Here is a 71,643-nt window from a genome sequence, read left to right on the forward strand (position 1 = left end):
GGCCAGTTTCTAAAAAGGAGCAGCCAAATAATCATTTTGAGAGCATTGTCCTTGCTGCACAGAGCCTGTGTCATCTTGTCTTTTTATGGTTAGGCTGAAACACAGTAAGTGATTTGTAGCACATGCAGAATAGCCCTTCAGAGTCCTATACTGGTACCAGTCGGTTCTCATACTGGCTTACAGTTGTGCTTAAAATATAGCCAGAGATAAGTAGATGTGAAAATAATAAGGATCTGAGTTAGCAGAGTGGATGGATCTTTAGTTTGGATTCAGCTTAATCTTTAGTAAAATAACTTTTTTTTTTGCAAATAAAAGGAAGAGTTTGCTCTCTAGAAGTCTGATACAGAGACCATCATTATTCACTGAAAAGCTGTGGTGTAGCTGTTGTACTCCTGGTAGTTGAGTTTGAGTTGCATCACTTACACGTTCAGAATTGACAGTTTTAGAAAACTTAAGCACAATAAGTTATAAGCTCTGAAGTAGTTCTCTGCTTACGTGGCTAGAGATGATAGAGTCACATTATGAGCCACCTAGATTTTTGCTATTGACTGCTTGGGGGGGTGAGTAGAGGGGTGGATGTTTTTAATTATGTTTTAAATTATTTTTGCATCTTTTTTTTAATGGAGTGATACATTGGATTTTGTTTATGCTGTTCCCTGTCTGTGTAGCTGAAAGTCTGACTGTGAACCACAGTAACTGGTAGATATGCAATGAGATAGTTCTCATTCTCCATCTCTGGAGATCTTGAGGGAGCTCTTACCAGTAGGGCTGTGTCCTGGCAGAACCTCTGTAAGATTTTCTTCAGAAAATTGAAGAGAAAGAATTGGAAAGAATGTAAAAAAAAGGAAAAAATCACATGGGCAAAACTGGAACACTTGGATTAAATTCCTTTTTTTACAGTAAGACTGGGGTTGGTAAGGAAGTCCAGCTTAAACTACCTTTAAGACCCTTCAGCAAGATAACAACAGTTTTTCTTTAAACTTTGAAAATGCTATGAAGCATTTAGTATTTTTATGAATTCGGAGTTGATGATGGACTCTAAGAATGCACATTTGTTTTACTTTGGGGTTCATAATGGTTAGTGCACATTTCCATCTGTTTTGCAGACACTTGCGAGTGTTCTGCTTGAGTATGTTGGTAATTAGGGGCACAGTCCTTCTAGAGCTTCTCCATTTGAACTTATCAGGAGAATTGGTCTGCTTAGATATTTGTTGATCAGCTAAAAGCAGTGATATTTTTCCTCAACAGCCAAGTTTAGGAATGCTCCAGCTACCTTCTCTTACCAGAATTTAGGTGGCCGGTCACTCTTGTTTTGTGGGATTTTTTTTCTGCCTATTGTACAACTTGCTAGTGCTTGTGCATTTTCGTGTTCAGCTCTCCAAACCTGTGTTTGTAGAAGCTTCCCCACAAACTTTAGTCAGAGAGGGGTTATAATAACTGGGAGTTGCATTTACTTCTTTATATCTTTTTGGTTTAAAGTAAGAGGTTGAGGCTTTGCTTTGGTGTTAGTGCCTTTGTCAAGATGAGCAGTAGTAAACTTCTGCTACTGATTCCCTGGTCTTGAGATTCTGTCTCTGGAATTAGAGATACTCCTTGTTTCCTTTTGCATGCTCTCATGGGGTGAGATTTGTGCTAAGTGAAGGAGTAGAGTGGTGAGGATATATGAGGCTTATTTTAATTCCAGTCTCTGGCTGGCATTTCGATTTCTAGATCTAACGACAGAGTTGTAAATGTTGAGGGGGAAAGAAAAGCATTTTCCATTTCTGCCAGGCTTTGCTGGAATTCTTCATGTTGTAAGCATGTTGATCCTGATGTCTTCCACAATCATCCAAGAAAACTTGAACTGCATAGAGGTGGAACAAAGATAATTTATATTTTTATTTAATTCCAAAGATGATGGCTCCAGTTTGGGAATGCTTGAAGTAGTCCTACTGTTCTAGAATTTGAACGTTCCTTTTAAGGATAAAGTTACCCACCCACTATTCTTTGTTATTTTAACTTCCTTTTTCATTTTTTGTAACCTTTAAGGCTTTCTATATGTTATCATTTTTCTGTGCTGTGGTTCTCCCTGCCAGCATATTTTCTGTAATTTATGTTCACTCTTTTTAGTCAGGCAGGGTATGTGGTTTATTCTAACAAATGCAGCACAAGCAGATCTGTCTTTGTATGACATATTCTTTATTTGCAATAAGAAAATAGATCTTATTCCCACAAGAGTTGGACTTACTGTGGGTATTTCATAAGCACTATGCCTGAGTAAACCTTTTTGCTCTGGTAAAAACAATAGAAAGAAGCTGGATGTTGCTGCAAGAATAATATATACATCTGCATGTGACTGTCCTCTTTTTCCAGACAGAGATAAGTTGAACTTGTCAAAATTAAGTGGGGGAAAGAAAAAGTGTAAATAAAACCACCAAATCACTGTAACTCTTGAGCTATACATTGCTTTACAGTAGTAGGTTAGTATTCAGGGTTTTTTTGAAATCTGGTGTGTAAAACTATCTCAATATCTGTGCGAAGTATGCCAAATAATAACAGTTCCAAAGATTTTTTGAAAAGATGCTTATCTGAATGTGTTAATTGTTATACAAGGAAGAGAAATTATTAATAGAAAGCTAACAAAACTTCAATAGTACATATTTATGGAACAAGCAACTACTCTATTCACAAGGTATAAAGGACATTAATTTCCAAATTGCTTTCCATATACATCGAAATTCATACCACCCCTGAGGTAAGGGGTGGTACAGACTTTTGTTCCTTGGGACAGGGAATAGGAGATGAGGTAACAGATACTCAAAAATGTTAGCTTCTGGTGTTACCTTGTGGTCACTTGAAATTTCAGAGTGACCTCACATTTCTTCAGAGCATTGCTTCTCATTTTGGAGCTGGTGGGAGCTAAAGGCATTTAGACTGTTTGCAAGCAATCCAGTTTTATGTGAAAGAAACTGGAACCTTGGATCAAATCTGATCGAGGATTTGTGGATTTGGCAATATCCAGCAGGTTTTTACTTGTTTTAGAAGTGTGATTCAGAAAGCTGTGTTAGACCAGATTGTACAGGAAGAGGGAAGCCTCTGAAGAGAATCCCACGGTGAGCTGAGGAATGCTTGGAGCTAGATGAGTTAAAACGTTCAGGACAGGGATGTGTTTTGGAATGGTCTCAGGACCAACCTGAGGAACTTAAGTTGTCTTAGATAGTAGGAAGGGTCCTGAAAAGGTAAATTCTTGTCATCTTCTCCCTCACCCACAACTCCAATAAAACTGAGCTGGGATAGCTCTTCTAACTGAGGTGTCACTTCACTGTGTGCTAATTCAGAGGTTGTAACTCTCACCTGGGAAGTGGAAGTTCAAACCTACCTCCACCATTTGTCAAAGAAATCACAACCAAAGGATTATAGATGGAGATGTTTCCCTCTTGCGTTAAAGGCATTTGTTAACATGTGGAGACTCAGAGAGGGGAAACCATAAGGGGTAGCCATCATGATGAGTGGTTGGTGCAAGCACATGTTCTGAAGGAAGGAGGTTGGGTACCTTCCCTTCTCTTCCCCTTCCCTTCCCCACCCCAATTAAATAGCTCTGTGAGCAGAGCTTAGCATTTGGCAATAACTGCTTAGGCTTGACTGTGAGATTTCAGAAAAAATAGACCAGAGTAAACCTTGGTAAACACAGAATGGGTGTGTAGAGTATCTTTCAAACTCAGGAAAATAGTGTATTTTTAACTAAGGTGCTTCATGGATAAAGCAGAAGAGTAACAGAGGCTTTTGGGGGGGGAAAGAATAATGATTTTTAGACCTGGGGATTTCAGTTGTGCCTAATTCCAGCATGAATTTTACATGTGATTATTCTGCTGAAATTGTTAGTCACTGCTGTTAGTCACTAAATTGCCTTCTGGATTTTTTGTAACAATACACTAGTTCAAGCCTTCTTGCACAAATGCTATTGCTCTCAAGAGTGCCTGAATGAAACAAAGTAAAATAATCTAATGATACATAGTCATTTAGATTTTCTGGATTGTTTCTCTTGGTCAGAATTTTAATATCTTTTAAATGTATTCATAGGTAAAAACATCAGAATTTTATCGATACTCCCGGCAGCTGCGACATGAGGTTGACCAAGCCATGAATTACTTTCATAGCGTTCACCAACAGCCTTTGATGGAAATGAAATCGAACAAAATTCGTTCTGCCAAACCCCAGACTGCAGTATTTAGAGGAATGATAGGACACAGTATGGTAAACAGTAAAATTCTTCTCTTGCACAAACCAAGGGTCTGGTGGGAACTAGAGGGTCCTCAAGTACCTTTACGACCAGACTGCCTTGCCATTGTAAATAACTTTGTGTTCTTACTAGGTGGGGAAGAACTGGGGCCAGATGGTGAGTTTCATGCTTCATCCAAAGTGTTTAGATATGACCCAAGACAGAACACTTGGTTACGAATGGCAGACATGTCTGTGCCACGCTCTGAGTTTGCTGTTGGAGTTATTGGGAGGTATGTTTATGCAGTGGCTGGGAGAACCAGGGATGAAACGTTTTACTCCACTGAACGGTACGATATTACTGAAGATAAGTGGGAATTTGTGGATCCCTATCCAGTCAATAAGTACGGACATGAAGGGACTGTGCTTGGTAACAAGTTGTATATCACTGGTGGAATTACATCATCTTCAACTTCTAAGCAAGTGTGTGTGTTTGATCCCAGTAAAGAAGGGACAGTAGAGCAGCGAACAAGGAGAACTCAAGTGGTCACTAACTGTTGGGAGAACAAATGCAAAATGAACTATGCAAGATGCTTTCACAAAATGATTTCTTATAATGGTAAGCTTTATGTCTTTGGTGGTGTCTGTGTGATCCTGAGGGCCTCCTTTGAATCTCAAGGATGTCCTTCTACAGAGGTGTATGACCCCGATACGGATCAATGGACTATATTGGCTTCTATGCCAATTGGTAGGAGCGGTCATGGTGTAGCTGTTTTGGACAAACAGATAATGGTTCTTGGAGGCCTTTGTTACAACGGTCATTACAGTGATTCAATTCTCACCTTTGATCCAGAGGAAAACAAATGGAAAGAGGATGAATATCCAAGGATGCCATGCAAGCTGGATGGCTTACAAGTCTGCAGCCTGCACTTCCCTGAGTATGTTTTGGAGCATGTTAGACGTTGCAGCTAAAACTGAGTGAACAACCCAGTGAAAGACAAAAAGCTATACCTAATTTGTTAAAAAAATACAAACCAATTAAATTCCTTCAGAGACATTTTCCTTGTGTGTAAGAACAAATGCTAAATGCTCAAGAGAAACAGGATGTACAGGGAGTGTACTTACCAAGTTTATTAGAAAAGCCAATAGTTAGTCTGACCTTGTAAAAGCTTTGTTGTTTTGGGTTTTTTTTAACATAACTGTAAGTACAAAAAAAATAAATTTTTGAGTGTGCTTGGGTTTTTTGTAATATTTTATGTCCGTAATATTTTCTCTTTTTTTTTTTAATGGCCATTATGCCATTATGCTTTTGAATTAAGTTGAGTTTGACAGAATATTTGTGAAAGGCAGAGAAGAAAGACTTGATTAGCAGTTTTTTGAGCATCAAAATAAACCTCATCATCTGTACTAGGGTACAGCCAGATCTAAGATAACAAAACCAAACCCTTTCTGTGTTTTATGTTGTTTTTTAGATGCTTTTCCCATTAACTGCAAAGAATTCTTAAATCTACTAGGTGTTTTGATTTTCCCTTATTTACTTTGGAGAAGAATTTTAACCCCTTTGCATGACCTTTTTCCTGGTTTTGTATAGTGGTACCAGTAAGTCTGCCAAACTGCAAATTACACATTTTCTACTGAATTGAAAACAAAGCATTTTTATATTCAAAACACTGTTTCTATGCTGCCTTCTATTGTCTGCGTTGTGTTTGTTGGTGAGTAAAAAAAGTATATATACATGTGCATACACTGTAAAAACTGTATATAAATGCATCTTTTTATTTGCAGTTACAATATTATATTTTAACTAGTGCACAGATTCAGCCATATCTGTTGAATTTAAGGTATTCTTTAATAAGCTAAATAATTCAAAGTTCTTAAGTAACCAGAGGCCTCATTTGGTATCAAAGTATCTTATCTTTAGTATATACTGATTGATTCAGTAACTTTAAACTCTTTATATTGTTCCTACATAATGAACTGTTGATTATTTGTTATTTTATAAATTATTTTTTAAAAAGTAAATTCATCTTACCTGAATTTCTTTTCAGTTTCAATGTGCTGCCCAGTTTTCTTTTTTCATGAAAATGGAAAATATCAATAAGCAAATGCTCAGCACTGCTGTGACCCACAGTTATTTTTGGAACTGGATACTGGATATACTACAGTTTATTCTCAGTACTTTGCTTGTACTCACATTTCAGTATGAGTACTCGTATTGAAGTGGTGTAATCTTTTCATTATTATTATTTTAATTATTAACTGTTAAGAACTACTGTGTTTTGAAAATGTGGGGTTAGGTGATTGGATGGTTGATGTAATTTCTGTTTCTTTTGTAAAAAAACCTACACAACTATGGCTACTGACCTCAGAGTGCCTGAAACGAGATGTGTGGTCCTAGAGGGCTTTGAATAACTCCATTGAGTTTAACTTACAGATATAACTGACAGTAGATTGGTAAGAATTATCTACCAAGACATAAATAATAACAGTAATTGCATTTTGATTATCTTTATGGATGTGAAATAAGCCACTTCTAGAACCTAAAGGAGAAGTTGAAGGCTCACAGTTCAGATGCTGAAACAGGCAGCTGCATATTCTGTAAAATCTTATGCTGCTGTGTTTCACTTCAAGCAATAGACTTTACTTTATATGCAGCAATGCAAAACCACTTTATTCAGCATCTTCCAGTCAGAAATCACTGTAGAAAAGGAATGTACAGTACTCAGGGAGTTCAAAAGAATGCACTTACAAAGGGACCAAAATCACCCTAAATTTTCTATGTTAAAAATAACACCTATTGTCTAAATGAAGTTTGAAATAATAGGAGTTAAAACAACTTGTAAAAACTCCTCATATTGTGTTTTGATATTTTTGTAGTAATTATGTTCTGGGTTGAAATGTGAGTATTTGGAGCTATATGGCAAGTCAGCATATTTTTAATTTTTTTTTTTAATTATTAGAAATGATTTATTGATCAAGTATTTTCTTTTCATATGTTTTAAAATAAAGAGGTAATGCATGCCATCATAGCTATAGTGATAAGCTATTACATCAGAAGTGACTGGACCAAATACTGATATTCAGCCTTCTGATGCAGGCTAGTTTGCAGTTAAATTTGTCTTTTTTAATAAGAATTCAGTTGACTGAATTAGAAACCTAATTTACTTTCTTGATAGCTTAAGTTAAAGCTGGTGTGGCTTACACTAAAACCTCAGTTTCACTACATCGCCCTGTGTGGGTACAGAGAGAGACTGACTCCAGTAGGTGCTGGCTCTGTGCTGACTGTACATAGTTCATGGAATATTGAGGCACAAGAGAAAAAACAAGGAGTTTTAAATTTTTTTTTTCATTATTCTGTTTGTCACCAGCTCATTTCTCAGTAAGTTAATGGGGCAGCAAAAACTAATCCTGCCTGAGAAGGCTTTCGTGGGCACGTTCTGTATAGTACAGAGTACTTCACTTTTATCTGGGGCCAGTGTGGGGAATGAACATGATTCTGGATATCTGGTGTTCAGGATTCAAATGTCTTAAAGAGACACAGCCAAGACATTATTAAAACTAATAGTAAAGATGGGGGTGTCTTAAGTTACGTTCTGGATTTGAGCACCTTCCGAGGTTCTGTGTACAGGGCACCAGCCTCTAAAGTCACTGCTGAGTACACTTGAAGAACCAGATTGTTTTTGGTGCTCTGCTTTTAAGTTTGTATCTATCTTCAGGTACCCAGTTCTGAAAGTTCTTGTTCAGGGTTGTAATAGTAATTGTTCTGTGAATTTTTAATTGAACTGTTGGTTTCGGCTTCCTTGAAAGCTGTGTCTCCATTGAGAAGCTGGCTGCTACCTTTCCAGCATTAGGAATGATTGGAATTTGCTTGGGTTTAGAATGTGTGGGGGTATGTGAGAGTGTTTTGTCAATTTACATTTCTACCATACTTTTACTGTTTCAGACATTAAATATAAAATTAACTCTACTTTCTCTTTTATGTTGCAATGGAACTTTTGAGGCAGTTATTTTTGTTACTTTATAAATCAGAGGGATTGTTTATTTTAATTGAGTTTGCTTTTGTTATTTAGCACCAGATAATTTAGTGTTTAAATAGAAACAAAACTAAACTGGGTAATAAGAATTGCCTATTACTATGAAATTTTGAGCATTATGATCAGATTAAGATGAGTTTTAAATAAAACACTTAAATGCCTCTCATTTGTCAAGGAAAAGGTAAGTTTCAGTCTTTGATTATTAAGTTTGGGGAGGTTCTCTTTCTATTCCCACCCCAACCATAACTGGAATACCAGCAAACCTAATGTCACCCACATATTTAAAATTCAATGCATGACCTGCTTTGAAAAGAAAGTGTACTTGCCTCTTGCCTTTTTTTTAAAAAAGTGGACATAGTGAGTTACAATATAGGGTGGTGGATTTTTTTCACATCTATAGAAAAAATATATCAGCTTCATTTCTTAGTTTAGCAACCAACTCCAGCAGGAAAGTTTCTTTTCAGATGAAGTAATGTACAATAAGCACAGTGCTCCTGTAGAGGGACCAGACACTGCCAGTTCCCATTTCACATGCTACTGTGCCTATTTTTAGGGGACAGGGTTTTTTTAAAGTACTGCATAAGGAAAAAAATTGTTTATTTTCCCCCCACAAAATGTTGTTAGTTTCATAGTGGGAAGTATCAGGTGGCAAAAAACTTTTGAAGTTTTTTTCCCCGTGAATTCGGCTGGAGGAAGGCAATACTTGGTTTTACAAAGGCCCTGCTGTTTCAGAAAGCACTGCTGGCAAGTGGCAGCATATGAGCTACCTGGCAACCTGCTTTTATGTTACTTCCTTTTGAAAAGTGTGGATGTCCTACTTTCTGCAGTATGATAGCAGTCCTGTTAGAATTAGATCCAAGGGTTTGACTTGAATATTTCCCTGGTTTCTGAGGTTTGCAGCCATTTTTTCTTGAGGCCCTCCTGCCTTAGAAACCCAAGTACTGCATTTCCTCTTGCTGATAAGATGGTAACTGCTTGTGTCAGGGATGAAGTGTCACTCAACACTCAGGAAGCAAAGATAAAATTCATGAGGTACAAATTCAAATTATTTTAAAAAAAACCCCACATTGCTTAACTCATTATGTCCATTCTGTAGCAAAAGAAGGGTAAGCATTATGGGGAGATGCTAACAGTTCTTTAAACTTCAAGCTTGTGTCAGCCTGTATATGATAAAGTCTTTCTAAAAAAGAGTACATTTGTAGAGGTATTTTGCCTTTTTGATGTATTTTTCCTTAAAAAAAAAAAAAGAGTGACTTGGACCCCAGATTCTTTTAACACTTAAATGTGTACTTCGCATATGTGAATTAGTCCAGTATAAAGAAAACAGAGAACTGTAAGGTACTTAAAACATAGAAGCACATGTGTTACTAAGCCTGTGCTTAAGTGTTTATAGGATTTGGGACATCAAAGAAAACACCCCTACTGCTCTTCTCCTGTTTATAAAAATATAGCTGGTGAAGTTACTTGAACAAGCATCTGTCACTCATGGCTGAGCTCACTGAAGGAGAGCAGGAAAGAACATAACTGGAAAGCACGAGTCATCTATTTAAACAGTTTGCTGGTGTCCTGTAGCTCACATTCTGAGATTGTTCATGCTTGTTAAACAACTTGAAGCTGCTTGAAATAAATACTAATGACTACTTTTACATCTGTATTCTATTTTTGAAAGTTGGTGAGTAACTTGAAAATTTCCATTTGTATGAGTAAACTTCGTAAAACGTAGTTGTATGTGGCAGGAAAACTGATTCGTTTTGACAACAGCTTTCCTGTATGTCCCTCTACTAAATTTTTATTCACTTCCTGAATTTCAATTAATGTTTATATAGTCTTTTAAAAATAGCTTTCAAAAACCAATTTCAAATGTCTTTGGATTAATATTAAGTTGGTAGCTAAGGGAAAATCACTTCTATTTGCAGATAGTAGTTTTTATTTATGGCTCTGGTAGAAAACCTTACTGTAAGTCTAGAAAATGAGGTGTTCTGTAGGACTGAAAGGTTACTTAGGGGGCTTTTATTACCTCAGTGGGACCCACTTAACTTTTATGTCAGTTCTGGAACAGGTGAAGGGAAGAGTGAGCTATGTTTTTATTTTAAATATTTTCCCTATATATTGTTATTTTTGTAGATATTTTTTAAATAAATTATTATATGCTGGAGATTGCAATTCCACTATAATATCCCATGATTCCAGTGTACAATATCAGATTGTTTGTATTGCAAAGAATGTATTTGATAAGTTAACAGGAAAAGTTATTTTCAAACTGTGCTGTGTTTGTGTCTAGCAATTGGAAATACTTTTCCTATAGAAAATTAAAATTAAATGTATATGACCTCATATCTACATTTGGATTAATTGTCTAATAATTACCCAGGGCTGCTATAAACTTCCTAAATAATTTAAGAATTGCCTCTTTTTACTGTTTTAAAGCATTTTTTCTTGTCTTTTTTGGCAGAAAGTATTTTTCCCTTGCTATGGATACAGTATACTAGACTTGCATATGTGCTCTGTTTGGGTTTCAAACTGAAAAAAAAATGTATAAAATGTGTATAAAGAAAAGTGTAAATAAAATATTTTTAATCTTTAAACACTCTTGTGTAAACTGTGTAATACTCAAAAGTGTGGTGGATCTGGATCACTTTCTATAGGACTTTGGAGTTTACTGAGTTAAGCAGCTCTTCAAAACGTGTGTTGCAATGATTCTGTAATGTTGTGTCAAAGTTATCCCATCAAGGAAAACTGGATGTGGTTCTGTAGACAACACCAAGCTCTTTTCTTCAGCTGTATTTTACAGTCTTCCTAATTTTAATTGCTGTAGCACATGAGTCTGATTACTCTGCACTTCAAGCTTGAAATGTTGTTTGGAGTTGACTTTATTGTTACATTTGTAACCCAGTGCAATGGCATTTACCCTGGAAGACTGAACACTGAAGGCAGCCCTTGGTGTCATTCAGAAGCCAGGAGAGACTGTTCCCTGCTCTCAGGTACATGGAATTGAGGGCTCTGCGACAGCGTGTGTTCATTGCACACTTGGACCTGAAAGTGCCAGAAGTCCAAGTCATACTGCTTAATGTTTCCTGTAACAGGAAGGGGAAACTTCATTTCAGGATTAAAGTGTCAGATTAGAACAACATTCAATACCAGGGAGGGGGGAGTGGGGTGGGAGGGCAGGTAGAACAGGAGGCTGTAATCTTATTTTCTCAAGCAGTCCGCTGAAAGCCTTCCTTGTCAGTCCATTGCCACACTTCTCCTTTTCTCTGTCACTGTGTTTTGGCAAGTCTCTCTCAGATCAAAGCCCCTGGTTCAAAAATCTGCGGTCAAGAATGTTTGAAAATAACTGTGGTCTCCTTAATTTTTTTCAATATTGAATTCTAAAATAGCATTTTAATTTTATTTTAGTAATTCAAATTACTTTAAACTTTATTTGCATGAAGTAACCTCTGCCCCTCCCCCTTTTTGGTAACTTGGCTTCATCCTACACTGTGACTGTTTAATGGGAGAATGCTGTGGATGAATTTGTGCTGGTCCCAGTGGGAATTTGTCACGGGAGGAAGGGCCTATTTAATTGTGATATTGTCCCCATTTTGGGTTCAAAAGGGGACCAAATGCATTAGACTGACACAGTGGAAGAGAAGATGACAGCAATCTTTTCACACTGTATTATTTACACTTCTTTTTCTTCGCCTTTTTAATTCCCCTTCCCTGTGAACCAGGTTGTGTTTTTGGCAATACCTTTCTCCCAAGATGTTACACTGACTGATGTGACTTACTTGTTATCACCTCTGTAGTTAATAGGCATCTCCAACAAAGTTTCCATTGTTTCACTAAGGAGAGCGCTCGCATTTTAGCTGGTTCATACCAAATTCTTCACTTTTTTTTTAAAATATATGGCCTTATTTTTTAGCACTAGTTCAGTAATCTGTGTTCACTTGTTCTGTGTGATATGAAGTTAATGTTATTTTGGCAAAGAGTTTTTTCAGTGAATTCTTTCTAGATTCTTTGGTATAATTTATCCACCCTTGTTGACTTGAAATTCTTAATTTCAACAGGTGTTCCCCCTTTGTTATGTGTTGGGGTTTTGGGGTTCTAGGTGTGGAAGCGTGTCAGGGGGCTTTTTGGTTGGTTGGTTTTGTGGGTTTTGTTTGTTTGTTTTGGGGTTTTTTTGCCCTTTTATTTTATGACTCCATTGGCTTCTAACTGTGGAAAGGTGAAGCGTTGCTTTGGGTGTTGCACAGCCTCTGTATCAGTTCTGTACCTTTTGAGTTCCTAACATACTGGTGAACACATGATCCCCCACCCAGCCTTTACCCTGTCAAATCGTGCTGATGGTTGAGTGTCATCCTTTAGTTGAAGCGTCTTGTCCAAGGCAACTTTCTTAGCATGTGCAAAGACTTCATTCAAGGGAGGGGATCAGGAATATGTGTTAAGGCAGCTTTAATTTCTTGTTTTCACTAACACTTTCCACTTGATTCTGTAGTTACACTGGCAGGTGCTTTAGGTAATGTTTCCAGGTGAAAATAAACCTCATCATAATATCTGTTTAAGCACCCAGTGACTGGTCAGTCATCTATCCATTGGAATGAATGCCAGCATTAAACATCACATGCTGAGCACAAAGCATTCTAGATTGATGCTATGTGGTACCTAAGGAACTAAAATTAAAAAAAATACTCTTTTTGCCATGTATCTGATGTCTGTCAAATGTATCTCCTGGTGATGTCACCCTTGCTGGCAGTTCTCCTGTATGAAGGATAAATGTTGTTCAATAAGTGGTGCTGAATAAAATATTTGTTTCCTAATGAGATAGATGGCTTTAATGGTTAATCCTTTTATTGCACTATTTAATTTTACTAGACAGATATGTCTGTCTTTGGCTTAAACTGGCAGCCTTCTTTCCCACAACCATTTCAGTATGTCCTCAGGCACGTTCTAAACATTGGTTTGCTGGGAGTGTTTTTGTCATGTGGTTCAGCTCATAAGTTTGATTTACACCAACCATGTAATTATCTTTTCTGTGTGAGTGTCTTTGTTTCCTGTGGTGAATTGTGCATTCTGTGTATCTGTTTGTGTGTACTATTGATTAGATTTTCTGACTTTCCCATCCCTTCTTTGTCAAAAGAATTGCATAATGCCAACTGAAACTAACTCTTTCCTCCTTGTCTAAGTTCCACAGTCTCAGGGGAAAAATACTAGGGTGGTCAGTGTATTTCTTTCATGTTTACCTTCCCAGATTGCTGAAGTCATACAAAATGCATGGGATCGTGCTGACACTGGTGTCGATATAAGGCATGGCCTGAGTGCCTTCCCTTATGTTGGTATAGTGATGCCCTTCATTTTCACTCCTGGAAAGCAGGGAATTGCTGTGCTATCATCTTCCACCTCTCAGAAAGCCCTCTTGGCTAATCTATGCCCGGGAAAGAGTCCTTAGTTGGCTGGAGGATGTTCCTTAGGATTTGTGTCATGTCACACATGCTCTCCATTCTTCCTCTGGCTCTTACAGGCAGTTAGTTCTGCAAGGATTTTTTTATCTGACACAGGTGGCAACTTGATACCAAGAGCTTATTTTAACTTATGAAATCCAAAATATCATAGTACAGAAGAAGACATTTTAGAGGGCAAAACCTTTTTTTTTAATATGTATATTTCTTCTCCTCTTAATTTTGAGTTCATTTATTGCAATTAGGAAGTTACTGTCAACTAATAACTTTTCCTCCACTGTTTCTCCTGTCAGATTATCAAAAACACTGAAAAGAATTATGTAGTCAGAAAAAAAAAGTGATTAATACAATTAACTGAACTGTAGCTTTTAATTGAAGGACTTTTCATGGTCTTAAAGTTGGGAACTGGTCCAGTTAACAATCTTCTTGGAAGTGTTTTAGCTTATTTCTGAAAGAGCTGGATTTTGGCTCAGTACTGTTCTCTGAAAACAAGGGGACCGAGACTGACCTCTACATAAGTTAAATAAACTAAATGCCTCAGCCAAGGAAATATCGGTACAAAATTGTTAACACCCAGATAATCAACCAGCTGTACTCTGCAGAAGTTAGGAACCTTACAAGTGATCACAGTTTCTCAGTTTGGGTTTTGTCCTAGCTTTGTCGTGCAGAGATTTTTGTTTTTCCCATGGTAAAAATTAATTACAAGAATGTATGTTTTGCTAAACTTGTTAAACTGGTTGAGGGAAGCTGTGCTCTTGGGTCTGCTACCTTGTTCAAAGCAGGGCAGAACACATTAAAATGACTGGAAAGATTAGCAATTTTCCAGTGCCTTAACTTCTGATGATTTATGCATCTGCTGTGAATGGAAATCATCCAATATCCTCCAGAGATAATGTCTGGAACCAGGCATGCAATTTACCTGCTTCATATTCCCATTCTTCTGTAACAATGGATTGATCCCTCCAGCTTTTCAATTCATGAAATTGCCATCTCCTGATATTCAGTGAAGTTACTCCTATTTGTAACATCCAGTTTCTGGGCCCGTACAAAACCCTGCATTGTTACACACAGATGGGAATAAGAACCTGTTCCATCACACTTGAGAAATGTGACATATTTTTCATCTATACAACAGCCAAAGCAAGCTAAGGCATTGTTTTTAACCTCTGCCAGCACCACACTGTACTAATTGATGAGACCAAAGGGGTAGTTTCAAATGCTGTGCTAGATGGAAGTTGTTGAAAGTAAAGATGGTGTTGGTCTGTGCACCACTACCCTGTGCCCCTTAAGTGGCAATGATGCCAACCATAGACCTTCTCTAGAGGGAAGGGGGGCACAAACATAAAAGTCTTCTCTTTACAAGAAGTAGTAGGTGATAACACACTTTAAACATGTAAGACATCACTGGGGGAAACTATCTACATGACAGCTTTCATTAGTGATTGTTGAGAGACCCCTGAAATGTGTCCTAGAATTTCCTAAACGTACTTCAGGATTGAGCACATGTAGGGCTGGGTGTTGCTCCTTTGTGGAAAATGCTTCCAGAATGGAAGTAGTAGTTGAAGGTACCAGACAAGGGTGGGTTTTAATGAATATGAGGCAAAGGAATGGAAAGTTGCCAAACCAGCCTGAACAAATGCTGTGGTGCCAAAGAGCAAGGAACTGTAGGAGGACTTCCTGGCTAATGAGTGCTCTGCACAGAAACACAGGATTATGTCCCAAAAAGGATGTTTTGCTTCCAGTTTTGCCTCATAGCTCTCATTCTCTCTGAAACAAATATGCCTTCTTCATTTTTGTGATCTCCTGTTGAGCTTGAGAAGAGCAACATGTTGGCTGCATGGACACTGCATGGACCCACTGTAGTGAGTCAGTAAGAGTAAAATGAAGAGGTGACTAGTGAATTGTATGGAAAGGATAATCTAGAGAAACAAAAACATTTAAGGCTTTTCCCCTCAAAAAGGGTTTCACTCGAGATTGAACAAGTAAAGCCTGAAATGAAAATCTGCCTTCTAGAAATAGAGTAATAAATGTTTTCCCTTCCACTCTTCTATTACATCAAATGATGGTGGCAGCACCAGTGAAGAAGAAATCTGTGTGACTCTTCATGTGCAGTTCAGCTCTGTCTCTCCTCTTGTGCAGGATCTGCAGCAAACCCCTGCAAAATTTTCTGCTGTTCTTCTGGTCCCCAGGATCCTGTAAGGCTTCAAACCCCAGCCTAATGGCTTAATGGGGAAGCAAATCCAAGAGTTAACCAAAAGTGTAAGTATGGGCTTCACTACCCAAGTACACAAATTCTCAGTGCCTTGTACCATGTGAGATGTTGCACAGAAGGTAGTGGTACCTTCTCCAGCTGCTCTGTGTGTCTGTGTAAGTTCTGTGGACCTCAGTGTAACTCCTCTCATTCTTACAGTGTGTGTGGATTAGAAGCATTAAAATGCAATTTCCTAACAGCAAGAATGAAGACACTAAAACATTTTTGGTAATGGACTGTGATAATCATGGTATGGTCTATGTATATATAGTAAGCATTCTCAGTCAAGGGAGAGCTACATCATGTGCCCTCGTAGAAAGTGAAACATAAAATAAAGCCCTTCAAAAAATGACATCCTAGAAGTCAGTTATAAGTAACAAAAGTAAGCTCAGCATGTCACTGTTGTTTATTAAGGAGGCAGCACAGTAAAAGAAGGAATGTGTACCTTTAATTGGAATTTATTTGACAGACCTAGAGACTGTCATTTAGGTAAATAACGTACTACATTTAATATATATATTTATGAACATGGATTTATAGGCAAATGAGGTAAAGGTTTTCACATCATCTTGCTAGGAAATTAAGGATTACTGTGAAAATAATTTTAATGTAAAAAAATTGATGCACTAAATATGTAAAGACTGGCAACAGATGCAAGACCTTTCACCTTTTAGCCTCAGTTGATTTCCAAGATGTATCCTGCTCAACCAAAATCTGAGCCCAACTTTAAAAGGAGTTGGTCTTTGTTGTGGTGGGTGCTTAAGGACGTCAGAAAGGTGTTTGTGTTCTCACTAATACTGGTAGCACCTATCTGTGCTTTAGAAGGCATTGCTACACCAAGTATCTCTGTTGGTGGTATCCACAACTTGTTAACAGAAGAATTATTCACTGGAGATGGAAGGAGTAATTGAAAAACGTGGAATCAGAGCTGTTGATGGCTTCAGTGAGAAGCCAAGGATTTGAATTAGGGAAGGAATGTCTGGCTGTTTAATAGTGGTGATATCAAAAATGAATAAATATGCAGTTGTATAACACTGGTTTTTTTGCATGATATGTTTCTGTTTTCTACCTGTCCAAGAACATAGAATCTTTATTTGGAAAGCACTTAGTGTATTTTGGATGTTGTCAAAATGTGACAAACCTGGTAAGACAACAGGTGCTGAAATTCAAGTCCTGGTTTACCCCAGATGTGAATGCAGCAGTTGAAGGTAGGTCATTGGGAAAGCACAAAGAGCTCTGCAGTGGCATCTGTCCTTAAAATTCAATTTGCTTTCTGAATGTGTGACTTCAGACCTCATAGCTGCCAACAGAGCACCTCTGACAAACACTGAGAAACGACTCACCTTAAATATAAAAGGAGAAAGCACAAGGTAAGTTTCACTTCAAATAAAACAGTATTGTTAAATATAAAAATCTGTTCAATCCCTCCTTTTATTTTTCAAGGTAGGAAGTGAATAAAGGAGAAAGGATGAAAGAGTATTCTTACGGCTGTGCCAGTTACTCCCCCTTCCCAAAGGCACTGTGAAAGGTCCATCATCATGCTCTTCTATAAAACCAGTTCAATTAGCTGCTTAACAAATAGGTGCTAAAAGTGACAGGAATATGAGAAATGGATCATGTGCTTTGGAGGCCAACCTGGAAAAGCTGTGTACCTGCCATGTCACCTCTGACTGAGCTTTGTGTGGAGCTTTTAGAGTGCCAGGCTCACAGTGTTAGGTGAAGCTGCTTAACTGATGGTTGAGTTTACTGAAGCCCTTGTGGTTATGTATTTTCTATTAACTACATATTTTCAAAAGAACTTGAGAGATCTGCCAAACAGCATTCTTTCAACTTAAAACAGTGCAGACAAAAAGCTGTAGGAGGCAGAATAGCAGTTTATTTTATAAAGACATAAAAAATACTAAACAGACTGGCAAAACTGTAGTGGCAAGTCATGGTATTTAGAAAAGTATTTTAGTGAAAAAAATGCAGGGAAAACCGAGTTTTTTTCCATATTAGGTTTTTTGTTTGTTTATTTTAATAGGCAAGAAGTTTTACCAGGAAGGAGAACATCAAAACAAGCCAGCCTTTCAGAATTACAGTATTTTCCAGTGATCAGTTTGAGTAGGTAACTGTACTGATATTTAATGGGCAGATGTTACAAACTCACATTTTAACAGTAATGTGCAACAAATCAATTTTTTTCTATCCTTAAAAAACTATGGCAAATAACTGCAATTTCATTGCTAGTAAAGGACTGTTCTTATTTCCCTGACCAAAAAATAAACCATAAACAAGCAATCTAATACAACATTATGAAAGCTTATGGCTAAAGCAAAGCAAAGGATTAGAGATCAAGTTTCTTAAATTGTATTTTTGCCTGGGCTGACATAGTTTATGAACTGTGGCAACGCTTTCAAGCTTCTCTGAGCTGCAGCTTTCTAAAGAAAATGTGTCTTTCACGGGTGTTTAGAAAAGCCAATTACCAAAGAGGGAGAAAAGTACTGGCATGCAAAATAGAACTGAAATTTGATAGATGTTCTTACATTTGAGACAGCCAGGAGTCAATCATGCCAAAGCTCTTTATTCTGTGGCCTCAGCAGCAGAACCTTCAGCGCCTCTTTAAGCCTGTCTGACAGTGTTTTGGACTGTGCATAATCCATTATGGCATATATTATCCTTGTCCCAGGGAAATTTTGCAGAGACAACCTCCTCCGGCATAAGAGAACAATACACCTACGTGAAAGCTAAGATATTTGTATTGTTCTTCTCTATAAGGGTTTTCACATTCTTTTCAATCAGTCTTTTCAATAATTTTAAAGATTAACTTCCACATTAAAGGAAAAAATGCACTAACGATGCCAGAGCTAATAAAATTATTTGGATTAAAAAATTTTCTGAAACAACCATTTGTTCTTCAGATATTTATATCCGTGTTACATAATTGTATCAATAATTGCTGTATAGCTACTGAATATGAATTAATAACAAAAATATGTATTTTTATTGTATACACCATTGTATGTACAGAAACAATTAGATTTTTCTTTACTATTCATGTACCAAACTTAAAAAGAGAATGTATTTGAAATATTCTTACATCTGTCCTCTGCAAAACTGGGGAACAGTCAATCCTACCCACAGCCTGGGACTTGAGAACTCACCAGAGCAGGCATTGTTATTCACCTCGATGCCATCACACCTCTTGTGGGCTCTCCTGTCATTTTGAGCTTTGAACATTTTCTTTCTGTAACTCCTCAAGAATTAATAAGATGCATCAAGAAATGCGACTGCTTTGCAAACTCCCCAGTCGCTCCCCACGTGCTCACAAAGCTGCCATAAAATGCTGCAAGATTGATTTTCCACAAACAGTTGCCTCACTCTGGCTGCTTATATTCCACAAATATAACTGACTGTGCAAAGCACAGTGCAATGGAGAAAGAGGCCTATTAGTGTTTTTCACTCACTGGTCACTTACGTACATTTTAGGTATAACTCTTCCTTGCTAAAGAAGGAATCTTTATAACCAAATCCATATTGTTATTTTCTGTTATCCTGTAGTTTGGGTACTGAAGCTCATCTCATACCATTTGTTCATGAGATTTCTGCTATCCCATTAACTTTGCAAGCAGCCTGTTGAGAAGCATTGCCCGGTTCTGCAACACGGTGGTTAAACATCCCCATTAGTATGGAAAATACTTGTTTCTGCTATAGCTGCTTTTATCAGGTCTATAAAGAGGCTGCAATAAAGAAATGTAGGAATTTTCTTTAAGAGCAAACAACAAAAATTATCATCACAAAGAAAACGTAAGGTTATACAAGGGTGCTTATCTCATCTGCCTTTCCACAATGCTGCTCCTGATAAACTGTTTTCTACCTTATTCTTCAGGTGCTTTACATTTTGCATGGATATTATTTTAATAACATTTTCCAGAATTAATAAGGTGCTGTTCTGAATATTCTAAAGTCAATATTGACTGTTTTATATTGTTACAGTATTTTTGGGACCAGAAAAAAATCATAGAGAGAAGATCCATGTTATTTTCCTGGTGCACCTGTGTGTCTCAGTTAGGAGTGTGGGCTTCTCTCCCAGTGCCAAGGAGGAGGAGGTGGTGAATGGTTGGACACAATGATCTTAAAGGTCTTTTCCAACCCAGTGGTTCTATGATAGAGTGCACTTCGAAGTGGAATTCAGCTGCTGTGAACCCTCTGGTGGAGCCATGTCCAGCCCATACTGAGGCAGGAGAGGCTTCTATGAGGTTTCCATCATTAGGCAGCCTGAATCACCCCTTCACTACAAGGCCTGACGGAACAGCCCCCCAGCAGAACTGGGATGGCAAGTCTATGGCACAGCCTATGGAACCTCTGTTTTCCATACCTAACAGTTAATCTAAACAGAGAATACAGACTAATGTTTGTAATTATCTTTGTGCCTTAAGCTTCAAGATAGGTTTTTCACTGCTACCTAAAAATTGACAGTAGTCAGTAAAAGGAAGGCATTTGTTTACATTGGAATGTGGGGTTATGTGACCGAGATAAGTATGAAGATAAATAAATATGAGGATAAATACCTTTTAAAATGTTAGTAAGCATGTTGCATGAAGATCCATGTAACTGGTCAGAAAACAATGATATGTGAACATGAAATAAGTCACCTCTTTACATGGACTTACTATTTTCTTGGTAATGTTTGTTGCCTTGCCATTGAGTGCTGTGGAAATTCATTAAACACAACAGAAGGTGGAAATTCCTGACCAGAAAATCAGAAGAAACAAAGCAGTTTACTAGCTAGCCATATGAGAACAGATTTCCCATGGTTTAAACCAGAATAGAGTATTGCCTTGGTTTATCTTATCACAGAATTGTCTAGGTTGGAAAAGACCCCTAATATCATTGTGTCCAACCTTTGGCTGATCACCACCTTGTCAACTGGACCATGGCACTAAGTGCCATGTCCAGTTGTTTCTTGAACACCTCCAGGGTTGGTGACTCCACCACCTCCCTGGGCAGTCCATTATCTGATAGGAACTTAGCACTTGTTATTTCTGATCTTCATCTCCCACTGAATAAGAAGTCAGACAGTGTGGGATGTATGCAAGACCCTTCCTCAAAGCAGATGTGAGCAAAAAAACTTGCTCCTGTTGCTCAAGTGAGCTGGGAGATGCTGCAGGGGATGCAGAGACCAAGGAGTAGAAAAACACAGAAAAAAGGGGTACTTGCTTTTATTTTTCTTTTCAATTTAATGAGATTAGAAAGGCACGGAACCCTGTTCATACACTAACCCCATTGTGCTGATTTTGGCTGGGGAAGAGTTAATTTTCTTTGCAGTGGCTGGTATGGGGCTGTGTTTTGGATTTGTGCTGGAAACTGTGCTGAGCAGTGCTTAGACAGAGCCAAGGCCTTTCCTGGTTTCCTACTGCCATGCTGGGCAGGAATCTGGGGGTGCCTAGGAGATTGGGAAGAGACACGGCTGGGACAGGTGACCCTAACTGACCAAAGAGATATTCCAGACCATATGACATGGTGCTCAGTATATAAAGGAAGAAGGAAGAAGGGCAGGGCATTTGGAGTGATGGTGTTTGTCTTCCCAAGTCACTGTTATGCCTGATGGGGCCCTGCTCTCCTGGAGGTGGCTGAACACCTGCCTGGCCATGGGAAGCAGTAAATGAATTCCTTGTTTTGCTTTGCTTGTGTGTGCAGCTTTTGCTTTTCCTGTTTAATTGTCTTTGTCTCAACCCACGACTTTTCTCACTTTCGCCCTTCTGATTACTCTGTTCCTGCTGGTGGGGAGGTGAGCAAGTGGCTGCGTGGTGCTTGGTTCCAGCTGAACTTAAAACATTAGAGTAGTTTGTATACTGAGCATGATGTCATATGGTCTGGAATATCCCTTTGGTCAGTTTAGGTCACCTGTCCTGGCAGTGTCTTCTCCCAAATTCTCATTCACCTCCAACTTTCTCGCCAGCGTGACAACGCGAAAAGCAGAAAAGGCCTTGACTTTGTTAATAATACTTGACTTTTGTCAACAATAGCAAAAACTTCTCTGTATTATCAACACTGTGTTCAGCACAAATCCAAAACACGAACCCATACCAACCCTTGCAAAGAAAACTAACTCTTCCCCAGCCAAAACCAACACATCCATCCAAATTATACTGGCAGTGCGACAGAAGGGCAGTGAAGCTGGTGAAGGGTCTGGAGCACAAGTCCTGTGAAGAGCAGCTGAGGGAGCTGGGGGTGTTTAGCCTGGAGAAAAAGAGGCCGAGGGGAGATCTCATCACTCTCTACAACTACTTGAAAGGAGGGTGTAGCCAAGTGAGGGTTGGTCCCTTCTCCCAGGCAACTCATTACAGGAGGAGAGGACATAGTCTTAAGCTGCACCAGGGTAGGTTTAGGTTAGACATTACAATAAAAATTTTCACAGGAAGGTTAATTATACATTGGAATGGGCTGCCCAGGGAGGTGGGGGAGTTGCTGTCCCTGGAGGTGTTTAAGGAAAGACTGGATGTGGCACTGAATGCCATGGTCTGGTTGACAGGATGCTGTTCGGACATAGCCTGGACTCGATGATCTCAGAGGTCTTTTCCAGCCTAATTGATCCCGGGATTCTGTGCTTCCGATTCTGTGATTTCTGAGTATCCGAATCTCCTTCACAAGCGCTGCGAGGTTCCATCCCGAGCCGTGCCAGCAGGTCTAAAGACTGGTGTGCACGTCCTTTCGGCCCTGGGGCACTCCACCTTCGCCCCACACGAGTCCCAAGGGACACTCCTGCCGGCAGGTTCCGACGGTGCCCGCACCGGGACGTTCCGTGTCGCACCGGGCGGCGGCAGCACGCGCGCGCCGGGCGGGGCCGCCCCTCCCCGTGACGTCACGCCGCCGTGACGTCGGGCCCTCCGTCCCCGCCCGCCCGGCGCCGCCATGTCAAGGTGAGGGAATCAGGGATCACCCCCGGTCCATCCATCTGTCCATCTCCATCCCCCGGCCCGCTCCGCCGGCAGCGCCCGCGGGATCCCGCGAAGGGGCGCGCGCGGGGAGCGCTCGGCCCGCGGCGACGGCGGCCCCGGAGCGCGGCCGGAGCGAGACTCGGGGGGGGCCCCCCGAACCGCCCGCGGGGTTTTGCCTCTTAACCCTTCACAGGCTCTGGGTTCTGCTCTCGCTGCTGCCGCTTAATCGTCCTTTTAACGCTTCAAACCCTCGTGCCCTCCGTGTTGCAAGGGAAGGAACCGCATTGCTTGTTTAAAGTTGCTTCTGGGGCACAGCGGCGCCGAGCTGCCTTACCGCAGAGCCTGGGTTCGTGCGTGCACAGCACATTCTGTATTTGCAATTCTTATTTTAAAGTTGCGTCCGGCACCTCGGAGCTGTGTTACCGCAGAGTTTGCGTTCGCGCAGCTGTCGCGTCAAAGTCACTTGAAAGTGACAATTCGGCCGTGAAAAGTGTCCCTTTGGTGCGTGAAGGTTGTCAGTGAAACCTGCGAAAAACACGAGCCGGGACTCTTTGTCTCAAAGGTCTTTGCCTCCGATAAGAGGAGCCCCAGATCCTTTCAGGCCAGAAGCAAGCTGTGTGCTTCAGTCAGGTTGTTGCCACGGCCGCTCGAGAAGCAGGAGGGGTTGTTTTTTAAAAAAAAAAAAAAAAAGGTGATGCTTGATTCTTTGTATTCATTCTCCTAGGTACTATTTTCTGTGTCAAATCTTGATAGTATATACTAAATATACTAATATATACTAAATATACTAATGTAACTAAAACACAGGAAGTTCCACCTCTGCGTGAGGAAGAACCTCTTTCCACTGAGGGTGGCAGAGCACTGGAACAGGCTGCCCAGGGAGGTGGTGGAGTCTCTCTGGAGACATCCAAAACCCACCTGGACATGTTCCTGTGCCACCTGTTCAGGTGACTCTGCCTTGGCAGGGGGGTTGGAGTGGGTGATCTCTGGAGGCCCCTTCCAATCCCAACAATTCTGTGATACTGATCTGCTGAGCAGACTACAACTGCTCTGCTCTTGTTGCAGCTTCTTTTTTCTTGTGATAGTTGCTGGAATTGTTTTGTGAGGATTTTATATTGGAATCATTGACAATTCCATAATTGATACTGAATTGTCATTAAAGGGGCTATGTGTGAACCTGTGGGTTTAGGCACTATGCACAATACTATTATTTTTGTACATCAAAGTTAGGCAGATTTAGGTGCTTCAGACCAACATGATTTTATACCTCTAAGAGCAAAATGGGAAGGTGGCTTTTTGGCCTTGATATTTGTGCTTCAGGGACAGGAGTGCTCAAGAGTTTGGGATTTGGTTTTGTGTTTTTATAGTTGGGGTTGGGAAGTAGGAGGAAGAACAGAAAAAGAAGAGAAAAATGAAGTGGCTTTGTACATTAGGACAAATATCAACCTTCTCAGAAGTATGCTCAAGGTTTGGTTTTTTTTTCCTTTCTGTTTTTCCTTTCCCACCTGTTTTGACAAGGTGACAAAAGTCATAAATACATTGAGAATCCACAGACAAGAGGAAGAAAAGAAAAACGTTCTAGTTAATCTTTAGCCCTTTATACGCCTGTTTGAGAACTAATATGGGGTTTATGCTTCCCACAGACATTTTTTGGTTAAGAACTTAGAGAAAGACACGAAAGCAAGACAATAGAAAATAAAATATCACAGTCTTTCTCCCCTCCTTCTTTAGGATCGAATTTGCTTATCTTGTGTCTGAAGATAAAGTTGAATTCTTCAGCTAGAGGGAGGAGTAAACTTGGTATCTTCTTTACTTACGGTAACTGCAGAGCATTGTCAAGAGAAAAGAATGTTGGGTTTACTCTTTTGATATCAATGGAGTAAAACAGGCAGGGAAGACACATGTCAGTCAGTCAAAATGCTTTACTAAACCAGTTTAAATGGTTTAGGAATACGTGGTTAGTATAGAATTAAGAAATGAGATCCTGAAGGTAACTTTGGAAACAAAAAGTGCAGTGGTTGATCTTTCATACTCCCAAATAAATATTTTCATGTGTGTGGTACTTCAGCATCAGTTCTGTCTGTCCCATAGCTCTCTGTAGCTGATGTAGAGCACCACTGCAGTATGTCCTGAACAGCACATTCAAGGAGAGATTCAACTTGCACTTTTAGCGATTAATTTCATTTTGTTAAAACACAAAACCAGTGGAAAATGTCTGCATTTCAGTATCTTGATAATATAAATGGTTGACATTTTCAGTGTGAGTAGTTCTATGATCAGTGATACCTGTTTGTGAAACCAAGGTGCTTCCATTCTTGTGCTCTGCTGATTGTGTCTTTATATAAAAATCTCAAATATTTAAAACATTTGGATTTACGATTTCTGCTGTTGACACTTAGCACCATTTACACTGTTTGAAAACATATTTCAGAATGAAAATGTATTTAGATTTTTGCCTTTTCAGTGACAGAACAATTGTGCAGTGAACAAAGGAAAGATTGAGGAAATAATCTCTACAGTTACTAATGGTTAGTAGTGTTTGTGTTTTTGTCTTGGCCAAAAGAAGTATGTGAAAAGTGTTTAAACAAACACCATGAAAGATTATTCCTGTCTTTTCTTAGCCGTGAAACAGCTCATCCAGTCATTGTGGTGTTTCATTTATAGTGCTGTAGTAATGCATCCATAAATTCAAATAAGGAAAAACTTCCATTTTAAGCAAGTTTTTCCATACCTTTTGACCCAACAGATCCCTTATGTCTTCCTGAAAAGCAGTCCTGTGACCTAGTTCTTGTGTGCTGGTTCTCTACACATAAATGAGAAGGAAATTTGACAAATGTATAGTCCAATTTTTAATTTGAGGAGGCTCTTGGTTACATTTAATAAACATTCTATCTGCAAAGCAGTGGAAGAAAGTTAATCTGCAAATGCTTATCTGTGTACAGTAAGATGATGTGGTCTGGATAATTTTAAAGCTATTTTCTAACAGTTCTGCACTGGACAGGAAGTTTCAGAGCAATTGTCCTGTGGCAAGGCCAGTTATCATCATCACAGCATGAAGGATGTATTGGTCTGACCAAGGCTTCAGTGTCACAAGCAGCTAGGTCAGTGTAATGGACCCTTCTACTTCTGAAAAGGTAGAGGGTTTGCTGCCTTCTCCTTTTTCATCCCCTCCTCCCTGGCCACACCGTTCCTCTGGTGCTCCTCAGGCTGTTTGATGGCCGGATTCAAGTTGCACAGCCCGCACAAAGCTCTCCGCTTCTCTTTCAGGACTGACCTTTTCCCACATTGCCGAGGTGAAATCGCCTCACGGTGGAAGCACCTGGCCAGCAGAGCTAGGGCAAGGTGAGCAGCAGGACTTCTGGAGCCTGTGCCAGAGCAGGGCCAGACGTTTCTAGTTTGGTGTTAGATCCTCTCACCTGTAACCTGACACAGCAAAACACTGGCTGTTGTAACTACACTTTCCCCTGAGCAGTAACAGGAGCGTGAGATATTGAAAACTTTCCCGTTTGAACTGCCATTTCTGGAGTTATACTTTGCTGTTAATAAGGATGTCCAGTTGTTGGGAAATGCTCACTGGGCATTCTGGATTTGCTACCCAGCTCAGGTTTTCATCTTCTGTTTTTTTTTTAAGTTGAAGCAGACTTTCCCATTAAGAAATACAGTTTAGTGTAGGTCCTGAGTGTCAGAAGAATTATATCCACCTTCCTCGTGGTGGTTGTGTTGTGTGACTGGATTGAATCTGAAGTATTCAAAAACAGTCAAGTAATTCATGTTTCTCACAGAAAAGTAGAAGACATTCCTAAAATTCTTAGAAAGCAGTGATTATGCTCTGATATTTTCAGCTGTAGGTCTCAATCTTTTCTTGAATCTAGATGCAAATACTAACTAGAAGTAAAATGCTGAACGAAAAAATTGAAGTGTTATAGGTATTCACAAAGTTGCTTATAATATGAATATATTCTTAGTATTTATACTGAGAAAGTTAATAAAAATTTTGGTTTAAAATGAGAGAAAACAAGATGTTTTTTAGAGATGAAAACTGGTAAGTTTAGCATTTATATTTACTCTCTCCTTTAGCCTTAGGCTTCTCCAAATACCATCTGAATAATTTAGGTGTTACCATTTGTGTGCCTGAGATTGTATACTGCTGACCCCCTTTCTCCTAATTTCTAAGCTTATTAATATGTCACTTTCTACCATACATAGGTACTTTGTCTACATGGATGTGTTCAAACCTTACCATTTTGTTTGCACCTAGTGATGTCCTTGTCTCCCTACAATGTTTCCAGGTAATTCGGCTGGGGGCCACCCCTGTCAGCCTCAGCTTGCTCTCTGTCCAGGTTTATGCTGCTTCCTCAGAGAAGACTTCCAAAAAGGAGTTGCTGAAAATTGAGGAGGTAAGTGTGGTTAGAGCCTTAGTGCTCTTTTATCTAAAGAATTCTGAAAGACATTATATATTTAGGTGCATCTCTTCAGCTTTTGTATTCTTGCCTTTAAATTTGCTTCTCAATTTTCCATAATAGAGAGGTCTATATAGTTCTGCTTCTTTTACCTAGGGGTTGCATTTGATGTCCTTCACTTGATTAGCATCAGGCTTGTTTGTGTGTTAAGATCTTTTTCCTACATTAAAGCTTTCTGTTCTTCATTCAGAAATTACGTTTTCGTGTTTGTAGATTTACTTGTGGTTGTACTTCAAATACACAGGAATATTTTCTTTGCTTTTTGTCCAGATAACACTATTTATTTTTTACTGTAAGTGCTGTTGGGAAATTCTAATAAAATTTTGTTTATATTCTCCACTAAAACAGCAAATCAAAATGTTTTATTTCTAAAAATATCCTCTTTATTTTATGGCCAAAATTCTTGTCTGGCAATGTTTTGAATCTGCTATAGTAGCTTACAGAATTTGACCAGTTTTCCTTTCTTTACAGCATTTAGACCTAAGCAACAACAAATACAATAAGTCACCTTTTTATTTCTCTAAGATGCTACAAAAATCTTGGTTATATCACAAGTAGAGCTTTAAAACACCCTGTCAAACTATAGGCTCACCAGCATTGTTGCACAAACTTTAAAAAGTCTCCAACATTAAAAAAAATTAAAATAAGTAGTTCATAACTAAATACAGCTTTATATCCATGATAGTGTGTAGTTGTTAAAAAATTTCCTTGAAGTACTTCAATCTAAGTTGTTACATAAGCAGTAGAACTGAATTAAACTTACTTTTGTGTATACTTAGGCCTTTTGGAGTTGTCTGCGTGGGCAATTCACTCGTACAGTGTGGGAGGATCAATAATTGAAGTGGTCTCCTGGTTTTACCCCAGCCCAGGCTTGGGCTCACCTCATACCTCATGTCATGAGTCAGTCCTGAGGCAGCAGGGAGCACTTCCATGTGTGCTGAGTAATTGGCTTGCCTGTCACCTCCAGCAAAGCACCATGTGCAAGCCATGGAGTTTTGGCTACCTTTCTTGCCATTCACAGAGCATTAGTTTGGATCTCTACTGTGTCAGCTGTCTAGTTGCATAAAATATATGGGAATTTCCCTGTCTCTGAGGCTTCTGTCCTTGTGCCAGACATGGCTGTTAGATTGTCCAACAGGATCCAAGTTCAACTTGTGACTAGGGTTGCAGGGATGACTAGATTTCATAGGGAAATGAGACTGGAAATACTTGTCTTTTGAAGTATTATGGGAAATCCAGCTGCATGAGCTACCAAATTATTGGCCAGATTCTATGTTGTTATATATTTTATTATGATTAACAGCTTTTTTGTTGTGATAGAGATGCAGTTCTTTTCCAGCTCATCATGAAAAAAGGGCTAGCTACACTACTTTGATGCAGCAATATTTGTAAACATCAGTTTATAATAACTACTAGGTGGAGTATAAATGTGGTATAAAATTTAAGCTCTTTATACTAAACATCAGCATAGTATTTAAACTGGTAGAAATTTTAACAGATTTTGTTTTGGTCTGAACTTTGCTGTTCATCTTCAATAGTATAGACTTTGTGTTTTGTTTTTTTTTAATGGAATACAATTTTAAATATGCTTAGGTAATCTTAATAAATGTCATGCTAAACCCCAAATAGGGTGATTTAGTACTTATTATATGAAGATGCCCATTGCTGGTTACAGCTCCTCTTTGCTCAGCCCCAGAGTGCTGTTAATGCTGTCAGTTGCTGATGTGGTTAATGACCACAGTGTAGGGATGTTGTACCATTTTCCTGCTCAGTAACAAACATTTGTATCAGATGATACCTTTGTTAGAAGGCTGCTCAGGCTCTTTATTGATGTCTTGTGTGAATATAGAAAATGATAGATTATGATTTCTAGTACATTTACTATGTTAAGTGGGAGCCATAAGTGCTGATTAAGGCAAGAAACATTTTTCATAATTACGTTTTGTGTTCTTATTAAACTAGTTTAATATGAATTTATAACTTGTGACTTGGATCATAAAGCAGCTATGAATGAATTGCATAGCAGTTAGAAGTCATCTTCATCATAATAATGTACTGTATAATTAAACTTTGCTCATAATGGTTGTCTCACAGCTGTGTGAATTTTTATTATGCATTGTTTATGTAGTAACCAGTGTTAGATGTTCTCTGCTTAGACTGTTCGTGCCCTCAAGACCTACTTGCACAATTACACCTTTGTTATTAACCTCTTGTTTGCTAATATTCACAGCTGTCACTCTACTCCTCTCCAGCTCGTGAGACTAAATATGTGGAGACTCCACAAACGGAATTGGAGGAGGGGGTTTCACGTTTACGACATGCTATGGAGCCATATACAGCCTGGTGTCAGGTATAATGGTTTATATCACTTCTGGTACTGGCTCAGTGATAAGGGTCGAGCTGTGTGATTTTTTTTTCTTTGTTTTTCAGAGTTGGAATTAACAGGTAGCAGCAAAGTAAAAGTTGATAGCTGTAAAAGCATTTTTCAAAAATGCCGCATCATTTAAAGTTTTCTGCATTACTTAAAATTTTCCACAGTTCAGGTCATAAATGTTTACTCCCTTCTCACACAAAACCAGTGGTTTCTTTCTGCTAATTTTTGGAACGAAACCCCTGTTTTTTTTTTCATTTTGTCTCCCTCCAAAAGAATTAAAATTAACTAAAGTGTAGAATTGTTATCTGAAATGACCTTTCTGCGTAAATATATCTAGGCATGTCTGGATTTGGTACTGTCCTGTGGCTGAGGAAGACAGGAGAGTGATAATCAAATTTGCAGTTTCCATGCTCAAGGAGAAAGCCTTAAATTATCAAGAGGTGTGTGTTGGAGCGGAAATACTGAGTTACCCTCACTGCAACTGTGACAAAACAAAACTTTGCAAAAAATATATCAGTATGTGCTGAACTGGCAGTGGTAAACCTAATCCCCAGACCTTACCCCAAAACTTCCTCATACATATTTTATTAGGCAGCATGTTTGTAGTAAACAGTCATTAAATACAAAAATAGTCTCTGGAGCAGATAATGAAACCAAGATCTTTGTAATCAAGGCCTAAATTGTTGGTATTAGATTGCTAAGTCCTAGCATGGTTTTCTTGCTCTTTCCTGACACAGCAAATGTTGAGGCTTACTTAAGAAGCAAGGGCATCCTTGCCATCTGGTTGCCTTTTGGCAGCTTTAGACAATTCTCTACTTTGCCCTCTGGCTGTTGTGAATCCTCTTAAGCTGCAAACTGCCCAGTTCTCTGTAGAAAGCCAAGCTGTTCAGATCAGGGTGTCCTTTCTGCCTGGAAGTTCTGTGTGGTGGTACTCACCTCCTTTAGCAGGAATGCAACATTTTTTCAGAGGTATTCAGTGTTAGTCTAGTGTTGTGTTTCTAAAGTACCTGAGCACTGGCTGCAGTTTGGAAGCTGAAGGGGGTTTTTGCACAGGATAGTTAGAGCTCTGACCTCCTGAACACATGGGCTCTGTTTGTTGCCTGTGGTAACCTTAACCAGGGAATGAAATTTGAGAGCAGGGTAGTTGCCCACTAGGACTGAGGGCAGGTAAGCCCTGAACCTTGTTTTATGTCTCACTGGCCTGTTGTCATCCTATTTGTTTTATTTTTTTTTTGTCTGTGTGGTGATCATTTACATAAGATGTGCTCTTCTGCTCACACACAACAAGCCACTTCCTGGCAGTGGTTTACTGACTCATTTTATGAAGCGGGCATGTCAGCTTTATGTGTTTGGGATAATTTTGTTTGCTTAACTGTAGTTAGAGGTAACTTTGTTTTATACCACCCCCACCCCCACTCCCTGGTATGTTTAAGAAAATAATACTGAAGTGTGTCTTAAGTTGTCTTTAAAATTAAAAACATAACCTAGGATAATGAGAACAAAATTGGTTATGTTCGTACATCCATTTTACTTTTTCAAAATTACTTAACTGTAGTGGAAATTCAGTTCAAAACTCAGGTGTAGAAATGAGCCAGTTATGTTTCAGCTGTGACAGAAGATTAGACTTAATTAGTCTCTGGGGTCTTTAGACCAAGTTCTTTTTAAATTGGCTTTTAATAAGACCAACATCCATTTAGAGTCATGTCACATGTGACATACTAACACTTTTTTATTTTCATGACAAATTGGGGTTTTTTATGCCACTCCTGCCAGTGAGGAAATGAAAGTTCTGAAAATATTATCCCCATGCAGTATCCTAAACAAATGCTTTCACTTCTGTACAAATGCATCATAGGTGGAACTGTGAGACCATTCTCTGCTTCATCTTTGGCATGTATGTTTATGAATTTGTTACCTAATTTATAGACAGCCTTACACTGTCCCTCTGAAGGATTATTAGCATAAATAACAATTAGCAGAGTTCTTTCTATTGAGATTTTTTTTCTATTTTGGTAAAAGACAATGTGGATTCTTTTACTTACTGCATATTTTCAGTCTGAAAAAAATCTAGAACTAGTCTGTGGGGTTGGTGCAGAGTTCTTTGATTTACTTTGGACATTGTATGGACATCTCATTTTCCAAGTCACTTCAAAAATACAGTTTTGTTAGCCTAAGATAGTCTCCTGGAAAGTGGGATTTATCACCTTGCAGAGTGAATCACATATCCCTGTGAAGTGCAAGGAAGGATTTATTGCAGTGTTGGACTTCTTTTCTTTGCATCAGCTCAAGTATCTTTGCAATACCTATGTACACTGAGAAACCTGAGCTAATTCTGAGTTTCAGCTACCTGATCTTAATAAAACACTGAGATTGACTTCTGCAATTTAAAGTATTATATTTCATCTGTGTCCAAAGACTACTTTGAGACAAATCTGTAAGTTATGCCGAATGTAACATTGAGCAAGCATAGCCCTACGAGGGAAGGGTGGAAGTGGGAATACAAGGAGTTATTTTAGTGACTCAGCACTTTTTTCTTTCCTGTTACAGGGTTTTTTTTCCTTTCTTTGTCAGGTCAGTTTCAGTCTATAGTTAATATTTCACTTACTTGGTATCTATTTACTGTTGTTCTCTTTTTTTTTTTTTAGGATCTTTATGCCAAAGCTATGCCCAATTTAGAAAAAGCTGTTGAGCATGGTAGAGGTAAATCAGCTGAGTTTTCTTAACTAGCAATTTAAAATGCAGGACTGTACTATATCTTCTGTTAAAAAAAATTCCAGTAAGCGTCATTATATGTATGAGTTCTACTGCATTTACTTTATTTGCACTGTGTATCTGTTTAAATTTCCTTTGTGGGTCATTTAGGACACTACATTTCTAAACAATTAAAATTTGAGACCAGCATCTATGTTTATCAATGTCACCAAAAATTAGTTATGCAGGAAAATAAAGGAAAAAAGCCTCACAATTTATTCCCAGCCAATAGTATTTACATGACTCAGCCTGGTAGCTGAAACTTCCTGTAATGATTATAATTTATTGCAAACATTAGGTCTTTTGTTTGTAATGTTTAACCTTTTCATTTTGGTTTACTTCCATGGATCTCCAAAGAATTTTGAATTAATCCAAAATAATTTGTATTTGTTTTTTATTTTTGTAAGCATCCTTTCATAATTAGGCTTACCAGGACTGAGCATGGATGCTATGTAGAGCTCAGTTCAGATACTGCACCTCTTTTCCTTAAATTTAGCAATCTCAGTCTTTTGAACTTGTTTGTATGGAAGATTTTTCATAGTTTTCCATTCCCCATCGGACTCACATCTTGGAGTGAACTTTGTTTATTCTGTGTCTTTCCATTGCTCTGTGATTTGTTTTTTGTACAGTGTTTTACTGAAACTAATTCCTGTTAACATGTAACTGTAAAATTCCACTTCGCAAAGGTTTTTATCACTAATTTGAAAAAGATATGATGGAGATGCAAAAGAGCAAAAGCTTCTATGAAAATTGGTGAATACAATATGATGTTCACTTTCATTCATGTGTCACTAGAGAACATCTCAAAGGCTTTGAATTTTATGCCAGCAAGTCCAAAATGGGCATGATAGTTAAATGTGTTTTGATAACTCTTTGTGTTTTGTAACAATTACCAGTGTCTATTGATGATTCCTTATCACAAACACACTTTCACATTACATTAAAGCACTTTGTTCTGACTTCTTTTCAGAGGGCTATGAATTTCTCCAAAAGCCGCCTGCTGGATTTTATCCAAGACTTGGTGTGATAGGTTTTGCTGGAATTATTGGATTGTTTCTTGCTAGAGGTAAGTGGGAACCTTTTGAACTGGTTATGTTATGATTTGGGAGAAGTAGTTTATTAGTGGGTTTTAAGGTACTAATTTTTAATTGTGACTACGAGATCTGACTTAAATGTACGAGCTGCACAAATGTTTCTACAATGTTCCTCCAGCTATAAGGAAATTTAATGTAAAAGGTGTGTAATAACCATCAATTACTGTTTTATGAATGCTGTATTTGTTACTGCAGTTTGTTACTTTGATATTTCCCAGTTCTAGCTTAGTATGACAAAAATGGGAAAGGATTGGTTTGGGTTTTTTTCACCTAAAAATCTTTTTAATTATTTAAGTTTTTGATCACATGTTACTGTAGACAACTACAGAGGAATGAACTGTGGTAAAATACCGAGGTTCCTGAGCTATGATGTGTGTCCAATCAGTTGTATATTCAAGTTCCTTGTGTGTCCAGGCACAGAGCTGCTGCAGGTGGTGATATTCAGCAGATACCCTTGTGAACTCTGGGTGTACTATAGATACCTGCACCTTTTGCACTATAGAAAAGTGATACAGGTAATTTCATCACACTTGTTGAAGGAACGTTTATGCTTTCATAGAAAGAAACATTAGTTTAAGAAATGTTAATTGTATTTTATGTTTGTGTTGAGATGTTCTTAATACAGTGAAGTGAAGTAACACAAGAAGAAAACTTCTAGGTAATAACTGTGAAATTGTAGAATTTAAATACTAGTGAGGATTTGCTTTAGATAAAAATACACCTTTGTGGGACCTGAACGTGTTGAACAAACTGTAAGTGTGTGCTTGGCTATGCAGAAGTGGAAAGTATTCTGTGAATATATGCACTTCTCAAAATATTTAATTTTCCAGTGAAGATGGTGAAAACAATACTGGTTTTTTCCTTGCATATTTTTTTTAAATGAAATCAAGTTCTCCAACTTTACCCTTTGCAGTTATTTCTGTTCAAATTCCTGCTTCTCAAGTTATGTGATCATGAATGTGATCAGCTTCCATTAGGACTGTAGCAAAATGGGGACAGAGGGATAAAGTGCAGTCTTGGAGCTGGAATTGAAATATTAGAGGATCCTAAGTTTATTAAAAATAAAGATACCTCATAATAAAAGTGATTAGTGAGGAGCTATAATTTAAAAACTTTTTTTCTGGTTATGCTTTACAATACTGACTGCTATTTCTAGAAAGTATTCAAACTGTAGAAGTGCCCCTTAATTTTGATGCCACAGAAAACTAGAACCAAATGTCCTCTTTTTTTCATCCCTTCCCCCATGGTCTCACTGGAAAAATTGTCCTCTGGAAAGGTGCAGATAAAATCCTCCAGGTCTAACCATAACACTTGAAGACACAACTGCCCACTAAGTAGAAAATATGGTATTCAAAGTTTAATCCTATGAATATTGTGCAGTCACTCAACTTGATTTAAAATGCCATTGAAGATAATTATTTTAACCTTAATTTGCATATGGAGTGATGCACTTCACTCGTAAGAGAGAAGCAGTAATGTCTTTATTGATATAAAACAATGATTTAACAGGATTTGATGGCAAGGTACACTTGGTACTGCACAGAGTACAGGGTCAGACAGACCTATCTGGGGAGGATCCTCCTCTTGAGTCACAAGATTCAGAGATGACCTCCTTGCTTTCCAGACTCCTACTCAGAGGGGTCGAGGTGCAGCTGAGTCCAATCCTAGTCCCAGACTTGGTCAACAGTTCATGTCCGAAGGATTATATGTGCACAATCTCTCTAAGATACAATCTTAATGAAGCTTACAAAGTTTAGCAAACTATTAGTCACTTACTGAGGATTTGTTGCAGCAAGGAATCTCTCAGTATCGAGGACTAAGGGATCTCTGCAGCAGGTGTAGCCTTGAGAGTGGTCCCTCAAGGGGAGACCCTGTCGTGCAGCCAGCTACTGTGCAGGAGAGCTCAAAGGACTCTTGGGCTGCTCACTGATTACAGGGTAAGATCACAGAATCATAGTCATATTTGCATCCTGAGTGCAGGTCTTAGTTTCTTTCATATTTGACTTGAAGGGAATGTCGACCAGCACTGCACTTACTCAAATTAGCCTGTGGCTGATGTGTTGCTGCCTATCCCCCCTGAACCCACTTTGAACTGGATGCAGCCACTGACCAGAGGCATCCACGTAGTTATAGAGTAGTTTTCACTATGGAAAGATGTTAATAAAAACACTGTCTTAAAAAAGCTAAAAGAATAATTACTAATAAGGGTAATTATGTTTTTTTAAGAAAGCAGTAGGACTGAACAGAAAATATGCCAAACCGTATTTAAGAAAATTGTTTATAAATAAAATGTTAGGGTCATTCAGCTGTCTTGGTTAATGTATACTCTAATAATATTTTTGTTTGTTTGTTTGTTTTTTGTTATGAAACAGGCTCAAAAATCAAGAAGTTGGTGTACCCTGTGAGTCTCATGGGTATCGCTACCTCCATGTATTACCCTCAGCAAGCGGTTGCTACTGCAAAGGTCAGTGATTATACCTTTCTTTGGAGAAGTGTCTTTTATTTTGATTATTGGCTCCTTGCCAATAATTAATTTGCCTTCCTTTTAACTGGTAGTCCATTTTTGAAAGTCATTTCAGTGTTCTTGGCACTTAACAAAATTACAGTTATTTTGTCAAAGCACGTACAGTCTGGACTGAAAGACAGTCAGACATCCTGTTCCTTTTAGTGACATTTTTTTTTCCTGACATCTGCAGTAGTCTCCTCTGTTTGAGGAATATAATTTCCTTTCTAAATCTCTAACCTCAAATAGTATTAGCGTAAATATGCTTAGTGAATACAGTTTGTGTGTTTACTTAAAATGCTAAGGAAGCCTGAAATATCTTGAAAACAGATGAAAAGAAAGAAAAAAAAAATCTATGGAGAAATGATAGGAACAACATTTTGAGATAAACATTATTAATATTTTCTGGTTTTTGTTGATTAGGGTTTTAAGAAAGATAGCATGCACATTCTGGAAGGGGTAAGAATGCTTCTGCATAATTATGGGATGCCATCTCTTTTTACAGATTTGTTGTTTTAGGCACATAAGAAGCATGTTAACTTACAGTTGCTTAAGTGGGTTTCCTGTAAAAGAAAGAACTGAAGAGACCAAGCAGTAGCCCCTACTAATGTCCAGTTATGTGCCTTGCTGTCCACACTTAGTTGTACTGGCAGATTCCTCAGTTCTCAGCACATTCTGTTTCCAGTCCAGCTTTTAACCACTCACAGTGCACCTATTTTAATGTGTCAGAAATTCTTTATATTTCAGCCTTTGGTAAATTTGCCATCCAGTTATTGGCCACTTGTGAATAACTCTGAGATGTCAGAATGATAATATCACATTGTCAAGAACATATGATGTTCTTTCAAAACTAAAAGGTCATTGACTTAGGAGGAGTCAAAACTGCTGTGTTTGTACTCTACCAGCAGGATGATACTCTGATCTTTGATGGAATCTTTTTTTAGTGCTCCCAGGATGCTCTAAACACATATAATTCTGCTGACTTATTCTCAGAGAGTGGAAATTATGCAAGTGGCAGGAAAAAAAACCCCAAAATTTAAGAAGCTTAGACATTTCTGTTGAGAAGTGTATATTAAAATTCTAGTTGCCTTCTGAACAATGAAGCGGGAAGCGATTGAACGCTGTTCAAACTGATGTTATTGTTTTGAAAGAAGCTCAGTTCAGTCTTAACTATGGATTTGCTACTAACAGCTTCACAATACCATGTTTATTTTATGAGAACTTTGAAGTGCATGGTTGCTCTTTGATTAATTCACAGTTCTTAGTTTGACTGTAATGAAAAATCTGATAGGAGATTGGAATAGGTTTAGCTTTGTTGACTTGGTCAGGACACTAGACATATGAATTTGGAAACTTCTGTGGGGAGAGTGATATCCTAGATACTGTTTTGGTTCCTCTAATCTCTCTTGTGCTTTGCTTTTCTTAAAAAAGCAAAATTTTAAGCATATCAGATCCTACCATCAGTAATTTTTATGCTTTAATCTGAAATTGGAAGCACTTTCCTCTCTTATTATTTTGAAATGTTTCATAGGCCTTTCAGAGAATTTCTGTAAGCCTAGAAAGGGATGTCTGCAGTACAGGGCCCACTTGCCAATTTAATAAAACAGTGCGGGAAATATTCTGGAACATAAGTTTTATTTTTTTAATCTATTTTTTTATATTATGGGATCTTTTTATTTTTCTTCCACATTTAAGTACTTCACCACTGTTTTTTTATTTCAGTCATATAATTCATTTGGTCTTGTGTTGTTTTTTATGTGGTAGATTTTTTTCCTTCCCACTTTTATTTAAGATTTTCCATTGGAGAGTTGGAAATAAATGCAGCAAAATATATTTGCAGTTGAGGTACAACACTTGGTTCATCTGGAAGTAAACCTTTTTTTTTCAATTAAAGTGATGACTTGCTAAATGCAGTTACAGCAATGAGTTCATCATTGGTAATAGGTAATTTACAGACACTAATCATCTAACTGGAGGCTGAAGAAATGCATAGACTATTATTTTTTTTCCCCCTAATAAAACACAATTTCTTAAGGGATTTATTTCCTCACTGCAAGTATTACATTAATTTTTATAGCTTTGAACAAAAGGTCAGACTGTATATGTGGTAAGGAAACTGAATTTAAGACTAAAGTTTGTTTTTTCTTTGAAACTTTAACTAATGCTTTGAAAATGTATATAATATATTCAAAATATTTTGTATTTACTGTGGCTTATCTTTCATCTGGAAAAAATTTTCCATTATGTAGTTACTTAAATCACTCTGTCATTAGAATTAAATTTTGTTCCTTGTTGTTAGAATCTTTTAAATTTCCTAAAGTACTGTTTGTTATGCTTTCCTTCTTCTTGAAAGGAAAAAAAAGCTTCCTAATATGCAAGTTTTGTTTCTTCAACAACAAAGCACATTATTTCTATGTCCTTTGAACCTATACCTTGCCCAGTTCAGTCCACAAGGCATAAACAGCTGTACTGGCACAGCTGGGAGCATGACATGATTCCAGGAGCTGTGGGTTGGAAAGAAGGAGTTGGGGTTGTTTGATCCATGTTTACTGCTGAACACTTGCAAAATGACACTATGACTGCTTAGTTAACAGTGTCAGTATACAAAAACCAGTGCATTCCCAGTTTAGTTTCTCAGCAGGCAATGTAGATAGAGAATGCTAATTATAATTCAGTCTGTATGTAATTCTGTATAACATACAGCATAGTCAATACTGCATGATTATGGTCCTACGTGGAATTAAAATATGGAAGCTCGTTTCCATGCACATTGGGCCTTGGAGACCACTGGTGCTACCCCAGTAGTGCCCAGTATGGGTGTTTGTGGCCCAAAGTGACTTTCAAACTTTCAGAGTCTCTATTGAGAACCCCTGCATCTGACTTTTGAACTTGTTTGTTCAAAATTTGGCATACAAACTTACGGTGTTGCACTGGACAGTGATGGTATTTCAGCATGTTGTAAGTTAACACAAACAAGCTGGAAATCATCTTCCAGAAATTAAGGATTCCAGGAGACTGAATGGAACAACTTGTCCTTCTTTGAAAGGAACTGTTTGTATAGATGTTTGAATGAAGACTTTGAACAATTGAATGAACTGTTTGTTTTGTTATTGTTCCTGTTACTTTTCCTGGTTGGAAGTACCACTACCAAGAATAGTGGTGGCAACTGCAGTACTCACCTGCTTCCTCTTCAGCTGCTCCATGGGAGGTGCACAACAGAAGCCCAGTGTGTGACTTGTCTTGTCCTCATGAGAGGATACATTTGGTAGTTATAAAAATGTCTTGTCAGTGTTCCTGTTGACCTTGACACTTGCACTTACAGTCTGTCTAGAACTATATTTTTCTACCCATGTGAACTGTGAAGGTGTGTGCAGGTCCTGACTCTTGGCAGGTGTGCACAGTGTTTAAACATTGGTTGTCTGGGACAGAGTAAACTATCTGGGTTGCTGTACCTTGTAGTGTAGCTACTTCACTCCAGCAACATGAATGGCTGGAGTTTCTCATTTTGTGCAATTCATAAATCACTTGGTCATACGACTCCTGTAATAACAGTATTTTTAATTTTGTACTGTTAGGCATTTAGTGTGTTTTTAAGTATTTTAATGGACTACTTTTAAGCAGAAACAAAAAATAGCTTATACATAGTTCTTTTTTCTCATTTGATGTTGATAGCTGTGTCCTCAGTAACAGTGCAGACAAAAAAAACCCAAACCCTTTTTTTATTGTGGTTTTTTTTCAGTCCTGGGAGATTTGCACAAGGGATCACACCATCTTTTCAGATGAACCAACTGATTTGTTGAAGAATCCTGATACTGAAAAAGAAAATAACTATCTGTACCTGTAATGTTTGAATTGAACAATTTTAGAGATTTAGCTGGTTTAGTTGATGTGCTTTTTTCTGATGTCCTTTATCACCTTGAACTTTAGAGAAAACCCAGTGCATCCTACAGACTAAGTACAGCTATAATTGTCAAATATGGTGACAAACAGGCTACTTTTTGTTTAAAAGAGGCCAGATTTTTATTTTAGTTGTGACTTGGAAATGTAATTGCTGATTTAGGGTTTTTTTTTTAATTTTATTTATTAAATATTTTTTAAAATGTATTAAATAATTTAGAACATGGTCTCTGCCCAGAATCACATCCTGTACCACTGTGGCACATAACTGGTGTAATCAATCTTGTTCAGACAAACTGCCCCACAGTAGAATCCCTTGGCACAGGGTGTTGTAGATGCTAAAAAGTTGCACTTCCCTTTGAACCCCATGCAGAAACTTCATAGGAGAGAAATTCCTTGGGCATTGTTACACACATAGAAATCACCTCTGGCTCAGGAAATCTCTGAGCAGTGAAATGATGCAGATTGGAAGAAACTTAAAAATGTAATTCAAAAACTTTTTCAGAGACATCAAAAAACTGTTTCAGAAACATTTTTGCTTGCCCTGTTCTCATAGTTTGGGTTTTCCAGCTTTGCCTGCTGTAGGAGATAGGGCAATACCTTCTTATTTATTGAGTTCATAAGTTCTTCTTAGTTTAATAGCTGTTTATGTTGGGCAAAATGTCCATTTTGCTGTTCTTTATTTGTAAGAAAACTGATAGTGATATGAAAGGGAGTATAGACCTGAGCCTTGCAATAAAAATGTTCCATATCACGTAAGGGGCAAGGGATACTTTTTATTAGACTTAGGGATTTTTCCTGTTATCAAGTACCTGATGGTGTAATATAGCACACACAGTCTTTCCTAGCTGTGTTCTGAGAGTTGACAGCTGGTTATTTATTACAGCCATCTATCAGCAAGTTCTAAACAGCAAATAAAAAGAAATAAAGGGGTACTCCTGCTGTTTGGCCAAAGCAGTAAAAACATAAAATTGCAAAATAGTGACAAACTAAGTAGGGGTGGGTTTTTTGATCTTTAAAATGAGCATGGTCAAATTAAGAAATGATTTGCATAAGTTAATTCTGTTGAATGTCAAATACTATGAAAACCAGAATTGTTTCCATGCAGCATCATTCCACTCCTCTTTGTACAGATATATTTTCAGGTAGTCTTCAAATAGTTTTTCAGCAAGTTGGTTTTTCTTATTCCTCATGTGTCATCTTTTTTCAAGATGTTTATTAATGCTGTACACCCTGAGCTTGAACAGAAAGAGTTAAACATCTTGTGTTTTTCAACTTCTTCCACTTAAACAAGAAGCAAAGTAATGTTTTTCAGATTTTTAAGGTCATGCTTTCTAAAAACTTCTGTTTCAAAGGTTGCTGGCACACAGCTGTATGATTTGAGTCTTCAAGGATATATTGCTGTAGAATCTCTTTGGAAGGATAATCCTAAGAAGAAGAAATCTGGGGAAAAAAGTGATAAGGTAAGAAGTGTGAGGAACTTGATTTCTGAATTTACCACTACCTTTTCAGACAAAAATTTTACAAATAATAGTGGGTTTTTTTCCACTGTGACTTGGCTTTTATTTCTGGATAAAAATATTTCATTCTATCTTTCTAAACTGTGGAAAAATATTAAGCTTATTTCAAGTAAAACTTTCAGAAATGCTGTTTGTAAGTTTTCTTTAGTCTAATCTGATACAGATAGGCAAACAGACTTCTAGGAAATATATGTACATAGCTTAGTAAAGCAGTGTCTGATGGACTGGAGAATGTGCAAGGTGGTTAAATGTGTGCCAGAGAAAGCCTATAGGGTTTTTAGGGATTTTTTTTAACTGCTGCTTAAAGAAATGAAAGTTGAAGTGTGAAACAAAGCTTCTGTGGTTTTAAATTCACTTCTAAGCTCACTGCGACTTTAATTCCTGACTTCTAGGCAACTATGCTTGTTCTGTAGGTACAAACTGCTGCCCAAGCTGCAGGCTGCTTCCCATCTCTTATTGTAGTTGTTTAATGTAGCCTGGCAAAACCAACAGGTGATTCAAAAACAACTTTGAACCAGCAGAAAGTCTTGGTCTCCTGCTCTGGACCCCCTGCTTGAGCCATAGCTCACAGCTGGAAACAGTTCAGGGTAACAGTGATGTACAGCTTCTGGGTTGCTGTAAACCAGAAGTCCTATCTGACCAGAACATGGTATTTTTAGCCTTGAGGCCCAAGATGTAAGGGAAATGTCCACTGGGAGAGAGATGTTTTGGAAAGACAGTCGCACTCAAATAGACTGCAGATGTGGGACCAGTTCTCTAGGTAGGTCTAGGTGTAGGATTAGTTCCAAACAAGTTGGGTTGGAGAAATGCTCACGTGTCTTGGCAGTTGCTGAGTCTTCTGAAAGTGGAGACTTTCATCAGTGGATGCTCATCTTGTATTGGCCCCAGGCACTTCAGTAAATGCACTTTGAAAAAAGAAAGGTCAGTTAATCTTACTGCACCTTTCCTAAAACCTGGGCTGTCAGAAAGAATCTCAAGAAAAAGGGCAATGGTAAAATATTTCAGCATGGCAAACTGACAGCATTAGTAAAAAATAGCTGAGCTTTTCATTTTATTGTGTCTCAGCCTTTCAAAAGGGAACACGTGGTTGTTATTGGAAGGCAAAAACTTTTGACGCTTTCATCTTATTATAAGGCTTATTCAAGCACTTGCTACCTCAGCAGAAAAACAAATGACATGCAAAATTGCAGAGACCACTAAGTAAACACACTTCTTTCTCTTCCTCCTTGCAGAATCTTTAAATCACACCCCTTAGTTGCTATAACATGTTACATGCACAAAGGAGCAAAATGCCATTGCTTGGTGTCCTCCTAAAATTCATCTCATTGTTCAGATGTTGTTAGTGTTAACTGTTGCCATTTAACTTGATGGATTAGACAAGATGCAGAAATCTTGTGACTCTAATGAAGAAACAGAAACAACTTGATGAAATTCCCAGTGTTTCAGATGCTCACTTACTGTGATGATCTCTTACCAGTGAGCCATACAGCTGTACTGCACGTTGTCCTCTGGGGTTGTTGAAGGGAGGGTATTGTCTCCCTGGTGTGTAGAGAAGCTGAGCAGCAGTTGTAAAAAGTCACGTTTTTGACTAGAATGTGAGCTGAGATGTGTTTCTGATGGAAGAAGTCTGCTCTGAAGTTTCCTTTGGTCTGCACTGGTGAAGCCATATAAAACACATAGTTGAGAATTTGGGTGGGTAGGTGTAGGTTTGTTTTGTTTAAGTTGTTTTGTTGTTTGTTTTTTAAGATAGCATTGTGATGTTCTGTAAGGATATGATCAGTCACAGTTAATAAAAATCTATACCATTTTTATACATGTAAGCACTGGTGTGTCCCTAATGTGAACTGTGAGATGTGAAGTCTACCCTGGAAAAACCTTTTCAGTCTGTCTCCAGTGCTGTGTGGTTATATCAGTGCAAAATAAGTAATTTTTGTTCATGTAGATGATAAGATCCACCAAATCAATATCAACTTTTCCAGCAAAAGAATTTCTGTTGAAGTTCCATTTTTATTGGAGTTTTTACTGGTACAGAAATGTCATGGAAGAAAATACTTTTAACTGTCGTGTACTTAAGTTGTCAAAGCATTCGAGGATAAATTCTGGGACTTCTGTCGTAATTTAACAGCCCTGTGGAAGACTTTGGTTGCTTTTGTATACATATTTGTTATTGTCATACTAGATTCAGCTATGACAATTCCTTAACTAATGAAGACAAGCCTAAATGTTATTCTTGAGTTGTTATTGCAGCAGATGTAACCCATTTCATGAAACTATGCCAGAGCAAAAGATGTTATTTTTTGTTTTTGTGACATTTACTCTAGCATTTTCCTGTTGCTCCACGAAGGATTCTTGCAAACAGTCAAGCAATGGGTGGCTCTTCTTGGCTTCTATTAATTTGTTACATTGCTCATAATTTGTTTGATAAGTCATAGGTACCACAGCTGTGCATAACTTCATGTTTGTGCAGCAATATGTCATTAAAAGAAGTGTGGTATGTTATTTTCTGAAGGTTTTATGAAACAAAAACCTGTGCCAAATTGAGGTCATATCAACTGAATTCTAAGTTCTGCCAAGAAAGATGAATTCCAGGACCTCCTGTGGCTACATTTCAAAATACTCTGGCTGCAGCCTCTCCATACAGCAAGTCAGTCTGATAAGTTTTTTAATACACTGTCTTGTTGAAGGATGGAGCTCTTCAGGATGTCAGGATGAAAGCCCTCTGCTAAAACGACACAAGTACCATAAGTAAAAATCAGTGTTCATACTTTTATTTCCAGAAGGATGAAACGTTTTCCCAATAAGGGACAGTGGGAGTAGTTTTTCAGCATCTGTATTCTTTATCTTGATATAAAGTGGGCAGCTTTTCTACCTCTTCCCCAAGGCAGACGAGATGGCAGGAGAAATGTAACCATTAGATGGGAGGCCCAGGTGTGTTTTAAGAGGGTTATCTTCTGAAAATCTTTTGCTTCCTGGAGTGATCTTTACTCACCAGAAGTAATTTGACAAAAAACAGTGGAACTGGTATTAGCATTTATATTACCACTTTGGGGGAAGTGATAGTAAAATGGAAGATATGTCCCTGAAATTTTGTCTATCTTAAGCTTAGTGTGCAAAATTTATAGAAAATTGTACTAATTTATGCCTTTATGCAGTTTTTTAGAATGAAGTGTTTGAAGCCATTTTGAGTAGCCTTAGGCATCAGACTTTCATTACTGGGGTTTTGAAGTTATGAAGGCTAATACTCTGCATGCCTTCAGCTAATCTTTGTGAGTCACTGGTCTCTCTGTTCTGCCCAATTCATGTAAGATCATCTTTTTCTACATTTCTTTTCTTCTGCACTTTTTCCCTTCCAGTGTGTACAGAACAACCTGAACTGTTAAGCCAGTGAATTGCAGCTTTTTTTTCCCCCTTTTTTTCTCTCCCCAGCAGTCTGTATTCAATACTGGCTGAGTTTATCAGCTTTAATGGCTTAGGTCAGAGGGATGGATAAACCCTAGCAGCTTGAGGATTTCGTGCAACAGCATAAATTTTTAGGACTGTAGTTTTCTATACAAATATATTCTAATTTATTTACAGAAAACTGCGTAAAGATAAATATTTCAGAGCAAAAGTTCAATACATCCCACCTGTGAGTTTCTAACAATTGGGCCTTGCTTGTCAGTCAGTTAATTTTGATGTTTATTTTAATGAAATGCAGCCTTTTTGCCTTTCCTCTTCTGCCTCTGTTTCAATACTTCCATAATTTGTACTGTTGTATTGTCCTGTAAGGTTCTGAGCTCTCACACTGGAATGACTTTGTCTTAAGTGACAAGGGCAGTGTTGTGGCATCAGGTCACTTAAACCCAGGTTTTGTTCCAGTCAGTGAGAAAATATGTACTGAAGCACATACAAACCCAATTTTCTTTGGTTAGTTCTCACTTTGTCTTGTCTGTATACCAGTCAAAGACTTTTGCTGTATTTTTAACAATTCTGGATTCTCTTTCTTCCCACAACACTGAATTGGGCACCCCTTGTTTTTACTGAAATGGCCAAATTGTTCAAAACCAGAGCACCACTAGAGCTCTAAAAACACTCTTCTTTTCATCCCTTGTTCCTTTCTTCTTGCATGTGCTCTTTTCCACTTTGGCCCAACTAGTAGTAAGATCTCACAGAAAACTAATTTCCCTTTCAGCTTTGGAGATTGAGAGAAATTCTTAGGGCTTATTATTTGGTTTTCATTCCTGTCTGGTCTGTTGATGGACACCACCAGTGATTTAGCAACACTAATATATAATATATATAATTTTTAACCTATATATGTTTTTATTACATGTGTAAAAGACATAAATATTAAAAATTTATCTCTATTACTACCTCTGGGGTTTTTTTTAAGTGCTAGCTGGTTACAGAGTGCTTCCAGGTGTAAGGAGGGCTCAGCTTTGGGTGCTGGTTTCCTGCACTTGCTCAGAACAAACATCAAGGAAATTGTGGACCTGAACCTTCCTCACCTGAAAGCTCTGAGGAAAGATGTGGTGTCAGTGTTTTGACTGGGGAGCTTTAACATTAGGATCACAAATTGTGACCATAGCAAACCTTAAATTGAGTTTCAAGAGAGTTTTTAAGTTACTTCTGTTTTGATTGTCTTTCAAACACAGCATAAGCAGCTGAGAGAGCTTCTTTCTACAGAAAATGCTTGTAAGGGCTTGTCTTCAGAACAGACAAGCTTCTGAACAGACAAGCAAAAGTTTGGTCACCTGAACTAAAAGATAAACATCTACTCTGGGCAGAAAATGCTGTTTCCTGTTAGATGTCCTCCTTTTATTGTTTGGTAGTAAGAACAACAAGAGTATAAAACTTGTAAAAATATTACTTCTTTTGGAATTGATCCTTAGTATGGGCAGAGGGGAATTCAGATGCATTAGAGGTGGGAAAGACAGAATCCACTCTACAAAAATTTGGGTTTTTTAAGGGCAACATTTTTGAAAGTGCCTCATATTTCTGTGAGAGTTAAGTTCAAGCTTAACTTAAAGAAAAGAAGAATGAGTAATTGATTGACTGGGGGAGGATGAATAGTGATGTTCTCTTTATTCTAAGCAATACATTGCAAACAAAGGAGGACAGAAGAAAAAAATAAATTATTAATCTGTGAGCCCAGGTGAGCCTATGTTTTTCTTTTGCAGCTGCTGGGTTTTTTTCTGGTGGCCAGACTCTCCCTTTGAAGAGTTCTCATAAGCCTGAGACATGTATACCTACCTTTGAAGTTATAATTTCTAAGAATATGTGCCAGTGTAAAAAGGCCTGGCCACCTGCAAAACTTCTTCAGAGGTAGCAACAGAAACTAACTTCTGCACCTGGCTTGGCTGTGAGGGAAAAAGGCACAGGGGGTTTGACATTAAGCTGGTTTGCTTTGGGGTGTTTTTCTTTGCATGGAAGGAAAATTTTCAGATAAATCATTGTGGGTTTTTTTAAAGTTGTTTAAAATTAAGGTCTTGATGTATCTCTGTTAGATACTGTGAGCTAAGTCAGGGTGTCTTTTAATCACTCATGTACTGAAACCATACAAAAAGCATTGTGTAATGTGAAAATGGTAGTTGTATCATTTTCAGTTTCAAATAATGATTTTTTTTTAAATCCTATGGAATCCCCATGTATTGAACACTATAATGAATGTGTTATGGAGATTTCTTGTCAGTCACTTTTCGATTAAAACCGTCAGAAGCATAAGAAGGGAAAATATTTCTCCTTTTACTGCAGGATAGAGCTCTGATGTGTGAACTCCTCTGGCCACCCAGATTTGTTATGGAGTGGTTGTGTTGAGCCAGAAAGTAGAAAGACTTTGAATATGTGCCTGCTTCTAATTATGAGAGGGAATCATGGCACAGAGGAGGTCTGTCTTCTGGGTCATGGATCTAAACACCTTTTTTGCTTCTGATTTGGTTTTGAGTGTGACTAGAGGACTTTGGCACTTTTTTGTAAAATTATGTGTGTGTATTTCCTGTGCCAGCTCAAAGGATGTCCTTTTCTGGCTAACCCATATTACTGCTTGAACAGTCTCTCTCAGGCTCATTTTGACATAGTGGGCATATGCAGTGGATGGAGTTAAAAGTACTTCTTAGTTGCTAATTCAGCAAATGAATTTTTGTGAGGAATGACAGTTTAGCAGTGGATTGGCTGAATTAAATAACTCAGGCTTAATAGATCTAGTGAAGACAAGCCCTGTATTGAGATCTGTTGAGCTCACAGAAACAAAGGAACTTAGCAAGCCCCCTGTTTCCTTACCTAGACGATAATTGCTTTTTACAAGTTAAAACAGGCAACCGGAAAAATACAGACCTCTCTGTGAACAACTTATTTTTAGTTCATTTGTTCAGGATTGAGTAAACCCTAAGGTGAGGCATCATTAGTCAGATTATTCATTATAAATTGTAATAAAACGTCATAACTTAAAAGTTCCTGTACAGGAAAATTACAGAATAGACCATTATTTTGAAATGGGTGTGGTTTGTGGCTGTGATTTCCTGTACTGTGAAATACCCAGAGTAGCAATCAAAACAAAATGGGTTTTTGAAAGAGTCACCTTTCAAAGGTCTTGCTAGGCATTTTTTGAATAAGAAAGTTAAGAATTATCTTCATAATTGAATCTTGATATATTGAGTCCATATCTCCAGCACAGAATGTGCAGCGTCTCATAGACTTGGTGCCTTATTGTGTTTAGTTTGTAATGTATAAATTTGCCCCATCCTGTGAAATGTTTTCCAGTCTATTCTGGCTTCTTTTGTTACATTTTCCATCACATTTAGAATTATAGAATAACTGAATGGTTTGGGTTGGAAGGGACCTTAAAGATCATCTCGTTCCAACCCCACCGCCATGGGCAGGGACACCTTCCACTAGACCAGGTTGCTCAGAGCCCCATCCAGCCCGACCTTGAACACTTTCAGGAATGGGACATCCACAACTTCCCTGGGCAACCTGTTCCAGAGCCTCACCACTCTCACAGTAAAGAACTTCTTCCTTATATCTAGTCTAAACCTGCCCTCTTTCAGTTTAAAGCCATTTCCCCTGGTTCTATCACTGTCCAGGTCCCTTTCCTCCAGCGTGTTGACTGCACCACACAGCGTGGTGGTGCCAGCAAACTTCCTGGGGGTGGATTCAATCCCACTGCCCATGTTGCTGACAGGAATGTAAGACAGAGCCAGTCCCAACACTGACCCCTGAGGATGCCACTCGTCACTGGTCTCTGCTCGGACATCAAATTGTTGACGGCAACTCTTGGAGTGTGACCATCCAGCCAATTCCTTATCCACGGAGTGGATAATCTGTCATATCCATGTCTCTCCAGTTAGAAACAAGGATATTGTGCGAGGCAGTGTCAAATGCTTTGCACAAGGTAGATGGCATCAGTCACTCTTCCCTCATCCACCACCACTGTAACTTTGTCATAGAAGGCCACCGACTTTGTCAGGCACACTTTGCCATTAGTGAAGCCATGTTGGCTGTCACAAATCATCTCCTTATTTAAATCATAATGGTAAAAATGTCTTTCTAGAATAAAAAGGATATGCCATTTAATTTTCATGTGTAGAATTAAAGAGCAATTGAGGCTGGGTGCCGTCTCTGATCATTTCACCCAGCCACCCACCATTCAAAGCAGAGAGAGCTTCAAAGTTAGATTTGGTGGCTCAGGCCTTGTGCTGAATATTTCCAAGGGTGGAGATTTAGAAAGTTCTCTAGAAAACCTGGTCCAGTGATCAGTCATGTGATACATTTATAATTTTTTGCCCTTTAGGTCTAAGAAAAATTTTCCATGCTCCTCTGTCCTTTTCTCCACGTTCTTTTGGTGTGAACCTCTGAGAAGAACCTAGCTTTTCCAAATATGTAAATGCCCATTAAGGAACTATGGATAGGAATTAGGTTCCCCCTTTGTCTGGTCTTCACCAGGCTGAACAGACCCACATCTCAGCCTGTCCTTGTATGTCGTGTGCTTCAGTCCCCAAGCCATGTGTGTGGCCTCTAAGTATTTTTTTTTATTGATATCTATTTAAAACTATAATCAAATGCCTGTTTGTTGTAGCATCTTGGCAAATAGATGGACCGGACACTGTAACAAGCTTCTCTTCATTCTTTGATTTCTATCATTTATTTTGGGGAAAGTGTGAGAACACTCACTCAAAGGATATGTGCTAAAAGAGACCTATTGTAAAAATCCACACAGAATTCAAAGAATGCAAAATAACAACTACTCTGTGGGTATTCATCCTCTGTTATTAGTGCAGGCAAAATGAGTCAATTAAAGCACTTCAGTTGAACTACTACTTCTCTCAGATCCTCTAATTGCTCAGCTAACTGCAGGAAGACCAAAGTCCAGAAAGTGTTTGAGAGATCATATTTGAGTGTATTATACTGAATTAGTCTCATCAACCACCACTTGATTTGCAAGACATTTTTGTTTCAGCTTTTGAAGAGGGTTTCTGTTTCAGTAAAAACATTAATTGTGGACTGCCTCAACTGAAATTTTGTGCACATTTTTCACTCCCCAAGGGTGATGCAGTTGGTGACAAGCCCCTGGAAGTCCATGCTGCTTCAAATAAAGAGCGAGCCCAGAAGTAAAACGCTACATCACCTGGCATCAGACAGGTAAAGGATAAAGACTGATAATAGTTTGTGGCTACAGTGGCAAAGTAACCAGGAAAAGCTGAACATTTGCAAGTTTGACTTGTTATGTTCTTCATACTGATGAGGAAAGGAGGGGACAGATAACTTTATTTCTTTTAACATTTGTCAAGAATATGCATGCTCCTTAACACTATTTAAGTTAAGGAATTTCAATTCTTTGTCTTCAGAGCATACAAAATAAATATACGTCTACTGGAAGGGTTCTGAGTTAATTGAGCAAGGCCTTGTGATTATATTGTTAGTTGGTTTTGGTCTTTTTATCTTTTTTCTTTCCTATTTCTTCCTCGCATACCAAAAACCTTTTTGTCTTCTATGTCACATTTGTGCAAGTATGAAGGAGGGAAAAGAAACCTCTTCCCTGCTGATAAGTTTTCTCTAAAGATTTGTCAGTGCCAGGGTACAGTGTTGTCTTACAGCCTGTAACAGTCAACGATGTGCCTGACCTTTCATGTTAATGCACTTCTCAAATGAGATGTTTCATCAGTTGGGAATAAATGATGGAGAAAATGGAGGCAGCATTTCCCAGTTCTCCAAGGCAGAAACTTGAGACACCCATTCTGTTTCTGACTTGGCCTCGGGGCTGCTTTCTAAACTCAAGCAAGTCCTATGGTTACAGTTTCTAGAAAAGCAAAACAAAAATATCCTCTCAACTTTTTCAAGATGGTTCAGTTTCATAGTACAAAAATTACTCTGTATTTGAGGCTAATTATTAATAATTATAATGGACATTATCTGACATCATTTAGTACAGAATGTCAGATAATGTCTGCTCTGTTATCAGTTGATAAAGGGTATCTTTTATGAACATGTTTTCTACTTGCTTGGTTTTGCCCTGTATTATTTTTACATCATGTTAAAAACTGATTTTTCATCAGAAAATGGTCCTGGGATTGTTGGGACTCCTCATTATTTTTCTATGCAGTGTCCCATTTAGTACAAAAATTCTATTTTTTTTCCCTTACTGCCAACTGTGTAAGTAGGGCCCAGATTTAGCACACTGCACCAGTTTTTTTCTTCCATGCTTTACCACCAGTCACATATGTTTGCAGGTGTGGTGGAATGCACACATCTGCTGAGCAACAGTGTTTCACTGTTACACAGCAACCTTTAAAAGCAAAATTATTTTTTGATGTTTTTTCCTTAATGTATTTTTAATGGCTATAGCTAACTCTCACAAGGGCAAAGAGGTGTGTTGACTGGCTGATGTACTGAGCACATTAGTTTTTCCTTCAGACATTTGAATATAAAGTCTTTAAGAATACATGTTTTTTAAGTATTTTGTAAAATATTCATGTGAAATAAAAATTGAAAAATAATAGGAAGAATTTTTGGTTTTTTTTTTGCTTAAAGATACCCAGGAGAACCAAGAGGAACAAAAGCCTTTCTGCAATTCACTGAAATATTATTGTGCTTACTGTCAACTGGGACAGAACAACTAAATGATAAAAAGCCAGGAAAATTGAACTTTTGTTTGACACACTGTACAAATATCAAGGTTCACCACAAGCAGAAATCCATAAATAGCTGTTATTTTCTTTTAGCATTCCTTACTATGAATATAATTTCTCTTAGGCCTTGATTCACTTTTTGAAATGTCAGCTTTTTGCTTCAGGCACGTTTTCTTTGTTTGGGGAAGGTTTTAAGACAGTGAAGATAAATTGCTCAGGTGCTTGAAGTATCTGGATGGTGCTGGTTTTGAGACCTACGTGCCTCACCACATATGGCTTCTGGAGGAGATATATAAAGGAAACTGATACATTTTTGACCTCAGGCAATAAATTGGTGAAAGTTCAATTCAGTATCAATTTCAGCTGTTCTGCGGGGGTGGTGATTTGTTACTTATATCCAGTTATTCAACTCCATACCCAAGTCCAGATGTTTTGTTGGATTTGTGTGTTCCCAAAGGTTGGAGAACATGGCTCTGGTCTTTGAAAAGACACTTTTTTGTTGTTGTTCTGAATGAGATCAGTCCTGAAAGTCTCCCTGTATTTTCAACTGTTGGTAATATTCCTAGTTGAATGTGGTTACTAGAATAAAGACAATCTCATTTCCTCGATGATTTGCCACAGCATGGGTCTCTGAAGTGTGAGTGGTCAGCCAAGGACAAAATCACTTTGGGCCGGAGACAGCAATGTATTTCTCCATTCCAAAAACCAGCACCATTAAACCTCCTTTGTTATAGTTTGTCATCAATAATTATACATAAACTTCAGCTCAAACCACATCCCATCGTGGAAGAAGCAAGCTGTAATTTTATCCAGCTGTTGTGCAGAGGAGTTGCACGAAAGTGAGGGGGTTTTTGTATTTTTCCTTGCAGATAGCATATCCCATTTTCACTCTGTTCCAGTTCCATATTTATGTGATTCCATTTCTTTGAGTTAAATTACCCTGGTCTTACACCAGAGTAAGTAAGATAAGGAAGACATGCATTTGATGAGAATTTAAAAGAATTCTTTTTGAGAAAGTTGGTTAGTTACACCAGATTCCAGTTGGTGTTTGTTTGCTATGAAGTGTTCTTTCCCTTTTGTATTTCCACATAGGTCAACTATGGGAATCAAGTCCTCTAGAACAGACATGATCATTAGTGCTCTGATGTCAGTAATATGAAGAGTTAAATATCTCTACTGCAACTGAGTTGGTATTGAGAATGTTTCTCAAAAAGATTTTGATCAAGTTGCCACATCAAAGGAAAAAAGTTTTAATGTCACTTTGACATTGAAAAGAAAAGGCCTATGGTATTTAATTCTGCTTTGTCCCTCTTTTCCTCTCCCCCATGACCTCTGTCCCCTTTCTTTGGCTATAGGTGAAGAAAAAAAATATAGATATAAGCAACAATTTCCCAAGAAAAAGATGAAAACCCATCTGAATCCATTTTGAATGTGACTAATCTGCCTTCTGCCTCGGGGCAGTCTGACTGTGTGCTGCTCGGGCTTCTGGTATGGATTCTGTGAAAGGACATTACGTGGTTTGGGTCAGTCTGGAGACCTCGTCCTCCGTTCTGCAGTGGGACTGAAGTCTGCCCATGCTTGTCCCATTGCAGGATCAACATTGCAAGTAGCAAGTCTCTAAATCCCTGAGTCTCTTATTATTTATATATAAAATAAAATTCCAGATACACAAAATGGTCCAGTTTTTTCCCTCCTCCTAACTTCTTTAAAGTCGTGGATGCGATGTTTGCTCAATCTGTGGAAGGTTCTAGAGATGTTGTTGACAGTGCCTGTATTTTTTTTTACCAGTGAGGGGAAGCTGGAAGTAGCATGATGTTTTGGCTGACACGGGCTCATAGAATTAGGAATGGGAACAATTACAATGACTCTTGTGTTTTGTTGGAGTCTCCCCCTCCTTTCTATACGAGTCTTCTGCCTCATCAGTGCCAGCAGGAGGTATATAATGAAGCATCTGTGAGTTCCTGTCTCGTAGATGGATGGGAATGGAGCTGTTAATGCTTGTTCTTGTTTTTGTTTGAATGCACAGCACAATGGGAACCAGAATGTTGTGGTGGTGGGAACCAGCTATAGAATAACTTGGCTGTTTCCTTATTCCCAGCCAGGGGAGGGGAGGAAAAAGCGAAGCGAAGAGAAATACAAAAGGATTTCCAGCATTTTGAAATCTTTGCACAATAAAACCCTTTCATCATTTGTTGCCATTTCCGTGAGTCTCTCTTTTGGGGCATGATGCTTCACAAGTTACTGTAATCCAAGTAGCTCAGAGCATTTAAAGCTGTGTTGGTGAGTCTTAAATGCTCCTTAATTAAACAGTGAATATGAGGAATGGGGGAAGGATGAAATGAGATATGTGCTTGTATGATACATTAACTTTCTAAAAAGAGCAGGGAGGAAAATACAAAGTAAATCATATTCAAAATTCTTTTAAACATCTTTGTTATTGCATGGTTAGATATTCCAGCTGAGCATATTCCATAAACTTTTAGAGAAAAACAAACAGACCTTGGCAATGTGAATGCCAGTCTATGTGGGCATTATAAAATGGGCCAACTCTTTTTTAATAGAGGCATAAGGCATGTGGTTGCCTCGGGCAGAAAAACAGTGTCTCCCAACATGTTCAGTGCATGTTTTTATGATTGTTTTAGGCTGGTAAAGATGTCTGTTGATATAGCAAAGGGAGCAGCGTTCTTGCAAGGGGTTTGGGAGGTATGTGTGTGTGGTTTTGTTTTTACTTTAAACTTGCCAACATGGTTCAAGCAGGCTTGGGAGGATCAAAGTAGTGTTTTTGTAAGTAGTGGAAAGGAAACTTGGGAAATATCAATCATAGCTGTAACTGCTCTGTTACACCATTCCTGCCATAAAAGCATAGATTTGTTTCTTCCATTGAAGGTAGTTCCTCACTTATGCATTCACATATCATATAGAGGATGATTACCAGGAAATTAGGAATACAGCTTGAGATGCTGTATTTTTTTCAGTAATATTTGGCATATACCACATTGGCACTTAAGAACATGATTACTTGGTAATTCAGGTATTTTCACTCCTAGACTCCACCAAGAATGCTTCTCTAATTCTTATTTTTGATGCAGTTGTTAGCTGTTCTGTTTCTTTTTAGTGCCTCAAAGTCCAGTTTGTATCATTCAAATGAAACAGCTTTAATTCTTTATTTGTTTACATATGTGTGTGTGTGTGCATGTTTAAAAAATACTGGGTTAAATAAACATCACTTAAATGCTTTTCATTTGATCACCTCTTCATACTGCATATTTACACTATTGCTTACAAATGTCCCAAGTGATTGACATCAAACCAGAATGCTTTTATCTAGCAGGAAATGACTGCCTTCAAGCACCTGCATACACACAGGACAAGGAAATAGTTCCAAAATGTGAGCAAGACAGCCTTAGCTGAAATCCTTTCCTTACATCTTCTGTTTTTTTCAACTGCAGGAAATAAAAAAAAATTTCATGCTGGTAAGAGCCCAAGAGATTGTGAACATTCAGCTCTCTTGGCACAGGCTTTCCTAATGAGGACCAGGAGAGCAGTCAACCACTGTAGATATATATATATATATATAAAAATATATTTGTATGTATGCACACATGCACAGCTACGTGGAACTAAATTGTGCATGCATGTGTTATCTCTTGCCAGACTTTGCCTGTGGGTATTACAATGTAAGCTAAAAATGGTGTATTCCCCAGCCAAGCTTCATGTCAACAGTTTGGTCACCCTTCCAGTTGAAGGCTCTTTGGCTTGATAACCAGAGTCTGTGCAGCTTAAAGAGTGTTGTCATCTCAGCATCCTCTACTGCAGTGGCTGCTGGCAGATACATTGGGGCCAGGTTGTAGTGCTCTCTCAAAAATAACATTATCTTTAATCTGCAGCTTGTGGAAGTTGTAGAACTGGAGGTCGTTGGTTTTGCCCTGTGCTGAGATCACAATTCATGTAGGCAGCATGTTAGTTGAGTGAAAGTGCACAGTGTAGCCTCTCCTTTTGCTAGAAGGAACATCACCAAGCTGGAGTAATCCTGTTAGTGGGATTACCTATTAGGTAAATAGGCACAATCTTCCAGCCTTGAATAAAAACACAGGATTTTGCCACAAGTGTTCCTTGCAAGATCCTGTTTTAGACTCTGTGCTCCAGCTGCAGGAGGCCCCAGACACAGACTTATTATCGGGGGTTGTAACTAAAATGTGCTGGAGCATTTGTCATTGCATCTGTCACCTTCAAGGAGACCTATTGCTGCACTGCAATAAAGAGCAGGATTGATGAGGAGGGAATTCTGTTTTACTCCTATAGAAAACAGTGGCCTGGGAGATAAAGGGAATTGCTATTGCTCTGTTTATTAGCCCTGGCAGAAAAATCTCCGTGTGAGCATATTTACTTCAGGATGAATATGAACTCCTGCTGCATGTGTTTCTTTCTCCCTTTTTTTTCTGTTTTGTTATTTCTGTACCTTCCTATAAATTCTGAGTTACTTCTAAAGCCAGTTTCATCATAATAAACTGCTATTGACAAAGAGCATTTTGGCTCTTCAGGCTTGCTGGGGAGACCGGTGTGGCTTCCTGCTGGCCCTTCCTGGATGCGGCATCTCAAAGCAGCATTGGCTATTGCACCTGGATGGCCTGGCAGCTGGCTGGGTCAGCCCCACTGTGGAGTGGTTTTGACAGGTACAAAAGCTTCTTGTTTACAGGGAAAACCTGTGATAACAATATCATAACTACAAAGCAGAAGTTGTTTTGGCAGAAAAAATGTGTTTCTAATTGTGCAACAACCACCTGTCCTCTTAAGTCTGTACCATTAGCTGATTCTTGTGTTTTCTGACTGTGGATGGTTCTTAAATTGACCAGAGCTGGCAGCTTTCTCAGGGTCCCTCTGGAAGAAATGTTGGTATATTGATGCAATTGTGCTGTTTTCTCCTATATCATGTCAGTGAAGTTCATCCCTAGCTATCTCTGGTTAAAGACCAAAATCTGATCTGGACTTTCATCTTGTCTTGAAGTTCATGGGTTCCTCCAGTTTCTTTTGCCACGTTTTCAAGCTGGTTTTACTGGTAGCCATTGCATTGGTGTTGAAAGATGGTGAATTCAAAGGTGGGCTGAGGATGTCTCACAGCTGATTACCAGTCTTCTTTCTCTGAAAGTGCCTTTCTGCATGGGAAATGGGACTACAATGCCTGCACCAAACTAAGCTGTCAGGCTCTGCATTTAAGGGTCTAAATCTGCCAACTAACACACAAAGCAAGTCAGTGTCCATCTGGGCTGTGTCCAGCTGTGGCAGGTAAATGGGATGCAATGCTCGTCACCATGCCCAGTTATGGAGGCATGATCCTCTTATGGGTGAGCTTTGCTGGATCTTCTGGAGAGAGGAAGACAGATCCCAGTTGACTTGCTTCTGTGTGCCTGGGAATAGCCTTGTTGCAGCCTGAGCTGTGCTCAGTCGTGGTGCCGGAATCTTTGTACCCACCATGAAAGCAGAGCAGTTGGGGCAGTGGGACAGCCTGGTCAGGGAACTTCTCTTTTTTTTGTAGTGTGAATAGAAACCCTCACAAGACTCTAGAATTTAATTGGACTAAAGCTAAAGGATTGCTTTATATGAAGGCTGAGTGTCTGAATCTTGCTCAGCAATGCTAACCTGAAGCTCCTGAGGCAGCCCATGAAGTAACAAGATGGGGCACAAGCTACACGCTTTCTGGCTGAGGGGACAGATGCTGTGTCAAGAAGGCTGTTGCTGCTGTTCTTTCTCAGCCTGGGTCCATCAGTCCTACCTGAGGAAGGTGGCCCACAGGGCTGTGCAGACGAGCACTGGAGGGCTGCGTGACAGCCCCTCATCTTGCTTCAGGGGCTTGCTTAGTGTGCTTTTTAAGGTAGAAGTGAGTTCAGCCACTGCATGCCTGGATAAAGAATAACCTCACACGTAGAACCGAATTTCTGCCTGCCTTGGCCGTTACGGTGTGAAGGCCACAGGACCATATCACATCCCGTACCAAAACCTTCCAAAATCAGCTGTTCCGTGTCCCACTCCACCTGAATCTTCCATGTCTTCACCTGAAGTACCTTCGCTCAACTGCAGGGCGCAGCACCCGTGCCCTCGAGGAGTAATCAGTGCCTTTGAACCGAAAGTGAGCCGCATCCAGCACTTGGCAGGGAGTGCTGAGGAGCGCTGCCGTGCCCCGTTCCGCGGGCAGCTGGCTCTGCAGGGGGAGGGAGGGGGAATGCCTCGAGCAGAGGTGTGCGATGATGCTCCCTCCTTGCCAACTCACAGCTTTACCTCAGGGATGTAGGAAAGCTCTCACTGTCCCAGCGGTGGGGGAAACACTGAAGCATGAAGCCAGAAGAGTCTTCGTGGCTGTATGCACGTACCAACTAAAGATCATAGGCAGGCAGCTGTGGAGAGAGCCCTCACCACCGCAGTTTTAGCCCCTTTAATTTCTTTTTTGTTGTTTTAAAAATTGTGTACAGAAAATAGGATTCTTCCCTTCCCCCCATCCCCTGCCCCAGATTAAGTTCACCAACGTCCTCTTTGTAAATTTAGCAAGCCTCAGACTCACTTCCTTTTGTCAGGAGACCTGAAAGAGCCATTTCCTGATTCGTACAGGGCTCTTGTATGCGCACACTAAGCGCTCATTCATGCCGTGAATCATAAAGGTAACCTCCGTTCAAAGCGCTGCGCTGATACTTCGGCGTCGGACAAAAAAAAAAAGAGTTTTGTAATTTAACAGTTTTGTAATTCAGCGCCGCGCTCTGCAAGTCGTCTTTGCATTTTCTGAGGAGCCGCACCAGTGGGGTTTTGATCGTCTGTCTTAACAGCATCATTTACAAACTGCCTAAACTAAAACGGGCTGGTGAAAGCACCAGAGCCAGCCCAAAGGAATATGTTTACTATCGTGTGCCAGGCTTGACACATTTTCCATATCCTGCCAGAGATGAGGAATGGCATCGGGATCTGGGAGTGAGTCAGCCTGGGCCCCAGGCGCGGTGCCGCGCGGGGCGGAGGAGAAGCCTCGCCGGGGCAGGCTCGGGGCTCAGCACTGCCCGTCGTGCGCTGAACTGAGTGGAGATGCTGGAGAAAACTCAGCTTCTAACAGGAGCAAAGGGCTTACTGTCCTGTCTGTGGTTCAGTGGGAGATCAGTGAGGCACGGTCTGCTGTGTTTATCCCTCCTGTACTCGGGTTCATCTGACAGTAAAAGGGATGAGCTGTTATTGGCTGAAGGAAGAAAGAAGGAAATGTGCACTGCTTGCCTCCCCCCATCCCTGCCAAGTGGGAGAGCAAGCCAATTAATACATAATATTGGAGTCCTCTGCCATTTAGCAGCTTTTGCACAGCATCCAACTGTACAAGCACACGTCCCTGGGGTCAAATAACCTTTGGCTGTACTTTTGCCTCGATGGAGTAAGATCAGGATGATCTCTCCTTGTACAGGAGAGCAAGATACACAGCTGCTAAAATCAGCAACTGTGTTTTGACCAAGAAGAAAACAGTAAAGGGGAAGAAGGCTTAGCTTGTGGAAAAAAGAGGTAATATAAATGTGAGTGCATCCTCTTTTACTACCGTGACCCTTCTCAAACTCTTTAAAAAGCCAGATATTTACCAGTTGCTTTTCAGCATTATTGTTTGTACACCATTGCCCTATTTGCAGATGAGGGTAGCCCACTAAAGGGAATCTCTTCTTGAGGAATGGTAGAGGAGCAGTGGTGTAAAAGCACCCTCAGCCTGGGCTAGTCAGCCCAGAGTGACTCACGCCCAAAAGTAACTGAACTATGTGTGCAAAAAAGCCAGATGATTTTAGGCTCCCAGTAGGTAAGGGTGAAGTGCAACACAGATGTGCAGAACTCATTACATACCTCAGGCCACAAGTCTCTGAGCTAATAACGTGCTGTGCTGTGCTCGAAGCACGATTTTTATCCTGAAAGGGCACTACCATGAATAAACTCATAGCCATCTGTTGCAAGTAAACTGCCACAAATAAAATCATAACTCCTAAGGAGGTGTGAAGTGGTAATTTTAATTAGTAGTCCTGCAGGACTTCCTGTATGTTTGTGTTTTCCTTGTGGAGTGAAAGGTATAAGGGGAGCGGTTTTACCTGCACACGAGTTCTCCCCTCTTTGCCTGCAGCTGAAAAACAGCTCTACCTGCAGCAAGGTTGAGGAGCATCGAGTGACCCGTCTGGCTCACCTGCCAGCCCCAGAGGGATGCTTCTGGAGCATGGGAGAGCTCAGCACCACCTCTCCCAACTGGAAAAGTGGGACTCTTTCTGCTCATGTCTGCAGCAACTGAGTGCTGGGGTCCCAAGGCAGAAGATCCTGTGATGTTTTCATACTTGATCATTGACTTAATTCTCTGCACCAACTTGCTTCCTCTCAGCTTTCTCCTTTTGCTGCATTTGTGATCCCTCTCTCTGGTGGACTTTCCTGGCTTTGCCCAGAGCACCTCCCTGGCCTGGGGATCCTGCTGAGGTCTTCCCTACATTTTTCTCTCACCTCAGTAATTTTCTTAAGGAATTCTGACACCTCATCATTCCTGCTTGCAAGGTTTCTCATATAGAGATTCCTCAAGCTCCTTCTCAGGTAAGGTAGCAGCTTTCATCACTGATTTTGGGACAGTATTTCCACTTTTCAAAGCTGGAGAACAGTAAGCTCAGTCTTTTTTAAAATGTAATTTATTTTAAACATCAGGGTTTTGAGCTGGGTTAATTTTTAGTGGTGGTGGCTGTGCTGGCCACATGGCCTCACCTGAGGTGAGGTACGGGGGACCTCAGCTCTGCAGCAGCACGTCTGGAGGACTCCTGGTGCTCCCAGAGCCCTTATTCCTACAGACATGGTGTGTGGGGCCGTGGGACATCGCGCAGTGCCGACGTGGGTATGCACAGGTTGTCTCCCCAGCAGCCGCCTCTCCTGCCTCGTTGGAGAGGCTGCAGATCCAGGTGGCTGTCCCTAAAAGCCTGGCAACAGCAGCTCTGCAGCACTTCTGGTGACCAGCAGCCCTGAAAGGGTGTTACAGCGTGCCTTGCATAACAGGGACATATTGGAAGGTTATGAGTGTTTATTTATGAAGAGGTTGGCGTTGTGTTTGTTTTTCTAGGGTTCAGTTTCCTGCTCATGTGAGGGCAGTTTCAAGGGACAGCTGTCCTGACTAGCGGGACATACGTGCTGGTACCCTTGGCCAGGCAAGGTCTTCAGACCTGACCTTCCCTCCGTGGTGAGTGTGGGGATGAGGACAAAAGGAAAAAAGAAACATCAAAGCAAGAGAGAGCAAAAGTGTTCACTGTGGTTTGAAAAGGGCACAGTGAAATCCTGCAAAGAAACTGTAGTAGATATTTTTATGCATGCTCTCCACTGTAGATTTTCTTCCCCCACTAGTAAGGATTGGTTTCTCATCTAATCCCTTTCTCCTTTCTCTCCTTTTCTACTACCAGCATTAATGTTGGAGGGGGCCACATGCTCCTCCCCAGGTTAAAGCTTAAGTGATATTTTTGTGGGTGACTTCAGCTGTGTAAGAGGAAGACTTGTTTCTCTAGGATGCACAAGGCTGCAGATGGGCAAACACCCAGGGACACAGCCCTTCCAACTCTGATTTCACTCAAGGTGCTACAGTAGCCCCAAAGTCTTGTTATTATATTTCATAATGAATTTTCTTTTGATTGCTCTAGGTGATATACTCTTTAAACATTTTGATGTTTAAACATTTAGACTTTAAGAAAAGGAAATTACTATGAGATTTTAAAAAAAATTTCATAGAGAACAATTTATTGTAGCAAGGCAATCAGAAGATCTCCTTGTTTCTCCTGGGATGGAGATTTAGGCACTGATTTATTAATCTGATCTATTTCATTTGTCCTAAAAAAGAAAGAAAGGGAAAAGACAAGCAAAAGTGTGTTTATAACAAAGAAGCTACATGGGCCTCTCCAAGTGTGCCTGTGCTATTATAGTGCCCTAAATCTCTTTATAGATTAATATAGATCGAGCCTGTTAATCTTTATTGATTAACAAACCACTGTTATTTTACTGAAAACATAACTAGACACCCTGAAGTAATATGTAATATGATAATCCCAGTCCAGTGGTGGTTTTGGATTGATAAATGTTACCAACAGTTTGTTGCAAAACTGCACCAGATGTTTTTTCTGGTGCATTCTTGAAGGTTACCTTTGATCAGCCACAGCAGAGAGGAGGGTTTCCTGCTGAGTGCCAAGTTACTTGGGCATTATGTACCTTCAGATGAGTCAGTGGAATGAGGGATTGTCACAGGGCAGGAAAGAACAGATGAAACCGAGTGTCGCAGGGCCTCTGACTAAAAACAAACTGGCAGGTGTTGGGTGCCCGACCGGTATTTTTAGGGCTCCCTTGCAGGAAGCTGGAATTCCTGGCAGTGCTGGTGTGAGCTCATGGTGTCAGGCTGCACTGAGGCCTCTCCTGAGGCAATGGCCCAAGGAAGGTGATCCTGAAACGATGCTGAGACCCCACATATCAGGCACTGTAAGCAAACAGGATTGCACTGGAGATGTGGCTTGGCCATTAGTCAGCCCTGCCACAGGGCTCAATGGGATGTGGGCTCTCCTGCCCTGCCAGAAAACCCTGTAACACTTCTGGGGAGGCAGCTGGCAGGGGTCAGCTGGTGCTGGGGCACTCTGGGGCTGCTGGTCCTTGCTGTGGGGACCAGGTCCTCGCCCTGCTGGCACACACTGGGGACTTGCTGTGGCTGCTGGGTGGAGCATGTCTTTCTTGGCTGGGCAAAGGACACAAAACATGGCTCTTGGTTGCAAGGCACAGCAATTCCCAAAACAGAGGGTATAGTACACACTTCTTACTGGTGGTTGTGATAGTCTCTTATTTAATTCTCTAAATATACAGTTGTGTGTCTCAAGAATAAAGCACTTAGGACAAATTACTTTATACATAAATTCAGTGTTTAATATCTTCAACACTTTCTGTAGATTTCCTTGTAATACAGAGTAGAACAGATTAGACCTATCTCAGTTGGGAAGGACCTACAAGGAAGATCTAGTCCAATGGCTTGACCCCTTCAGGGGGACCAAAAGTCAAAGCACATTGTTAAGGGCATTGTCCAAATGCCTCTTGAATGCTCACAGTCCTGAGACATCAGCCACCTCTCCAAAGCCTGTTCCAGGGTTTGACCACCCTCTTGGTAAAGAAATGCTTCCTAATGTCCAGTCTAGACCTCCCCTGGTGATGCAGCTTTGAACTGTTCCCATGTATCCCATCACTGGGTCCCAGGGAGATTAGCACCTCCCTCTCCACTTCCCCTCCTCAGGAAGCTGTAGAGAGCAATGAGGTTGCCCCTCAGCCTCTTTTTCTCCAAACTAGACAGCCCCAACAGTTCTGTCCATTGAACGGGACTGGCCCTAGAAATGAGCCCTGAGGAGCACCACTGCTGACCAGCCACCAGGCAGATGTAGCCCCATTCGCTACAACCCTTTGAGCCCTGCCCTTCAGCCAGTTCTTCACCCAGTGCACTGTAAATCCACTCATCCCACAGTTTGATATGGGCATTAGCAGTTCACTGTTATTCCTTTAATGGAAACTACACAAAAAAGTGTATCATAATCAGATGCAACTTATGTACTATTTATGCACATTATCACCCAGGTACTGAGTGCATTTGCTGTGAATGAAGTAAAATTCCACTATATCTCTGCGGGGAAAATCTTTTAGCTGTAGCTTTAATGGGGCAAAAGAAGAGGCACTCACGTGTGTGCTCACTCACACATGATGCGAGTCACACATGAGACCATGGGACTAAATAAACTGCACTGAAGAAAAGGAGGATTCAGTTAATGGTGGCAGCTCTGCCAGATGTCCATGGAAGTTGTTCCCAGGTTGAGGGCTGATTTGAGGTCAGCCCTGGACATCATCCTGGCTGTACTTGCCTGGCCTGGGGTAGTGGCTGAATTTGCAGAGTTTTGGTAAAAGAGATTCTCTGGAAAAAATATTGGTGTTTCGTGCCAGCTGTGTTGCAGAAAGCTGGTTTTGGGAACACTTGTTTCACTGCAGGGAACTGTATTTCTTCACTTATAAAACTGAGTGTATGTTTCACCCAGTGTGCCGGGAAGCAGCCTGTGAGACAGGCAGCCAAGTGTGCACCCACGGAGCCATAACACACCCTTTGCCTGTCACGTTCAAGCCTCTTCAGACAAGACATTTCCCTATCTGAAGTGTGAGCTTCCTCTTCCTGTGATGTAAAACAGCTGCTGAGGGGGCCTGGCAGCAGAGCAAACCCACTGTCAGCCCTCCCCTGCCCTCAGCATGCCCAAAAGCCTGAGGAGGGATGAACTCACACCCGCTCCCCACATCTGCCCGTGTTTACCTCAGTGGGTTTCTCCTCCATCACGCTCCCACCACAGAGACTACAGTGAGCCCATGTACATCACTCTGGCTGTGGTGCCCTGGCAGGCACTAAATCTCAGCTGCCACAGCTCACTCACTGCAGAGAAGTTGTCTCAGACAAACCCAAGCTCTTCTCAAATACTGTTTGCCATGTCATGAGGCTCAGCCTCACTGGAAAAGGATGCTGTTTCAGCTCCAACTGGCATGGTGTGCATCCGTGTGGTGTGTTGGCAGATGCTGATCCTGCAGATGTTCCCTGTGCTGCAGCCAGGCAGGTTTTGCTGGCTGCAGTGTCACTAGAGGTGACTATGAGAATTTGACACTTGGAGTTGTTTGTGGGGAATGTCTTCTGCAGGTCACCTGAGGGACTGGGGCTGCACCCTGGCAAGAGGTAAAGGCTGGCCCAGCACAGCCCACAGTGCACTTGTGTTTCTAACCTTTTATTGCAAGCTGCACATGCTTGAGGTGGATTTACATCTGGTTTACATCCTTTACTTCTGCAAACAGGAGCACCTGATGCTTTATATCTTAAATCAAAAGACCATCAATTCTTGGATCCAAAAGGCTCAACAGCTTCTTAGGATCAAACAGGAGAAAATGTCACATCCTCCTCTACACCTTTTCTTGATTTTAGACCTGTGTTAAAAGGACTTTTCACTTTTGCAGTGCTGTGTTTATTTCAGAAATAAACACAGCTAGAGAAATAAACTAGCTGAGAAACCAGATGTGTGTGCAAGCAAAACACCAGCTGCCCAAACTGTGCTGGAGAGGCACATGGCTATGGGGACCTAGAGGCAAACATGGTCCTGCCTGGGAGTGAAGCAGGGATGTCTGACTATGCTGAGCTGTAGGAGTGAAAAGTGCTTTGGCTTTTAACAGCAGAAAATAATAGCTTGTTGACACCAAGGCCAAATGGCAAGAAAAGGAGCTCTGGGGTTCTGGGTCCCTGCAGGACTTCTGTAATCAAATTTCAGTCAAATCATGGTTATGGCAAACCCAGCATGGAAATACAAAATAATTTTATTACTTCTCTGTGCAGAGAAGGTAGTCAACTCATGCCTATAAATCCCAAGTATTTGCTTACGTAAATTATTTTTGTTTTCCTTTGGGATTCTTTAACCTTGTCCTCACTTCACTGTCATTTGTACCAGCTGTACTTTGTAATGTGGTGGACTTTGGTTTATCACCCTTTTTTACAGTCTGACAGCTTTACAGCTTTCAGAGATATGTGGTTACATAAAATGGGTGTGCTTCCTTGCCTGGCTAAGGAACAGCTTACACTGATGGCCACTATCCCTTGAATTTTCAGCTGGGTTTGGTTTTGTTTAAAACTGGATTAATAAGGTGTTCTTTCTTTGATACTAGCACTTGCTACTGCCTCTCTCTGCCAGTTCTGCCAGTTGCTGTTCAGCAATAATTCCTGCTCCTACACCATGAAATCCAGTGCTTGCTAATGCATTGAGTTATGGCTAATGAGATCAATAGGCAGTAAAAGTAATGCAGAAATTATTAATGTATACCAGGAATTTACCTCTGAGACTTCTGAATTTGTGAAATAAGAGTCTTCTAGTTTCTTTTGACTACATTATCTGGAAGGAGTAAAGCCTACACTGTTTCCCTTGATGCCTCCTCCATCGGATACGTGGCTTCCTGTGGCAGGCTGTGGTCAGCCCCTGCACCTGGCCTCCTTCAGCACTGCAAACCTCTCCTCCCGCCGCCTTTTTAAGTTACATTTTCTGCCCCAATGGCAAAGCTACAGCTCTATACAGGGGTTATTACCTCTAGGAGCAGTGAATGCAGATTTTGATCCGTCCCTCTATGTTAACTCTGAAAACAAAAAAGACCCCTGTGCCTGCGACTGTAGCTAAAACACATTCAGGCTGTGGTGGGAAATCCTCTTGTACATTTTTGCTACTCCATGGTAGGAAGTTGGCTGGGGAAGAAACCCAAACTCTGTCACGTGAACTGATTGCAAAAGGCACGAGACTATGAGTCTTTTGTTTGCTCCTGTGCAAGCTGTGGGGTGGCGTTTGTATGTCAGTGTTTCAGAAAGTTCAGCGAGGTCATGGAGAGCCCAGACTGGAGTTTGCTCCTCATAAGAGCAATAAAGAAAGACTGTTCAACGGTACCTTTGCTGTGGTATCTGGGTGCCTAATTATAGTAACCAGCTTTGAAAAATCTCACCCTGCACTTTTATCAGTGCATTTTGAAAACAACACTGCAATATTCAGTTACTTGGAAACACTGATGGGCTTTCATGTGGAAATCTACCATCTCTCTCATGTTTTTTTCTCATATGGAGGAAGGTTTCTAGTAGGAATTTCAGGGGTTCATGTCCCATCCCTGCTCAGTGGGTTCCCAGGAGGTGATGTGAAGATGTTAAGCCACCTCATCATGCTGTAAAGCAAACTTTCAGGAGAGGATGGGCACCTGGTTTCATCTTACCAAGGCACGTTCTTTTTAATCTGTTTTGATGGAGAAGGGAAACAGAGTTCAAGAAAATGGAGGTTCCTTTTCCCTTTGAGTGGATGTGACCAGCTGACATCTGCTATACGAACAATCAAAATATGCAAAGTTCAAAACACAAACGAAACTACTTACCTGAGAGCAGTTTCTGAACAGGGTGTTTGTTTTCCACCCTCATGAACTAATTATCTCCTGGGGCTTTTTATCTCCTGCTTTGGCCTGGAGTAAATCTGTGAAATAAAACCAAAACAGGTTTGAAGATGGAATTGCTCCCCATCCCTCCCTATTTTCAGTTAATAAACCTGTGGTTTATTCTGTTATCAACCATGGGGAGTGTTTCTGATTGCAGAAAAAGTCAGAGCATGGTAGGGAGACGCCTGAGGGTCAGGAGATGAACATCTTGCAGGGCTGCAGTGGTGGTGGGCTGTGCTCCTACCCCAGAGCCCACATCACCGTCCTCAGCCTTACACCCTCTCCTCCAAGTGCTCCCTATTGAGACTAGTCTGAGCTCCTGATGGATTCTGAAGCCCTCCATCAAGATTGCATTTACCAAAAACCTTCTGGACAGCAAAACCGGTTAGCCAGGTTGGGGGGGAGGGCGGGGGAAGGAAGAGCCTTGGGAGGGAGTCGCGACTGGATGGTGAAGTTAGAGCCTGCTCTGAGTTTGCAGTGAGATTAAACATTAGCAGCTGGCATGCTGCTGCTGTGCTGCTTTGTTTCAGACAGCAGCCGATGCATTTATTTAAATAGCGGCCACTTCTCTGAAACATGAGTTCCTAAAAAGAAAAAAAAAAAGAAAAAAAAGGTGTTTAAGCAATCCTGCCCAAGCAAGGAAAACAACTGGGCAAAGCCGAGTCTGTTACGTGAGGTGAATTATTTAAACCCAGGCGGGTTTCCTCGGCGCTGCCATCAGTCAGCCTGTTCCCAGTGCCTGTGTGTGTGTGCATTCCAGCTGCTCAGCTTTTGCTCCCGCGAGGGATGTAGCGGGGGAGCCCAAGGGAGCGAGCGCTGTGAAGAGGAAACTTGTGCAAACTGAAGGAAATAAACCTTCTGGTCAACTCAAAGGGAGGGAGGCGTGACGCACACCTCTGGGCTGGCCTCCAGCCCGAGGTAGCGCCGTGTGGCGGGGAATTATGCAGAGCTTTCCTGAATCCCTCTCCATACGTAGCTGGTGTTTTCCCTGCAGCTGAGACTTTCGCATTCAGCGGGCCAGGCTCCAGGATGGCGAGTCTCTCAAGACAAAACACCGCATGCAGGAATGCATTGAAGCCCCCCTATGCTCTTTGGAGGAAAAGTTTGCATTGGCTTTTTGAATTACGTTGACAGCAAAGGCTCTTTACAAGAAGAGGGGAGGGGGAAGGGTTGTTTTTCTCGCATATATTCTGTTTTAACTTAAATTATGTAGACAAAAAAAGCCTCCTTCCATGCCGTCGCTATGGTTACGGCTCAGATCATTATGCAGAAGCCTGTGAACAGGAAAAGGCCAAGTGGAGAGGGGGCGGCGAGCCCGGCGCTCCTTCTTGCAGTCGGGTACGATCCTCTGACGCATCCTCCGGCCGCAAGTTTGTCCAAGGCCACCTTTCTGACCCCACTCGACGGGAGCGTGGAAACACTGCGATTGCGAAATCTTCTGCTGGCTTGCTCAGCGTTAGGAGAACTTACTGGGTCATGAGTTTGAGAGCGAGAGCTAGGAGGAGCTTCGCACCTCACCGCCCTGGAGATGTTATTAGCGCTGTCATTAACACCGCCTCTCTAACTCTTCCCTTGAGGCAGGCAAGGGAATAGGGTGACGCTGACACATCTGCAGGCCACCCGCAAGCCCTGTGCCCCTGCTGTGATGGGATCCCACTGGTGTGATACCAGTGAATAGCTCAAAGCCATTGCTTAGCCCCCATCATACGCTCGCACTGCAGCTCGGTGGTGTGATCGCGCTCCTGGGGCCGAAAAAAGGCACACCAGGTGAGGTTTCTCCAGCGCCTAAAGCCACAGGAAATACTCTGCTGCGTGTCTCAGTTGTAGTACCAGAGTCACTTTGGTGTCCTGGTAGCTTGAGAAAGTTATTGAGGGAATTTAAAATTGGTCTTGACCCATGGCATTACCATATCACTGTTGGAGACTGTTACCAAAACTGTGAGACTATTTCTGCTGGTTTTAAAAACCCTACTGCTTAATAGGATCTCAACACAAGTCACATCTGAAAGGTTAGTGTCAGTCTTTCCTTTCATATATGAATGTTTAAAATTATCACCAGTGGCTAGAAAAGGTCTTCTCATTTAGAACTGCCTCGCTTGTTTACTGTGACTTCCAGAGAATCTCTTTCATCAAAATCTGTTTAGAAAATGCAATGACAGAAGATGAACAAAATACGGTGAACAATTCTAAATTGATTGAAAATTTGACTAAGCTGCTTACTTTCCTAATTATAATGCCTAATTAGTTGGCTCGTTCCATTCAGTCATGCAGCTTTGATAGCTTTATTGTGCTCTAGAAGTCTGGGGCCTGAGATTGAAGCACGTCTGGCCTAGATATCTAATGAACTGTTAATTTCAAAATAAAAACATTCTTAAACTGCTCTACTAGCAATCACCTTCTGGTCTGATACACAGAGCCAGAAGCACAGCTTAAAATAACCAAAACAGATTGCACTAGGACTGAGAGGCACAAGTAGGTTAATGTAGCTGGCAGAGTAACCAGTGAAGTTACTGCAGCTTCACCAAGGAGAAGAGACAACACTCTGGTGCTCAGCAAGAGCTGCTGGAGGCCATCTCATCCTTCCCATTCCACCTCCATCACCTTCTACTGGGCTGTTCACTGGGTGGGCTTACTCTCGCTTCCTTTGGCTTGCTTAATTGCAGAAGACTACAGGCTGAGCAAGAGCAAGTAGGGAGGTTTGTAGCCTGGCATTTAATCTTTGGCCAAGCGAGAAACAGATTTCTGTTCCCCTTGGGTAGGAGAGGGATTTGAATCTCAGGCTCCTGTGCATGGTATGAATTCTCTCACAGCAGCTGAGGTGCTGCACAGCCATGGGCAGTGTCTGGAAACGATTGTTTCTTATGCAGAAATTTACCTGCTCAATCAGGGTAATTTTGTGACAGATTCTGTGATGACAACTGGAATTTGTCCAGACAACCATTTGGATATATCACAGAATCATAGAAGGGTTTGGGTTGGAAGGGACCTTACAGACCATCTAGTTCCAATCCCCTACCCTGGTCAGGGATGCCACCCGCTAGACCAGGTTGCTCAGCCCCCCATCCAGCCTGGCTTTGAACACTTACAGGGATGAGACATCCACAGGGCGACCTGTTCCAGTGCCTCAGCACCCTCACAGTGAAGTATTTCTTAACAGCCAATCTAAACGTGCCCTCCTACAGCTTAAAGCCATTTCTCCTTGTCCTGTCAATACATGCTCTTGTGAAAAGTCCCTCTCCAGCTTTCCTGTAGCCCCTTTAGGTACTGGAAGGCTGCTAGAAGGTCTCCCAGAGCCTTCTTCAGGCTGAGCAGTCCCAACTCTCTCAGCTTGACTTCATAGGTAAAGTGTTCCAGCCCTCTGATCATCCTTGTGGCCTCCACTGGACTCGCTCCAGTAGGTCTGTGCCCTTCTTGTGGTGGGGACCCCAGAACTAGACATGGTACTGCAGGTGGGGTCTCACAAGAGCAGAACAGAAGGGCAGAATCCTCTGCCTCGACCTGCTGGCCATTGCTTTTGATGCAGCCCAGGACATGGTTGGTTTTCTGGGTTGAGGACATGTTGCCAAGACAATGTCGAGCTTCTCATCCACTGATGCCCCCAAGGAAGAGCTACCTTCTGCTCTCTTTCAAGAGCTCATGTATTTTTTTATTAGTCTTCTTATTCTTGAGGCAACAATTGACAGCCACACGTCACACCTGGGCAGAACTGGCACACTGCTGATTACACCTCAGCTAAAAACAGAAACAAAACAGAAGATAAGGATAGTTTCATGCTAAATGCCCTGCACAGCTTGCTGTTGGCCCCAGGCAATGATACCTTATTCTTTAGTTCAGGATTACCCGTAGTTGAAGCAGTCACTGCCCTCTACTCTCTAGGATGAGGAAATATCTTCCAAGTGATATGTGATTTATGCAGTGACCAAAAGGTTTAAAACTTTGTTTTATTTAAACCAGTTAATGTTATAAGGCAGATAAGTCTCTCCCCTTCCTTTGAAGCAAAAGCAGTGCTGGCCAAAAGAAACTTTTTATTGCATGGTTACCACAGAGCAAGAGGGGAGCAGTGCAAATCTTGCATGCACCCACTTTCACCATCAATTTAAGAGAAGGGCCAACACAGTACTGCAAAATTAACTTGTTTCAAAGGCAACTAAAAAATTGCTGAGCAGCATTGTTTTCACCTACTGCTGTGCAAAGGCTTAAATTCACAGTATCTGTTTTCTGTTAAGTGCTTAACACAGCATTTAATTTCAGGCAGCTCAGCACCACTGACTACCTGGCACCGACGCACAGGCAGAAAGGCTGAACCTTATCTGAAATCATGTACAGAAACCCAGGTGACCAGAATTATTCAAGTTTGGTGTTTTAAAGTCACACAATGGAGGTTTTTTTGTGGTTTGTAGAAATACTTTCTCCTACATGTGACCAGTCAAAACCTTTTTTTGTTACTTAGGCTTTAAAACCACACCTGGATGCATCTTCCCCTTAAAGGTTATGCCCTTCCAAGCAAGGTGATCTGCAGGTAACTGGAAGGCTCAAGCTCCAGATTTTCTGGAGCTGCTTTCCAGAAAGGAGCCTGATTTAGGGACCCCAGCTGTACCTTAAAATTTAGTTCACAAGATAGGATGCTCTGCACGACACAGAAGGTAAAGGTTGATCTCAAACCCCTCCAAACACTCAGGTGCTCAAAACTCACCACTGGGTCCCATGGCTACACAAGTGCACCTTTTACCCCACTGAGACCACGGTAAATTGTTTCACTCATTGTGAAAATGTTTAGGTGAATCAGCAAGTCTTTTATTAATTTGCATGTTATTTAACTGAAAACTGTTTGTGAGAATTAAAGTCAAAACTACTGCTGTGAAGTGAAAACACTATTTATTTTTATAAAAGGCAATAATTAAAACAAACCCTACCAGTGTGTACATTGTACACATTTGAATGACACTTACAAGAATGAAGTTTCCATATACAAGGATTACAAGCCCACACTGGTAAAGGATGCACACAAGCACATGCTGAACTTCACAGATGCCAACTCCAGATCACAGTACCAATTACTCTATGACCACACCTGCATAGTGTTCTCATTATTAGGATC

At 40.2% G+C, this 71,643-nt stretch overlaps 3 protein-coding genes across 8 annotated transcripts in view; 2 read left to right on the top strand and 1 right to left on the bottom strand.

The window, feature by feature from the left end:
* The window catches only part of KLHL15 (kelch like family member 15), a 27,872-nt gene extending 17,204 nt beyond the window's left edge, over window positions 1-10,668 (top strand). For all 4 annotated transcript variants that reach the window (XM_018084184.2, XM_018084187.3, XM_008922339.4 and 1 more), the window contains one exon: window positions 4,060-10,668. In XM_018084184.2, coding sequence (XP_017939673.1) covers window positions 4,060-5,169 — 1,110 coding nt within the window. In that variant the 3' untranslated portion in view covers window positions 5,170-10,668. The remainder of the gene's footprint in view (window positions 1-4,059) is intronic.
* A 14,679-nt stretch (window positions 10,669-25,347) lies between these two features.
* Window positions 25,348-53,401, top strand: APOO (apolipoprotein O). Of its 2 annotated transcripts, none has more exons than XM_018084219.1 (9): window positions 25,348-25,365; window positions 27,127-27,234; window positions 29,528-29,647; window positions 32,317-32,371; window positions 33,393-33,488; window positions 35,889-35,980; window positions 41,272-41,379; window positions 49,957-50,052; window positions 52,895-53,401. In XM_018084219.1, the coding sequence occupies exons 1-8, from the start codon at window positions 25,363-25,365 to the stop codon at window positions 50,023-50,025; spliced, it is 651 nt and encodes a 216-aa protein (XP_017939708.1). In that variant the 5' UTR covers window positions 25,348-25,362; the 3' UTR covers window positions 50,026-50,052; window positions 52,895-53,401. The 2 variants fall into 2 exon arrangements, with proteins under 2 accessions (XP_017939708.1, XP_017939709.1); XM_018084220.1 differs by lacking the exon at window positions 52,895-53,401 and adding an exon at window positions 52,632-52,807.
* Window positions 53,402-71,322: 17,921 nt separating this feature from the next.
* SAT1 (spermidine/spermine N1-acetyltransferase 1) overlaps window positions 71,323-71,643 on the bottom strand; it is a 2,927-nt gene continuing 2,606 nt past the window's right edge. The window contains exon 6 of one of the 2 annotated variants that reach the window (XM_018084198.2): window positions 71,323-71,643. This exon is cut by the window's right edge and continues 276 nt beyond it. The gene's annotated coding sequence lies outside the window, so the exon portion shown is untranslated. The other variant, XR_001922142.2, reaches the window with a different exon arrangement.

The sequence above is a fragment of the Manacus vitellinus genome, unplaced genomic scaffold (assembly GCF_001715985.3).
Source record: "Manacus vitellinus isolate BGI_N305 unplaced genomic scaffold, ASM171598v3 scaffold_7_pilon, whole genome shotgun sequence".
In the NCBI taxonomy this organism is placed as follows: Eukaryota; Metazoa; Chordata; class Aves; order Passeriformes; family Pipridae; genus Manacus; species Manacus vitellinus.

Bases quoted from the DNA above. Each gene is read 5' to 3' on its own strand.
- APOO (XM_018084219.1), top strand. The intron at 29,648-32,316 runs GTATAATGGTTT...TTTTTTTTTTAG, and splicing joins CATATACAGCCTGGTGTCAG to GATCTTTATGCCAAAGCTAT. The intron at 32,372-33,392 runs GTAAATCAGCTG...ACTTCTTTTCAG, and splicing joins AGCTGTTGAGCATGGTAGAG to AGGGCTATGAATTTCTCCAA.